We start from the raw sequence: 72,089 nt of genomic DNA on the forward strand, positions 1-72,089 counted from the left end.
GCTTAATGATAAAAAAAATAATGCTATTAGGGTGACTCTGTTTAAAGGAAAGATGGTGGGCTTTATCTATCAAGAAATGAAGTGGACACACAGACAGTTCATCTCCTGCAAATCCTATTAAGTTTTCTCTGGAACACTGGAGATGGCAGTGGGTCTTCTCACAGCTCTTCTAACCCCGTGCACACTTAGGAGGAGCTGGCAGTGTAGCTGTGGGACTGTGAGAATGGTGCTACCAGCCATAACCTCCTCAGCAGCTCAGATATTGCCTACAGGGCCAAAAGGGGCCTTCATGGAATCAGGGTAAAAAGAATGGTTTGCATCCAAAACCAGCAAGTCCCTACACTGGCAGAGCAGGTGGGGGAAGTCTGGACACACGCCATGGGGAGAGCAGTCGCGTGTCCCCATGCTCCCCACCACAAACTGGGTGACAGAGGTGGATGCGAATGGCAGAGCTGGGGGAGGGCACTTGTGCTCGCTGCTACGGGGTGTCGATGGGAGACCAACAAAGCAATGTGGCCTTACGTGATAGCTGCCGATTTGCTCCCGCCACAGACCGAGTCAGTCTCATTAGCGTACCACTTCATTAAGTTTTTCTTTTAATTGCTTCATTGGGTTAAGCTTCAGTAAGCATCTAAGAATATTTTTCCATTCAGCAATAGAGAAAGAAGATGTTCAATGTGTGAGGTTGTTTATGGGTTGTCAATGGCATAGAGATGGGAACATTTTTACTTTCGCACACAGATTCTGGTATTTTTCTTCCTATTTATAATTAAAAGAGCAAACATCGGTCGCAGGCGTGACAATGAATGAGAGTTACAGCAGATGAATGTGAAGTGCAAATATGATTTTTTGACTGTTTTTTTTAATTCTTAATTTTACCAAAGGCCATGAAGATTGATCAGATCCATAATGCCAGGGGATCAGACTGGATAGTTCCATTGAAACTGCAGTGGCTGTGGCTATATCTTAAAAAATAGTAGTTTTGCCTAATATTTTTTTTAAAAAAGTCATTTCTGACTGATTCGAAAACTCTTGTAATTGAGAGACTTAGGAGTTGCAAGCAGTAGTGTAATATCTGCTCTAATCTGCCTGTCATATACATTCTCATGTGCTTTGAGTTAATTTGTCACATATTTTGTAATTACCATTAACCATATGAAATCTCTAAATGAAATGCACTGCCGACATGGTCATTTGCAGTTATTCAGTTTCAATTAAGCAGATCTTTTTAATAAACCTGAAACACCCTTTTGATCTTATTAGTAGTTTCAGGAGCTGCCTTCTGGCTTCATCATACTGGATTTTGGGTTCTAGTTCATTAGTTTTGAGCAACCTTTCTGGCCAAATATCCTTAGAAAAATTGCAAAGTTCACATAGGTCAATTTAATTTATATTTTTTGTATGTGTTAGATGACATTCTCGAACTATTACTTTTTCCCTCTCCTTTCCTATGAGTAAAAGTATTTTCCAACTCAATTAATTCTTTACACCAAGTTACAAGGAACTATTCAGTTTCCATATGTGCACACACACATGAGGTATAGTATGCCATTCTTGCATGGAAAATGGTTGTGTTGGTCAAAGAGCTTTTTATGTGTAGTGTGGCTGTTTACATGTAGCTACCTTTGGGAAATGCAAGGCAGCAGGTTTTCCTGGCTTTATGGATTTCTTTTATCTGTACACAAGACTGTTGCAATGGCTTTTCACCATCCTAAGCAGGTAAAAATTACTGTCCTTGTAGCTGAGGTCTTGGACAGTATTGCCCCTGTCCTGCCCCTCTGTTCATATCACTGGATGTCTGGACTGCTAGTCCCAATGAGGGCTCTCAAAGCACCATTTCCTTCTTTCTGTCCTGGACCATGTCTCATTTCTGTTCATTGTCAAGTTAAACTTGTTGCATTGACTGTTTGTGCTGGTGTCTGGTCTGTGAAGTGAGATGGTGAGGCAAGTCTGGGTAGGGGATAACTCCCAGGGCAGCACTGGAGAGGAGATGGATATTTGAGTCACATCAGCCTCAGGAATGGCTCTGTGTGCTCCTTGCTCTTTCAAAATACTTTATTTCTGATAAACTTTCTCAGAGACAAATTATATTTTGTTTAATATTGATTTTTTTAAAAATGCAGCTGCAGTTTCCATGTAACTGTATGGTTTGTGCTTCTTTAAAGGTTTGACTGTATTTTACACTGTGTCAGTTATTAAAGGCTAAGTGCACACAGAGTTTAGTGCTGTGCCTTCCAATTATGAAGTACAATTGTTTATAGTTTGGAACACTGGGAAATCTTTCACTGGCAGATAAGGTAACATCAAAGTCTTAGAAGTTTATTTTACTAATAGTTTATGTATTTTTTTACTAATAGTTTATATATTTTGGAGTCTTTCTAATCTTCTTGCATGAATCTTCTCCACTGCAACTTGTTGAATGAAAGGATAATCTTCCTTTTGGGTTAGTTCAGGAATTCTAGGCGAGAAAGCCCACAGTGTTTTATGTATGAGAGTATTTTATTGTTACTCATGGTGCTTCTGCTGAAGTTCAATGTTACTAAGTACATAATAGATCAGGTTTTCATTATGCTTAGCTGGTAGTATTAACTGAGGGTCCTTTAAAAGAGTCAGTAAGTGAAATTAACATAAATATATATAATAGATTCTCTGCCTTTCTTATAGAAATCAATGTATGAGCAAAAAATGTCCAGAAATTACAACGAATCAGTTGCATAATGTTTTCTGGGATTACTGAGATTGTCTGGGCTGAGATATCCATTAAGAAATGTGCAGAACTGTGTGAAAACCTAACGTATTCTGACTACAGTAACTAAAAGATAGTTCAAACCAAGCTGTTACTCAGAGTCATGTTATTACTCTGAAATTAAAATGTCTAGATATGTAATTAAAAAAAACTGAAACCAAACCAAAAACCCAAACCAACCCCCCCAAACCTAGTAATGATATTAAACAAGGGGCTGGGACTTTAAAAACCTTAAAATTTTCACATTTGCAATCCTGTCTTCAGAGGTGGCAACAATACCTGAACATATCTAAAATGGATTTACAGATTCCACTAGGTATATATTTATTCTATCAGTGTTTTCAAGGAACTGCTAACAATACACTGTAGTCAAGTTCCTTAATTTAAGATGGATACATACAGAAAAAAAGCTCATGGGGAAAAGCCACTAAAGAATTCTATTCAACAAAATCACCAATTGCTTACACTTTTAAAGCTAGAAATCCCGCAACTGGACCTTTAAAACTCCTAATTGTAGGTATGTGTTTTGCTCATGAAAATAACCAATTGGCAAGCACATTCATAAAGACAATATGTGCAATTAGATTCGCAATTATACATTTTGTTTATTGGCAAACATTCCTTCTCCAGTTTGAAACAAAGAAGAAAATGTGATGAGTAGCTTTCAGATGACACTAAATATTACACATAAATGCTTTTTAGCAAATCTACCCCAAGCAAGTCTAATAGAAACCACTGATTTTCATAAAAGGAAATAACATTTGGTTAAAGTTTAATGTTAAGGAAATGAACTGTCACAAAGTATAAGGCTTGAACAGACTGAGAAGGGATGACAGCAACGCCTGTTTCAGACCCAAATGCTGCTAAAATGCCATGGTAACACTCATGCATTATTTATTTCCATGACTAAATATAAGCACTACTTTTGCTATCCCGAACTGAACCACAGCTGGGAATTAGTTTTCTTTCAATAAAGCTCATCACTCTTACTGATCTATCAGTCTTACCAGGCAGGCTTTTCAATTAACGAAGTGGCTGTTCGATCCACTCACACCAGCACAGCTCACAGGCCGTGCGATGTGGGATACAAACCGCCCCCAGGAGCTCGCACCAGCCATTACACACAGATCCACGCCTTACACGGCATAAATTGCCGTATTTTCATCAAGTGACAAAGGCACTATTGGCCCTATGTATAGTTGCAGGACATTCAGAAAAGAGGGGCCAAGCTGCCAGGAAAATATATTAGTTGGTGACACGTATCTAGATCTAAGGGATTTGCTCGATAAGAAAGCTGGCAGAATATATGTTGATGGCCACATGAATTGCCCTGTAATTATTGGTGCCCCCACCTTCTGTATTAAAATTTTAGGCCTTATGTGAACTCCTGTAGTAAAAGATTAATTGTGGACAATTATTTGACATCTTAAGTTTGCAGCAGGTGTTGGGATTGGAGACCGCGAGGAATGTTCCCAAGGCAAGAGATAAAGACTGACGGGTCTGCTAGTGCAAACTGGCATCATTCAGCTGAAGGGAATGAAATTCTGCCAGTTTAGATTTACTGAGACTCCAGCTAAAACCTCATAATAAAGTTACAATGAGCAGACACCAGTTTCTCCAGAAAAAAAACCCTCAAAACTAATGTTATTGATAGAGAGTGAAACAGAGGCCTCAGAATTACTCATCTGTCATTCACGGAATGAGGCCCTGGGACAGCCGTCACCAGAGTACATCACAAACATCATTACATGAGTAAGACCATTAATTTATAACGTCACTATGGAACTGCTTTAGATTAGGTTCACAGTTAAGGCTCTTGATGAGTCAGGGCTGTAGCATTTTAGCGCTTATGGTCAAAAATTACCGAGAAGAGATCTGCAGGAGAGAAATGAATCCTTCCCCACGTCTAACCCAAGTGATGAAGGCCAAACTCCCCAGAGGGAGGCAGGGAAAAGGTGAGGGGACTGCGGCACCTACTTTAAGGATAATTAAGCTTCCTGGTAGGCATGTGCCAGGAGCCCCAGAGATGTACACATCTCTGGAGCAGGTTTGCTTCTTGCCCGGTTGATTGCACCCTATGGCCCTGCCTAAAACCTCCCAAGTCCAAGTGGAATGGGAAAATTTTGAATGTTCCTCGTGTACGTTGCAAAAGCCTCCTTCAAAATGTAATAAAGAGGCTCTCAGAGGAACCTGACAAAGGTAGGCATCCAAGCCCCACTGAAAATTCATTAAGAGTTGGGCTTCCTTAAGCTCTTCTGAAAAGCCCAATGCACACAAGTGATTTCTGAAGCATGAAAGCTGTGTCCAGAAGTTCTGCAGTAGGGCCAAGAGAAGAGTATACTGCCAGTTTTTCACTCCTGCTTCAAGTACTGGCAATCAAAAAGGGACAGGTAATATTGTTACAGCGAGATTAGGTACAATTTAAAAATTACTTTTCCCCCATTCTTTTAGCCATAATTTGTTTTGAAAGAGAAGGCTCATTGAGCTTGAGTGTATAAATTCATGAGGACGCACCCCAAATGACCACAATTTGAATTTCAGTACTTCAAGACTTTAGTTTGTTCATAAATTGTACATGGAGTCCTTCTATCCAATTTCCTGTTGTTTGCTAAAATGCATGGAAAAAGATCAGTGCAAAGCTGAGTAGATAATTATCAGGATGGCTGGTCACTGGCTGAGGCACAAAATAGCAGGGAACTGCACGCACCCGAACGACCCGTGCTGTATAGCAGTTCACATTAGTTAATATTTCAAAGAAAAAATCTGTATAATCTATTTAAAGGAAAATTATGGTTTGGATACGTACCTATGTCAAAGAATGATCAAAACTAAAAAAGTAACATGAAGTGCACAGAGGACGTACTCATCTTCAGCCCTCAGACATTTACTGTGCAAAGTAACTGGGCTGGATGCTCTCTGGGCTGCTGTTCCTCGGCATCTCGCCACCAAAGGTTTCTGTTCTGGCACGTGAGAGCTGGAGGGGTTGTGACACTGTGTGGTAGTGTGCTTTGAAGGGTCATCTGAGTTAGCTTAAGTAACACGTAAGAGTCCCATATATAAAGATATTATAAAGCTTTAATACAACGATGGAAGTTTCAGCAAGTGATTTGGTTAGGGGCTATAGAGTACAGAGGTCGTGCATTGTGTTAGTAATTCTTCAGCACTATGTTTTATAACTTATACCTTTTTAGCTTAGTGCTTTTTACTACCCAAATTCACATACTATTAATATTCATTTAACATTTAAAATATGTTGTAAACTACGTATTGAAAGAATGTTAACATAAAGTAAGATAGATGTGTCTGGCCACAAATGACAAAGTTAAATTTGAATTAATGTAACATTTAAATATCAGTAAAGAAACAAAGTCACTGCTGACAAGACTTGTTAATGTGGGGCAGCGCGTGTTTCTCAAGTTGCCTGTTGGTTTTGTTTATGAATGAGTGCTCTTTGTATATTTATGCTTGTGCTTTTCTCCCCCACTCTGTTCCTGCTAATCAGTGTGTGTATCTACCATTTAGGACAACTGATGAGTCCCCAGAGCCAGCTGAGCCTTGGCAAGCAAAGTCACCTGTGTTAATGAATACTCATTTGAAATAATTTACATGAGAGATGCAATTTACAATATTTTCTGTGTAAATTGCATGAAAATCAAGGATAATTGGGCATTAAGTAATTCTTCTCAGTTCCTCAGGGAAGTAGCTGCATGAGAAAGGTCTGTAAATTCCACCCAATACAGCCAGATGTTCAGCTGTTAGAAAACTTGTCAAACTTTAGGTAATAGTAAACAAACATTTTTACTGATACATCCTACAGTCAAAAACCCTGACTGTTTTTTGCATTGCTTTTGAGGGACCTGACATGAAATTGAACTGGGCAAACTTCACGTTTTAGACAATCTAGGCCTGTGCAGGAATCTGTACCTCAAAATACTGAACAACAGCAATATTTACAGCCCTTGGGAGGTGTAAACATGTGGAATGAATTCCTATGCTATTTCTGACCATAACTCTGGGAAATCTGAGAAATCCTTTAGCCTTTGAGAGTCCTTTCCCATTTGTATACCAGACTTGGTGGTTAGCAAGAGACGAGGAAACACTGTGGCTGAACCCAGACAAATCCCCTTAAATCTTGAGTAAGACTTCAACTTCATTGTCAATGCAAATACAATTAATAAATGGTGTCTCACACAGAAAGGTCACAACTGACTCAGTTTAAGGTACCTGCAGTTTCTGGGCAGTTAGCAGAAGTTTACAAAATCTATATTCTACACAGAGCTTTTTGCTACATGTTGTTACGGCATCATGCAAATCCTTCTGGTCACTTCTTGAGCAGAGTGCTCGTCATTTGCATTTTACCACTCTTGAAAGTCTTCAAAATATTTTTAGTTCAATGCTGAAATACAAATTCCAGACTTGTTTGCATGCCATAAAGAGAATGACTTGCTGTCCTGGTGTCTCCCTTATTTGAGTTAGTCTTTGTTTTATAATGCCTGTTTTGAATTCCCACCTTCAAAGTTAGCAAAGAACATCTGTAAATTTGGGCTGCCTTTTCAAAAAAGTGACATGCAGGTTTTCACACAGGAACCAAATGTTTCCAATTGCACGTGCAGGGGGGTGATTGATGCAGTCTTTTGTTTCAGCTCTAGTTAAGGAGAGTCAGAAAGTACATCTTTTCTGAGAGTTCGGTGTGAACATACTGTGATTCAGTCACCATTCTTTCCTAGTAATTTGTCTTGTTTCTAAAGGGAAATAACTTCTTTTAGCTTTTTAGTGCATTACAAAGCACAACTCTTTGTGCACCACCTCCATGCAAAGGGATTGATATGTTGGGAGAGTGACACAGAGAGCAAAATCCACCCTTCATGCCTTCCCTGTTCAATAGCTCCAGGATGCAGGGCGTTGTGGGAGCTTCGGCTCTTCCTCTGCAAGTCATGCTGCTGTGGGGAATGGGGCTTGTTTTCATATTCATTCATTTTATTCAGGTGCCCAGTTCTGGTAAATGCTCATGCAAATTTAACCTTGCAACTGCACAATGCAATGTTAAAATCCAGCCCCCAAATCTACTGATTATATAAGGCAGCACATAATACCAAACTCTGCATTGTAAACTGACACTATTTGATATCTTTTCCAAATGTCATTTGCAAATACTATAATTAGAATACATACTTTTTTCTAACTCATTTAACAGCAACAAAAAGATCAAAAAACTTTCAGGCGTAAATTTTCAGTAGACATGCAGCAATAAATGCTTAAATATGCACTGAGTCAAGATAAGAATTTGCCTTGTAGACATATTGTTAACACAGACATCAAATTAGCTTGACAGTGCCTCAGTAATGAGTATTTAGGGCAAAACAGCAGAAAATAAATTTCACTGGAATCAATCAATATTGGAATATTGGAATATTTATAAATATATATATATATATAAGTCTAATCTAGAAGGAACTTCTTATGTTTTAAATTGTGATGTAATGTAGTTTCTGTTTGAATTTTCAAGTGAAACCCTTAATATTTGGGTTTCAACTGAAACTTAGCTGATGCTTTTCTTGCAGTGTAATAATAGTAAATGATTTATTTAAACACATTGTAATAGCAACCAGCATCCTGTTACAGGAGTGATGAGGCATAGCGCAGCCTGAATGCTAGCAGTAACCCCAAACCCTCTTCCTAGACAATGTTACTAGAGACAAAGTTTCTGTTCTTATAGAATATCCTTCTTGAAAAATTCAGACACAATTAAATATAGGCCCTGGCTTAAATATTTCCCTGGGTACCATTAATATTTTCCCAGACAAGTTCCTTTGTGAGCATACAATAGGCAAAGCATCCATTTATGGTAGGAGTCCTACAACTTTGCCTGCTAAATCTCACAGCTTGATGTTGACAATTCGAGTCTCGAGATACCCTTTAGCAGGCTTGTCTTCACTGCCTCGGAGAATGCTGCCTTGTCCCGGAAGATACTGATTTTATCATAGTGTTGGTAGGCCCTGGTTTGAAGGGTATCTTGGAGGAATTATTCAGTGTGCCGGAGGGTTTAGCTGGGCCAGACCCAGTGACAACCACGTATGTCGTGCAGTGAAATCCACCCATGCAAGCAGCACAGTTAAGTCCAAACACGCAGACAAATGTGAATGAGTCTTTCATATGCACATGGCGTAATCCAAATTCAACTGTTGCTGCGGTCTGAGTCTTTGGCACTGCTGCATTGCCTACTCACGGCTTGATAAAGACTACAGTCACATATTTTGGGACCTACTCTGGGATTAATGTGCTCTCTCAGACGGGAAATATCAAACAGGCTGTCAGGGAGGCTGCAATTGCACAGGCTATATCACTTCAGCTCTGCCATAGCCAAAGATCAGAGCGAGCTGCCGGTCCCAGAGCTGCACTTTGATACACTGCAGACTCTGATAAATTACCTATAGGAAAAGGCAGGATGGATGGTGACCTTGTGACCCACCACTCAGTCCTGCTTAATCCCTCCAGCCATGTTCTGTGGATGCAGGAAGGTCCCTTGATGTATGTCTTCAGGAGAGTGAGGATGAAAAAGTTGCTTAAATGCTTGTAACTGTCACAGAAATACAAAGCAAGCAAAATGAATGTTGAGTTTTTCAATAGCTAATGCTACCCTGGATTCACTTTGCTTGCAGATTCAGTCAGCATATATTTATTTCTATCTTAACATCCACTGTGTTGACAGTAATTTTGTTAGGGACAAAATATTACAATCAGAACCAGAGTTTCCAGTAAAAGGATGCATTTCATTTGCTCCTTCTCCCCCCTCCACTATCTTCTCTGCCTCTCACCACTTTGGTCTACATGAAGCTAAAATATTTGAATGAATCGTGCAGTGGCAAGGTAATTTCAGTGCCTGATATTGCAATATTACTCTGCAAAACGACATGTTAGCCTGGTTAATAGATTATTTATTTTCATTAAATATTGATTACCAGTGGCTTATGCTGGCAGGCACTTTTCCTGTTTACCGTGCAAGTAGCTATATGCCTACATTCTGTTGTGGTAGGTTGGGGTTTTTTTTAAGTTAACTGTTCAGTCTCATGAATTTTCATGTTTTGGCACTGACTGACATCTGCATAGTAATTCTGCCAATAAGTTATGTGTGCATTTCACTAATGCAGCTTTATACCTAATGTATTCAAAAATCCCTGGAGCAAATGAGGATGTTTTAATCAAGGGTCCTGCCCTCACTTCACCAGGTAAGCTACCTCAAAAGGCCAGCCAAAATTTTATGAAGGTTTTCTAAATTCTGTGACTAGAATAGTAGTCACAGCACGCTACTCCTCTCTACCTGAAGCTTGGCAGTGATTGCCATGGCATAGGCAGTCTTCCCGGCATATTAGAAACAAAGACAGAAGATGTAACAGCAGAGAAAAGTGTCTGAGAGATCTTAATTTCTGCAGAATTAATTCATTCAAAATCAGTTAGCACAATGATACAGAAATGGTGAAGGAAGAGAATTTGAGTGGTTTTGTAGTGTGGATCCAGTGTATGGTTTTGCATTAGCACCAGTGGTAGAACAACTCACAATTATAAGGCAAAACTAATCAAAACTCTGCATTGTGAAAGAAGTAAGTTCCGAATAAACTTCTTCTTTTTCCAAAATTAAATATGGCTGGCTGAATGATCCAAGGCAGCACTACAAGTTTGGCTTTGCAAAAAGGAGAATAGGGATTTCAAGGTTTGTAACAGCATAGGAAAAAACACCACTTTTTTTTTTTAAGAATTACACTATTTTATATTTGCTCCTTATCTGTTGCATTTCCTTGCAGCTAGAGCTAGTCCAAATTCAGAATTTCTATTGCAAAAATCAGAATGAAATGTCAAAAATTTATCTTATACCAAAAGAAAATTAGATGTAGGAATGCCAAAAGGCTTTTCATGGAGATACTGTGTTTGAAATATTGCATTCCAGTAACCTCAAAGTACTTGTAAGGTCAGAACACTTTGTTGTGACATTAACATTTCTAAGCTGCTCTGAAAAATCAAAACAGTAGTGGAAAAATGTTGGTATCTTGAACTTATGGAGACAAAATGTTATGGGAGCTTTTCATAAAAAAATATTGATGCATGTTATACATTTCCAGAAAATCATTTCAGGGTGATCAAATGAGAAACTTTTTTGTCAGGAAATGCTTGACTAGTACCAGCTCCATCTGTTCAAGGAAATAACTTCCACAGAAAATATTGCTTCCTTAAAATGGCCTCCACAGTGTTCTTATTCTTTAACTTGGTGAGTCTCAGAGATGTTTGTCAAATATCACCCATAGACTGTGATGAAATAGTATCATGGACACGGGGGATGACATGCTGCAATTACAAGGTGAATGTAACTTCTTTTTAAAATGTCAGTATGGCATTTTGAAAAAAACTGATACCTTCATTTTCAGTTAAAATGTGTAACAGTGATTTCTGTTTCCAGAGCCCTAAAAGCAAATGAGCTCATTGTAGGGCAATACAATGATAGTTATTATGAGATTAGAATATAACAATAATCCACTTAAATTATTAACAGCAGGCTAGTACTTCAAAGTGACCCTTGACTCTTATCTTCATGAGAAATAATAGCAAGAACATTGTCATTAAAAGGAAAATAATTTCAATTTCAATGAAAGCTTATTAAAAAGGTTTCATACAGTTTTGAATAAAGATAAACATGTGCAGCATTTCCTTATAGGGAGTGCAAATGGTCAATAGACCCCTAGGGAAAGGAAAGAAGGACTCCTGTCAAAACAATGAGAGCACACATTTGCATCGGTATTGAGCACCTGGTAAACCAGTGGTTTTTTCTAGTGATAGTATTGGGCTGAAAACCTGAACAATGAGATTTTCTGGCACATTCTTGGAACATATTGCACACATGGGAATTAAAATGCATTTTCTCTTTGAACCATAGCAAGTGTAAGGGATTTATGTTGTTCAAAGTCAAAATGTAAGTGGACGCTAATATCCTAATTCATCAAAGAATAAGCACAGGCTTAAATCCACCTTTACTTAGCAAAGCTCTTAGGAATGTGTTTACCTGCAAGAATATGCTGGTGGGTAATGAAATCAGCAGTATGTGTTTACAGATACTGGAAGGGATTAGAAGAAACGTCTAAACTTGTTGAAAAGACATCTAAAGTGGCTCTGTAATTTGTTTCCTGCTACAAATGTCTTTGAAACCAAAATAAGCGCGCTCTGTTTTTTTCTGGGTTTAGAATATACTTGATGCTTCCAGCATTAGTATTTTTATGGTGCTTGAGATTGTGAAATATGTTTCTGTGCTGAATGCACACTTCTATACAAGATGAAGTAGGCTGGGTGTCTTAACTTTTCTAGATTTCGACCAGCAATGAAATCTAACAAATGGTACTATGGAACTGGTATTAACAGTGTTGTCGGGTCTCTGCAATATATTTAACAAAAATACCTTACTTGGCAATTTTGCAGAGGAACCAATGCTTTGTAATATGCACCTTCTGTGTTGATTTAGGGTCATATTATCCCAGTGGATGGGCTTGTCTCAGAATATTTGTCTTATTTCTGTGGTATTTTGGTGCATGAGCGTGGAAGATTTTGTTGTTTCTAGCTGAAGCTGTTCTATTTTATGCATTCTGTAAAACAGCTCATTGAGAAGGAGAGGGAAGTGTAAAGTAATAAAGTAGAATCTGAGGCAAGGGCTGCAGACTTGTCTCCTTCATCCTAAGTGAATTAGCCCTTCAGCTAGAGAGTCTTACACTCTATCTCTGTAATCCACTCCATCAATTAATATTTCGTAAAGCCTTGCAAAGCATAATCACCTCTTCAAGCAAGAGCTGAAAGCATCATGCTGTTACCACAGCAGAGCAACCAGCATCATTTCTGGCTGCTCCTAAAATGAGGGACCTACATATTTAAACCAGAAAGGGGTCAGGTTGTTTTATAGGCGAGTTTCTGCAGCCAGTGAATAACTAAATAGAGACGGGCATCACTCGCACATGGCCCAGCTGCGAGGCGCTCTCCTTTCATGCTCCGTGGTGATTCTCTGCTCTGCCTCCCTCTTTGCTGCCCCGTTTGTAATTTCCATGGCATGATAATTCTCAAAGTCAAAGTCATCTATCTGGCTGACCTCCTCAGACTGCCTATATTTCTAACGCTATTAAAAGATGTTATGGAGAGATGAGCAGTCCCTCTTTCCAGGACACGGTATTTATAGCGTGTCACCAGCAGGTAACCCGCGCAGAGCCAGCGGAGCGCCTGGAGCCCTCTCCCCTGGGCTCGCTGGGGCGCTTGGCACCTTTGGGTGCTCTCGGAAAGGGAGAACTCAGGGGATGCAGGAGGCAACCCCAGGGCCCAGCGCCAGGCGAAGGCTTTCCTTGCTGCACCCGTACGTTGCCTAGAAAATGCAGCATATGCTCGTGTGACATTTCCACGACATGAAGTGCACCGGAGGACACAGCGCAGGTTACCAGCCTTCCGAGGGAGGTTCTGGAGCTGCGCCACTTGGCAGCCGTTCAGGCATCTGAAAGACTTTCTGGGAAACCCACTTTCCTGGGGAAAGCCGCAGGTCTGAGCCACGCCGCTCAGCTCGAGGGGCCGGTCTGATTATTTATTCCCCGCCGACCCACCTGCGGCTGGGGCGAGCTCGGCGCAGCGCGGGGTGCGGAGCCGGGCGGGGGGGCTGGGGGCACCCCGCAGCCTTTGGCGCCTCACACCTGACTTCGTGGAGCGAGGGCCGCAACCGCCGGGGGGGCCGGGGGGTGCGAGGGGGCGGGCGCTGCCGCAGCCCTTCCCCCGGCCCGGCCCGCCGCGGGGCCCGGGCGCTGCGCGGGGCGGCGCGGAGCGGGGCGCGGCTCCCGAGGCTGCTGCGCGCCATGCGGGCGGGCTGAGCGGCGCCGGCCGCCGCCAACTTTCCCGGGGAAGGATGGCCTCCAATTTCAACGACATCGTGAAGCAGGGCTACGTGCGCATCAGGAGCAGGCGGCTGGGGGTGAGTGCTGGGCCCCTCCCGGGTTCCCCGAGGGGCACCTGCCTTTGGGCTTTTTATGCTTTAATTTTTTTTTTTTTCCCCTTCCACTCCTTTGTCTTCCTCTTTTTGCAAACTGAGCTCTGTGGGTGTCTCCGCTGGGGAGACACGAAAGAAAAAAATTGGGGGGAGGGGGAGAAGAAGAATAAAGGCACCCAAATGCGCATATATATATATATATTCATTACGTTACACATATATCTACACAAACCTCTTTTCTCTCTCGGGCTGGGAGGTGGGGGTGCTGCCCTCCCCGGCTCTGCCCTTCCTGCTCAGCTCGCCGCCGCGCCCGCGGCCGGGCACCCGCCGCCAACTTCGGGCCGGAGCTGCGCGGCTGCCGCGGGAGGGAGCGCGGGGGGCTCTGGCCACCGGCGAGGAGGACGGGCTGGGGGTGCCAGTGCCCCGGGACGGAGCGTCCCGCGGTGCGGGGCAGCCCCGGGCAGCGGTGAGGTCTGAGAGCGGTCGGTAGCTGCTGAAGCCCCGGGGTTCCTGGGAGGGGGCTGCTTCACACCGGGGCTTTGGTGGGACAGGTGAAGACCTTGTGGGATCTTTAGAGCTTTTAAGTTCGTTGAGTTGCCCAAAATGACAATCCAAGAAGCCCCCTTTAGCTCCTTACTTAATTTTAAACTTATTTTAAGGCCGTTCTTTTATTCCCACGGCGTGTGCCTAGTTCCGGTGGTAGGTACTGGATGGGCAGTGGTGGCAGGCCAGCCCCCGCAGTACCTGGTCTGGCAAATTCTCTCTTAAATCATGGTCTGGCCCTGCCGTCCAGGGGCTGCTGGTGCTGCTGCCCTGAGCAGGCTGCAGAGCCCCTCCCGTGATGGGACTGGTGTGCTCCCCAGCCCCTGCCTCCCCTGGGGAGCCGGCGTGGCTTAAGGGGCACACAAACCGGAGGGAGGCTTCGGGTATATAAATGTTTTAATTGATACATCTGCCTCTCGGGACAGGGAAGGAACTCATTTCTGGTGTTTACTGAGAACTGATGGGTTGGCAATTCTGAATTGTTCCTAGCGTGAGTTTTGCATCAGGATTTATTATGGGGGGGTGTGTGCAGTCATCTGAAAGCTTTTGCTGTCTCATTACAATTACAGTTTCATTCTCTTGCCGTATCCACGTTCAATGGCTTCTCTACAATTTTAGTAACTTGCATCTCCCTGACTTGTTTGGAGCCTGGAAAGCATTTTAAAGTATTCCAGCAGGTTATTTTTCTTGTACCTAGACTTGCAGGCATAGTTCATTCTTGAAGAACTGCATGATTCTGTGACAGATGGAGATAACGTCATTATGAGAGAACTTGTAGTAAATTTGGCAGAATTAGTGTATCATAATTATCCTTTCATTACTGAATGTGTATTAGTATTCAGTTTGCTCCAGCATAAATGAAGAGTAAGATTAAACTTTGACACATCTTTTCATACTGTAACAGTGAAACCCAATGGGCACGTTAATAAGGCTCATCTAACTCTGAGATAGATGTAAATTCTGTTAATGCCTGTGCCTTGCCTTTATTAAAACACTTTGAGGGTGGTGGTGGTGAGGAAGTGTTCAGTGCCCTCTCAGTAGAACTGCCTTTGACAGCTTAATGCAAAAACGGAGAGATGGAGAACGACACCGAGTCTGTGGAAATGGACCAGATGTTATTTGATCTCTTTCTTTCCAATTCCAAAGATTTGTGTCCTTATCAACAGCTGAAAGTGTGAAAGGGGTGCTGGACAGTGCTTTTCTGAGTAAGTCCATAGCGAAGTCCCAGAGGGTTCCTGTGGCCATAGATTTGTTAAAATGAAGAGCCCCGAGTTTGTTGCCCTGAGGTGCCCTTGGCTCTGGGCGTGCTGTCCCGATGGCTTTCCCGTGCTGCGGAGGACATCAGGAGGGAACGTTGGGAGGGAAGGTGGTGGCTGCTGTGATCTGGCTGTCGCTGCTTTAGATCTGGTGGCAGAGGCCTGTGCTATGAGGGGAGGTGACCTATTCAAATCTTGATGTTCCATTTGTTTGGAAATGAGTAGTTTCATCAGCAGTAATGCTTTTCTTTCCTTCTTGTTTTCAGTTTAGAGTATTGGCCCAGACGTCTCAACAGACGGTTGAATCATGGCTGCAGATTTCTTCCCATAACTTGCATTTTCTATAAGGTGCTTAAAAGCCCAGTGCCCTGATTCACAACACCCAAGTAGAAATGGATAATTATGATTAACCCAGGTTCTTTAAATGCAGGACAAGCTTGCATTGCTTGTGATAGCAGGACAACTGTCAGCACCCACCTCTGGGCATGCAGCCCCGTGCTAAAACGTGTCCTTTCTCCTTTGTGCATTTTCCTCCTTGCTGCAGGTGTGTAAGTGCATGGCTGGTACTGAAGCTGGCAGATCACCTGGAGCTGCTGCCTGGCTTTAGCAAGAGCTTGAATCCAGTCTTACTAGTGGCTAATATGAGCTTGGCTTCTTCAGAGGGGAAGGAACGATGCAAACAGCTTGTTTTCTGGTAGCTGTGTTGGAGAGGGCTGTTGGACACCTAGGAGCTGAAGGTGGGAAGGGAAAAAAATACTTCAGACCTTAAAATAACTAACTTTGAAAGAACTTTCCCATACTGTGAAAACATTAGGAAGGATAAGCCTACTCCAGCCCCATGTAGGACTACTGTTTAATTGAGAAGGATTTCAGTACTCTGTGGTGTGGTGAGGTGTTAGTGGGAGTTATTAAAATACATTCCGATATTATGGTGGCACAGCTGTAATCAGTGCATTGTCTTTACAGACTGAATTCAGCTCCTGGGTTTTTCCTCTGTAATGCTATGGTAATTCCATCACCAAGGGAACTAGGAGCAGAGCTTGTATCTACAAATTATCTCAAGAAATTACTTTTCTGAATAACTGGGGTGCAGGTGCTACATTTGGAAAGAAAGGGGTGCAGAGAAGCATCTTGCTCAAAACCAACCTCTTAAAAAAAAAGACAATTCTGGTAGGTCCTACTTTGTAATTTCAAGATTGAATTTAAGCTAATTAGTTTTGTACCTGGATTGCTTTTGCGCTCTTTAAGTATGTAAATTTAATTTAATATTATTTAATAGAATAGTTTCCATAGCAACATTTGTATCACATGTGTCTTCCGCAGAGCCAAATATATTCAGAAGAAAGCATACTCTTTCCGATTCTTTCCATCCTTATAGGGAGAAAAATAATTCCCTCAGCCAATGGTCTCCCTCTGTTATGTCATTAGCAGTGACACAGAGGAGGTTGTGTGCTAGAAACTGCTGACACTGTAAAAGCACAACCTCTCAGAGTTCCTTAACAAAAAAATCAGCTTTGCTTTGTGAGCAATGCTTCCATCAGTGACCACTAGTGACCACTGGACCTGTGTTTTGGGAAAGAAGATACTCTGTGCTGAGTGCTTTCACTCACAGTCACCTTTCATCTGATTGTTTTATATCTACATATGAAACTGGGGAGTTGTTTTATGGCCTCTGTACCTAAAAAGGGGGTTTTGTGCTTATGATTTTCAAGTGATGTCTTGTTCTGTGATACAGTTGTGGCCTTTCTGAGTGGGAATTTATTAGGGAGATGTTTCCTCTCCTTAATGAAAAGGCTGGTTCTTGTGGTTTTATTTTAAGGATGGGTGGATGTGCACTGCTTGTGAACATGCTTGAGCTTTTATTTTAGGTTGGACTGGTTCAACTGAGTGTTCAAATAACAAAAATCAGAACAGGAACAAATCTTTGAAATAGAGGACCTCTGTTATGCCTCTGTTATGCTGGTGAGCCTGAAGAGCTTTAAAAGGGAAGGGACACCTGATAGTCTTCTTTGAGGTGCAGCCAGCCCACCTCTCCTTGTGGAGTGGGAGGCTCCCAGCATTATGTGTTGGTTGCAGAATTACACTTTTATTGAACTCCCTGCTGTGGTGGCTTAGTTTACCCTTCCTGTGTCCACACCTAACCTCAGGTTTTCTGGAAGCCACGTTTCAATCTGAGCAAGGATTATGGAGCACAGAAGCTGCTCTAAGGGTATCCTCTACTGCCATTGTCAAGGTGGAGGCAGAAGTAAGTGCTGGAGGCTCAAAGTGAAGGCAGGTGATGTTCCTGTACCCTCAGGGGTACAGGCAGCAGTGTTGGGAGTGTTCCTGTACCCCCAGGGTACAGGCAGAAGTGTTGGGAGTGCTGATGGTGTGGCACCAAGAGGGTGCTGGCTGTCCTCCAGCACACAGGGCTTTGGGGGTGATGCTGTTGCCCTCGGAATACCCTCAGAATACCCTGTAGAGTTTCCAGGCATCTGGTCTGTCCCTGCCTCTTGATGTATGGGAGACTGCTGGAGCAAGATGCCATGGGGTTAGCTGTCAGCCCCTAGCTTCTGGTATGCCAGTAACACGTTTGGAGTGTCTTGTTGCATTAAGTGATGAAGTATTGTTAGTGTCAGAGGGAAACAATCTCTTCGATGAACAGCAACTGCCTTGAGCTGTCTGCAGCTAAAAGCAAAATAGTGCTGATCAAACAGAAGTGCCTCAAAGGACCAGCTGAGATGTGCTGGTGGTGAGCAGAGATGTCTCTGTTAAGGAGTTGTACATATTCACAGCTATGCAAAGCCTTGTAGAGACTGGTTTGGCTCTGCACAATACTTGATTGACTAGAAAATGTTGGCTTCCAAAAATGTTCTCTCTGGCTTGGTTGGAAACCTCTTGCTGATAGAGGGTTTGGCTAGGGTGACTCACATGTTAACTGCTTTCCAGGAGGGGTCGAATACCTTGCTGAGAGTACTTTGAGATGATACAAATATGACCGTACTCTTTCTCCCAAGCTTTGTCTACTGTGAACACAGAATCACAGAATCATCTGGGTTGGAAAAGACCTTGAAGATCTAGTTCAACCATTAAAAACATCTGGCTTGTGTGCAGGTATTTCCGTCGTATCCCCATTTCTCAGGTAGGATTGCGTTTAAACTCAGTAATTAATATCACAGGTCTATCAAAATGTGAGCTTTATTGTGTGTACTGTGATGCTTGACCTGCTGTGGTACAAGGTGGCTCAAAGCTCTGCCTACGCAATGTGAGGAGACTGTGTTACTGAACAATCTTCCAGGAAAAATCCAACAGCAAGGATGGACAGCGTCTTTTAAATTTTTAAGGCTTAAAAATAGATGTGAAGCCATCTATAGTAGTTTGTGCTCTCATGTGCTCTTCCCTCTCATCACAAGCTTCCCCGTGCTGAAGCAGTCTTTATCTATCTTGTTAATAAAACTCTTAAAATGCCTTTATTCTGAAGACTTTTATTATGAGGTCTATGTCATAGTCCTATATAAATAAATATGGACTTAATTATGGCTAAAAAATTGAATGTGCAGTTGTTTCATTATAAAGCAAAAAGAGTGTTAAAGAAAAAAGTATTCAAGAAAACACTAAAGAGCATGTTCACAAGCAGAATCAGAAGTGCTGAAATAATTTGTATATAAAAATTAAGGTGACCTGTATTCTAGAAGAGGATGAAGTGTTTTCCTTTATAAAAGGCAGAGTTATTAAAATCAGAAAAGTGTGGGACAGCATATGTTGCTGAATTAATATGCACAGATCATTGCTTCTGCATGACAGAAGTACTTAAAACAAATAGTCCTGGCAGTTTGTTGTTTGTTAGAAAAGCCTTACAAAGTATTTATCTTTCTAGAACGTATACTATTTCTAACTAGATACACTGGATGTTTACAACCCAGAAAAACAATCTGAACACTAAAAATAATGTGCAGAACTCTCAAAATCAGACGTTATTAACAGGCAGCCTGATTTATTTTATTATTGCCATTATTTTATGAAGGTATTTCCTGCATGTGGAGGTCTGGGACTCTGCTCCACAAGTTTGTATTACTATCAAATTATTACAGGCTATTAAAAACACTCATTTGGGAGGATCCATTGACTTTAATGGAGCTGTGCTAACAGCTAAGTGTCTGTTCCTAAAAATGCAGGTCTCTTCAGAGAGTTCTATATCTGTTTGCCAGATAATAAACCTCACGGAGAGGAGGAGAGGGGTAAAGTGGAATTTTTTTACCTAGCAATCTGTTTCTTGTACCTCTGTCTGGCAAAGGAAATGCTGCTAACAGATTTTTGCAGAATCCTGTCTCATGAGGTATCTTCCACTTTGCACTTACGAGGCGAGGCACAGAACCGTTCTTGCAGTCATATCTGTTTAACAACACTTCTAATTAAATCCGCAGCCTGCACAGCCTGCTCTTGGGGTTGTCTGTAACCCCATCTGTTGGAGGCACCTCCTTGTTATGCAAGGAATGATCAGCCTCATCTGTCTATTAGAGTGGGTCCTCCACGGAAATTTGAGCTGCATCCAAGGAAAAGATTTGGGCACCTAACGTGAGGGTTAGTGGGGTTTTAGCAGCTGAAGCCAAAAAGTGCAATTCTTATACCCCTTGTGTCTGCCCGTGGGAGTTTCCTAAGGACACTCAGCCGTTGTCCTCCGGGGTCTCAGACATGGCAAGCACTGGGTTGTCCAGCATCTGGCATGTTCCTGCCGTCCTGCCTGGGGGGTGTTTCTGTCCTTACCTTCTGATGGGGCCAGAACTTCTGGGATCAAATATGTAGAATGGAGTTTTACATTATGGCTTTCACCACCTGTCTTAAAGCTGGAGAAACTTCTCCCCATACATCTAGTAACGAGTTTATTCAAAGAGCTACAGATGAACTAAGCTCAGCCCAGACCTCTTCCTTCCAACTCCACCTGCTCCTTTTGCAGGGTGTTTTCCTGACTGTGCTGGAGGCAGTGTGGGTTGGGATTCAACCTTTTCTCCTCCATGTCCTTGCCCTCACTGATGAGGCAGTATAATTTGATTTTTTTGCAGCTCCTCAAATCAACTTGGGTATGATTAAGTCATTTCTCATTACAAGGGTGGCCTTATGCAAGTGCTGAATATTACTGCAAATGTGGCTGCTAAGTAGGGCCTGATGTCTTGGAGTGGAGGGAAGGAGAAAAATCCAAAGTTGTACTTCTGAAAGCCACTGTGTTGATGCCATCAATCTCACCGGTGCAAGGATCGCATTAACATACAGCAGAAGAGGTTTGTGTGGGTGCTGTTGTTCTGAACACTGTTTAACGCTGATTTGAACCAGGTTAACCAAATTCGGTGAAGTCCTGGTCACAGTGAAGTTGGGGAAGTAAAAATTACTAGGTAACAGTAGCTGGGTCTCTTCTGAAAGATGTGACTGCTGAAACTACAACAGTAGACTGGTTGTTCCCTCTTTAGTATTAACCTTGTTGAGGACAGAAATTAGATCTGTGCGTGTCAGTTTGCTTTGCATGTTGGGTCTGACTAGCCCAGAAACTCTTAAACACGTCAGCGTGAAAGAATGTGGTGTAAGTGGTGTCCTCCAGTGCAGAACTAGGGCTCTCCTGGTCAGCCTTTTAATAGGAATTTGTTATAGTTTAGCCTTCAGTTTGTGGGAGAGGAGGGAGGGGACTTCTTCACAACTTTGTAACCAGTTGCATGTTTCTAGGAAATGCTTGCTTGAATGGAGTAATGTGACAGTACTCAAATATTTCTGGATTTAAAAACTCAATGAAAAAATCATTCTTAGGTTTCTGGAGTGCCTGCTTCTTACTTTGATTAATGCTTTACCAGTAATATTAAACATTCACCTAAAATTAGGAGGATGTTAATCTCTTATGTATTTGAATATTGCCTGAGAGTTTACATGTTGGACAGTGGCCATATGCTAGGTTTAAGTGGGAAAATACAACAGTTTTGTTCTATAGCCTGCTCCTCAGTATAGCATTAACACTGCATACACTTGTTTTAGGACTGGATGGGAAAACTTCTGATTCATGCTTAGAAATTTGGAAAAACTTTGTATAAAGTTTTGGACTTGTCTACTTCAGCTTTTTTTTTTTTTTTTTTCTTTTAAACCTTGGGAAATTTTTGATTGTCAAAAGCTGAAAAGAAACGAACCTTTCCGGGTTTTCTGTTCTTGATTTTAATTAAACTGACTCCTGTAGAAACTTCATTGAGAAGATCAGTGTTGAACATTTAAAATGACATGTACTTTTACAAGTTTTGCATAGCACTGTTTCTGTGAAACCCTGTGGGAGGAGAGGTAAAATGGGGGAGAGACAATCTGCAGGACTAGAACCATATGGTTAAAGAGATTGGTGCTTGAATAAGCGTGCCAGAAAGTTAATATGGGGATTTTAGAGTATGAGCTGTGAAAACTGGAAACAAGAATGATGTAATGGTGGAGGGGAGGGAGAGGAGAAGGAAAAGTTGTCTGCTTGTATCTAAATTTGAAGCAGCTTTATTAATAAAACTCTTGTGTTCACCTATACAGCTCCTTTCAGTCTGGAAGCATTGAGACAGAAAAATTGAACAGATTTCTTATGTACCAACTTCAACCTGCAAGATAATAAGTCCATTGGATCTTCATATTTTTAGAAAACTGTTAGATAACATGTTGGAACATATTCACAGATATTAAGATGTCTTACTGCTTGGAACTTGTCAATGGCAGCAGGGATAGGATCCAGGACATTGCTTAGAAAGTTTGAGCTTTTATCCTTGAGCTGATAAGAGGAGGAATACCAGTACGTGTTGTTCACGACCTAACACAGCTCCGTCTGGCTGCTGGCGTTGGGTCTGTCGGCCCAGGAGCAAGTCCCCTTTGGATTTCCTCTGGCACAAAGTTAACGGGATTTGAGGCCAAGTCAGTAGGTGTCTTGACGGGGTTACCTCTGGAATTGAAGCAAAGAAGTTGAGTTGGAGTGAAGTGAGCAGTGCTTGTCTCTCGGAGCTGCTCACTTCCCGTGGTCTATGTGTTAGAGCACCAGGGTGCTTAGCACTTTGTTCAGGATGAGTTAAAAGGAGGTTTTGCAACTTGCATGGTAGAATTACATTTTGTTTCTTCTCTTAAGTATCTTAAGTAAAAATTAAGTATCTTAATTTTTGCCTTGTGAAAACAGGATGGAGGAGCAAAGGTCTGATATCTTTCCTGTGTTCCCCCAGTTTTCATCACACTGGTTTTCCTCTCTGAGTTTCATTTTGTGGCAGCATCTCGGTTTGTTTTGGATATAACTTGTAGCCCAAACTATGATTCTAAACTGAGCTGGGAAATCTGGAGGTTTGTGTATCTTAAAAATACGCAAACCAGACCTTTAGGATTGTGTGCAGAGAAACAAAAGCGAGCCTAATTTGGTTCCAAAAAAACCCACCAAAATCCCCCCAAACAAGTCTAAGATCTCTTTTAGTTTTTATTCAAGAGATAGAAGATGGGAGATTATGCAGATTGTGATTTGGAGTATGAAATTCCTGTTTTGATGGTGGCCCTTTTTATGAGCAGGAACAGCTTTTCTTGTGCTTTCCAGCATATGTTTTCTGGTAAATTACCTTCCACGTTCTGTGGAAGATGGGCTTAGTTTGTGAAGCAAAACAATGAAATTCCAAATTTTCCTTTTTTCATAAACTGAGTTCACTAGTAAACAAGTGGTTCTTACCCATTTGATATCTTGTTCCAAAAGCTGAGTTTTCATTTTGACAGGTATAATGCAAACTGACCAGAACACCCTTTTTCTTCTGCTTTTATCTCAAACACTTCCCTCATCTTCTGCTAGTTGTGGTCCCACTTCTGCATTTTCACTGTCAGCTCTTCCATTGTTAGACAAAGGTCTGTGTGGTTTCTGGAGGCGAGTGCACTAGCTGCTCTGCATATGAAAGGGTATGCCAGAAATGATTGTAAAGGCAGTGAAGGAAAAAGAAAACCCAATTACGAACAGGTGAAATTTAGTCTTTTGTGATTTTGACGCCTTTTCATCGTCAGTTCATTACACAGTGTGAAGGTAATTCTCCTGCTGGTGTATATGGGCATTGCCCTGCAGTTAGATCAGTGATAAATTAACATTTTTCAGTGTTTGTGGAAACACTTGAAAGAAAATAACAGATGTAAAGTCTGCACCTGAGACTGACATCTTAATTTGATGTTTGTGTAGTGTTAGGTATACCATGGAAGTTGATGGACTGTTCCTATTATCTTCTTGTCTGACTTCATCAAGTGCTGTCGGAAATACCAGTGAAAGTTCAAGCTATTGGAATGAATAGTGGTTTGGTTTTTTCTCCTTTACAGAAAATAACATTATTTGTTTCAGAATATCAATACAGTAAAACCAGTGGTATTTCTTCCCAGTAACGTTAATGTAGGAGATTAAATTGTCCCTTTACTTACTAAGTAATGTTTATCTGGGGAACTATCAGTGCCCTATGGTCAGCAAAGGAAAAATTCCTCTTACTGCTCTCACTGACGTCTCCATACCGGTGAGGATGGATGTAAACTGATTGTACTGAATTAACTGCATACTATTGAGTGGCATTCTCTTGGCACAGTGCTTATGGTAAAAGTGGCTATTCTCTGTTAAATGAAGTGGTGCAAATTGAGACAGTATTCTGCTAAGCTTTCAAAGACATTTTTTAGGCAGCAGTCATACTTTCTTGAGGATGGAGTCTACCTAAATGTGAATGAACTCTTGAACTGTTTCTTTAATTAGTACTACACAGCTGGGACATGAGAAATTAACAGAAGTTGAGTTTGTCCATTTGAACTAACATGTAGATTAGCCTGAGCAAATGCAAGAGGACTGCAACAGCCAGTGGAAAGCTGAAGTTACTAGGAAAATACTGGCTTTGAAATTCTCGTTTTAATCTGTGTTTCATTAAATCAGTATTAGTCCATCCCCCCCAACCCAAAACAAAAGAAAAAACCACACCAGTAAACAAACAAAACCTTCCCCCCAGCCTCAGTGGCACCTTTACTAAAAAAATAACTGAATGAATTTTGTTTTTAAAATATCGGACAAACTGGTGACATGTTTCATCTGTTTGGTATCTTAAAAAATTCTGGCCGAGCAATGGAGCTCTTGCGTGCAGGAAGATCAGTTTATACCCGGGATGGAGCCCATCTACCGGTCACAGGCCCCATGGGCTCTCTGCTCTGACTTGGATGCTTTTGTGCACGTGCCTCCGGTAATTCGGGACACACGGCGGGTTATCACTCTGAAGCCAGTGCACCAAAGTGCTTGGGAAGAGAAATGCATTTTGACTGCTGTGGACTTCTCCCTGCAGCAGCTTTGAACAGAGTATCAGTCCATCTAGCAATCTAGGCAAATGACTTCAATTATTTGCTGCAATCCTGTAAGGCAACGCTGAAGTGCTTGTTACTATGATTTAATGGGCTGTAATTCTGTCACTCTTAACTAAGCACTGTATTTTGGTGAAGTCCAGCTTGCAGTGACTCACTTGGTAGCATTATTTGGTCTTCATGCAGATTCACTTTGATTTTGTGCTCCAGACAGACTAGGAGAATGACTTATGACTGCATAACTTTGATATCAAGACTGAAAGAAAAATGTGGAAGGAATAAGAAAAGTTTACCTTGTGTTGGGACAGTACAATGAACTAAGAGACTTACTTGAGGTGTCTGTAGGGATGGGAGATAATGTATTTGTTACAGGCAACCTGTGATGCTTTCTGAAGCTTGTGGTTAAATTAATTGGTGAATGTCAAAGAATGACAAGCAGGCCAGAAATGGGCAGTTATACCCATCTGTTAGTTATGGGCTTGCAGGGCACTTGTCATCCTTGGCTCTCCAAGCAGAACATAACAAGCATCATTAACTGAATTTAACAGGTGGGCAAGTGACTACAGGTACCGCTGAACTGTTCAAGTCATAGACTGAAGACTGAGAAACTAAAGCCCTTCTCCTGTGTCTGGCTTTGGATACTGGCAGCTTACTACTGAAGAATTTATTGAGATAAAGGCCTAATTCATGTGCACTTTCTGCCCTTTTTTTTGGTCTCATTACACATAGTCTTAAAATTACGAGTTAAACTCTGAAACACAGCTCTTAGAAATGGCTGTATGTTTGGTGGGGCTGAAACAAAGCCTGTTGCTGGAAGTTTGTGAGCAAGTACAGTTCATCTCCAAACATGGAGCAAGTCCCATCTCTGCCTTCTGACGGCTGAGTTCAGAAGAGCGTCACCATGCTTTAGCAGGTGAGCTTGTGTTCTTGTTAGAGCTGTGAGCGACTGTTTCCCAGGGTTAGTTCATGGGTGCTCTGCAGTCTCTTTGCATCTGATGTACTAATTAGTGAGCTCTGTGAACTGTTAATGAGCTGTATCAATGCCATTTTCCCCCCTATAGCCCAAGTAATTAAAGTAACCAAATCAGATACTTAGTGACAAAAAAGAATAATTCCAAATCATAATTCATCACAGTCATTTTAAATTATTCAGCAGTTATGTGAATCTAGCACAGTACTAAATTGTGTTAATTCAGTGGACCGCACTAATGGCCTGACCCAGCAGGACAGCACATCCAACCACACTCTGTAGAGCTCAGCCAGCATGAGCTGGCTGCACAGAGTCCGTTTTTAGTGTGCATTGAAGCCTTTACTATTTTTTCTTTCAGTAGTTAAAGTCCTAGCCTGATTTTCTCCTATCCAGTTTCATGCCTAGAATTAACTGTGCCCATATATAAAGCTTAGCAGATGTTCAAAGAACCAGATCAGATACTTAGCTCCAGTCTGATTTTTTTTTTTTTTTTTTTTTTTAAACTGTCACTAGCAAGGGAGGGTTTCAGCTCTAAATGCATCTTGGCACTTGGAGGCACTCTCCTCTAATGGCCTTACACAGCCCAGAATTATAAACTTTTCTGTATATGATTTTAAGAAATGCCAACAAACCAGCAACCCTATACTTTGAAGGATGTGAGTCCATAAAGAAGGGCCTGAAAGTGGAAGGCTGTTTCTGGTAATGCTCTCTTTCTAATGATACTGCATCCAACTCATCATTTTTGTAGGGAGAGTAGACTGGAGGTTAAAGTCTTTTAGGTCCTGAAATTCTAAACAGACATTAGAGAAACTAAAAAATGGAGTCAAGTTCTGGATTGGCCTCTATCCCATCAAACGGCATGACTGCTTATCCCTTACATCTCCTGTGTAGTTTATTACACAAAGTAATTTATTTACACATTAGTTCATCCAACAAGTCTCCTGTGAGTTGCATGTAAGGAGCATTTGCCAACGCAAATTTAAGGCATCATGCACTGACTAGAGAAGGGACGGAAATTACTCCTTTGCAGAACATTTATGGTACTCATGTGGGATAAGCAAGTCCTAAATCCCAGCCTGATCTTCTTAATGAGATTTGGCATTAGGAGCTGTCACTGTTCTCTTCCAGGTGCCAACCTCCTGGGTGTCCTGCTCTCCTGGAGCCCTTTCCCTTCTCCTTGAGGTCCAGAATGCAGTTTTAGGTGTCACCCCAAGTCTGGTGGCTTCTCTGCACTGTCTGGACTGAACCATAGTGTCCTTCCAGAGCCCTCCCAATATTGTTTGTCGGAGAGGTTTCACTGGTAATGTGCTTCATCATATGGCCAGGAACTGTAATTAAGATACTTCTGAACTGTAGACTTTCAGCTGCTGAGTGCATCAACAATTTGAAGGGGTACATTGCTTCTAAACTACTTTATTGATGGTTGCAGTGATTCACTGTAAAGGGCTCTGCTAAGCTCCTGGATGTCCCTTTAAAAATTAAAAAATTAAAAAAAAAAAAATCTTCTACCAGGTTGGACTGTATCAATAAATCTTTTTTTGTCTTTCAGTGAGCCCGTTCCATCCTGAAATCCGCCAGAGGTGACCTGTGCCAGCAGCATTTTTGTTGAACACTTTTATCTCTTTGCCTGAACCAGTGACTAATATATGCCAGTTACAAGCAAAACCTGTAAAATGCTGCGTTTCCCTGTCAATGTCCATTGTCACAGAGCATAGTATAGATATGAAATAAAACAAAGAATCCATTACTAAATTGTTAGGTAATCTTGGGTGAGCCGTTTTACTGTCTGTGCTTAGATGATTTTCCTCACCACCCTTCCATGATCAGACAATGTGCCCTAGGTCACAGCAAGCAGACTTCAGTTGCTGAGGATGTTTGGGCAGTAAGTAAATCTTGTCTGTGGAATGAATCCTGTGTAATCATGAAGGACCAAAAAAAAAAAAAATATTTAGAGCAAAGTTGCCTTTTACCTAGTGTGCCAAGTAGAAATGCATCTGTAGGCTCCAGCTGTTTGGTGTTTTAAACTAAGGATGGAGGAATGGCTTTGAGTTCCGAGCCTGAACCATTAACAAAAATCCCACTTCTGGTTGATGCAATTCCAGTTGGGAGGGAAGGGGTAGGAAGAAAAGAGTTTTTGAAGAGGAAAGACTAATTAAAATGCCTCGTATTTTACAGCAGTAGGCATCTGTTGTGACTTGCATTAGTAAGTGTAAAAGAAGGTGTATAGATTCATAAAGATCTGCTGAGCATCTTTTTGTGCACTGGTCATATAGCAAGTTCTGGCCGGTGCCAAAGCTGGATTTTGTAACTTGATGAAAAAACTTCGCAATACTGAGCAATATTGTGCATTCTGAACAGACACAGAGACAAGATTACAGATTCATTCCCTATTAGCAGCTGTGGATGACTTCTTAGTGTAAAATATTGTTTCTGAAGATGTATATGGAATGAGGGGAAGGAGCGAGGTTTATCTCTCCACAAATGTCTTTCTCAGGGGAAGGAGAAATCTAGATTATTTTCTTTAGTCCCCCAGAGAAGAAGATCGCTTGATGTAAACCAACTTTGATTTATGTAGTCATTATAACCTCATCACAATGAATAATGCAATATCGCTTACTCATAACACACTCACATTAAATGGGTATTCTGGGAAAGTGAAATTGTCTTGTTGCCAAGTGCAGCAATATCTGTACAGACACAACGTGTGGACAACTTTGCAGCTTATTTTACAAAGCCAGTGAACCAGTCTACATTTCTATGCACCATTTAAGTCATGCTCAACACATTTCAGTGCAAGTTAGATATATTTACAGCTATGCTGTTCTTTCTGGTAATCCATCTATTTGTAATTGTTTTATACTTACATTGTGTTTTTTCAGAATGAAATAGAGCTGAACGCAGCTGACACAGTATGAGGGTGAAGGGGTAAGGGGCAAAGCTGGGCTGGAAAAGTAGAGGCAAGTCATAACCTTATGAAAAAAAATATGTTCAAATGAAGTACCTCCATTTTGTGGAGTCACAGAACGATTGTGGGGTCTTCACTAGAGTCACACAGTTCCATTTAACATGATACTTAGGGCATCGTCATGCTGATACCCAGACCTCTTTATTAGAAAGCAGTTCTCCAGTTTTTCATGAAGAAACAGCTACAGAATGGAGATCTACTGCTTCAGACATGTCTGAGAAGTGAATATAATTAAATGAATGAGCTGCAGTCTGCCTTTGGCAATATTTCATTTTTCTAGATGCAAAGCAAAATTCTAGATCCAGTGTCCTTGCAAATTTCCTTAAGGCTAAGAATTCCATTTCAGGGCTCTTAACCACCTTTTGAATCAGAAGTGACTTAATAAGGCATTTTTTTTTTTAAATAGAAGAAATAAGATCCAAACACTTAGCACTAGATAGTTCATTTCCTGTGTGAACGCTCCCTGTTGGAAGGGACCCTGTACTGGGAACCAGTCCACTGGAGACTCCCCGTCAAAGTTCATCAAAAACGCTGAAATAATTTTCCACATGTAACTGAGGTACTTCAGCGGGTGGGCTATCTACCAGCCTTGGATAAAGTGGCAGCAGTTTATTCCTACCAAAAAAAAGTTCAGAACATACTGTGAAAAATTTCTTACAATACTGTGCTGCGCCTTTACTAGATTATCTGGTTCTAGAGGTTATCAGAGTCACAAAGGGCAAGTTCCCAGAAACAGCTCAGGCTGTCTGGTAATCATCCCAAGCTGCATGATAGTACTTTCAACTACTGCTTTTAAAAAAGCAAAGTTTGTGTTTATTTGACAGCGAGTTCAGCGTCCCTGTAAATACAGCTCTTTGTTTTAGGGCAGAGAGCAGAAAAACACAACACAGGAATAAAATAGGATGGCTTTCCCTGAAGGTGCTTGTTCACAAAGGAGAAATTTGCCAGATGAGACTTTGTGCTACTGTCACTGACCTCTATATCCCTCTTAAATAACAAATAAGGGGCGGGGTTGTTTGGTCCTGACGTTTAATAGGCTTGCTTTGCCATAGCGTAGTGGAAGCCACATATTTTAGTTTTGAAAAATAGCCTTCCCCCTCCAATTTCTAAATATATGTTTATTTCTGGATGGTTTTTTAGATCAGTTGCTGAACAAAAGTACTGAGGGGTGGACTGAAATGCGAATTCTAGTTTCTAAATTCAAATGTTTGTTTCTTGTGTGGAATAGTTTGTGCTTCATGTTTAAAGAATGACATCTTTGGCATTCAGAAATCAGGTCTTAGTTATCTTGCTTTTCTGATCAGTTGGGAGGTGGTGAAGACTGACAGGTCTCCCTCCCCACACCCCTTTCTGAGACAGTCCATGGGTTTGGATCATCACGTAGGACAGCAAGCCTCTGGTTTCAGTTTTCCTCTCTGTATGAGAGTATTCTAAACCACAACCGAACCATGAAACTCAGGAAAGTCAAAAGAAATTTTTCCACTTTACTCAGCCAGATGCTGTCCAGTTCCAGCTGAGGTTAATAGCTCCTTTGCTTCAGAGTGTATTTCCATCATCAGAAGGAGTATGGGGACGGCTGAGCAATCCTGCCAGGTTCCTAAGACACAGCACTGGGAGCAGGAATCCCAAATACTCAGGTTGCATCATTCCTTTGAAGTCACTCCTTCTTTGACTTCAGTTGTGGTAATGATTTATATCAGCTGATCTTTAGAGCCAAAAATAGAACTGTTTTGACGTGACCTTGGATGTGCATATTGAATCACCTATCTGGGTTTCGGATGATCCACATCATAAACAGTCACATTATTTCCCTTGAGTTTTATGTTGTTACCTGCTGGATGGGCTGTTAGAAGCTGAAATTTTCATGAGAGACCATAGGAAGTAGATGCTAATGTTTGATACTCAAATTTTGAGTTAGGCTTTCTCTGAAGATCTCACAGGGAGAGCTTTGTAAATTTTAGGTGTTATGCAAATAACAGCTATTACTGTTCTCTCAGCACATCAGATCCTGATTTGCTGTTTGGATTATCTAATCACTGTCAGCCCAAGTATTTGGAGTGGAAGTAATTACAGCAGTACTTTCAACTAATTCCTATTCATGGAGTAGTAGTAAAAATGTTGATCTGAGGGATAAGTGAGCTAAGTATTCATGATGGAATAGGCACCTCAGAGCATCTGGGGCTGGTTCTTGTTGCTGCTGCCAAAACAGCTGTAACAGTGTAAACAGTTCACGTGCCGTCTTCAACTTGAAGAAATACTGACAAGTCTCAGACACTTACTAGATCATACTTCCATGGTATCAAAGACCTAATTACTTGCCCTGAATTGGAGCTTGTAACAGGGTCTATGATTAATTAGCTCTCTGTCTTGGGCACATCATCCCTTCTGTTCACTGGCTACACTAAAGGTCTTTCAGTGCTCCTCAGGGTCTTTCAGATGCTGTCAGATTGGTTGTTCATAGAATGATTTGAGTTGGAAGGGATCTTTAAAGGCCATCTAGTCCAACCCCTTTTTCTATTGCTTTATTACTAGAGGTTTAGGGTATCGTGTATTTTATGCTCTGTTAATGTGGTGCTGGATGTTCACCTGGGAGATAGGTGTTATGGGAGCATAGAAATGGGACTGTACCTATTCTTGATGGCTCCAGTATCTCATTGTTGAAGGCGCTAAGCAGGTTTCAGGTGAGGGGATGTATCTTCTTTTTGAGTTTGTTCATTTAAACTCAGCAGAGAGGAGTTAACCATCAGATTACTAACATTAATGGGATTCTGATCTGTATATTGAGGCAAAAAATTGTTCATTGTGTCTAATCAAAACAAAATATTCTACTTTAAACTACTATTGCAGGAGAATCGCTCTGTCTAGAGATTCCGCAAGAGGAGAGAGCTGGCTAGCTCATACAGAAGGAGAAAGCTCAGGGGAGGGGTCTTAATGAACTAACTTCGCTTCAGTTTGCTCAAGTTAGCATCATGAATGCCATTTATTCTTTATAGGTGTAGTTACTTGGGTCATGATGATGTTGTCCTGAGGCACTGGCATAACGTATTCCAACCCTGGGACTATTTTGTTAAAGATTTCTTGTACTATGGGAGTGGAACCAAAACTCAGAGGTCAATATTTATATTGCAGGTTGGTTTGACTTTGGCATCCTTGGAGGTACTTAGATGTAACAGGGTCTTTTGTTTGTTTTGGGTTGGGTTTGTGTTTTTTTTTTTAATCCCCTCACTGTGCCCTGATTCAGATCTAAATCCAAGAATTAGTCTTGGATTAGTCATTGTTGAACTGCAGTAATAAATTCCAGTAGCACCAATTTATAGCCATCTACCATGCTTGACTGGAGTTGACTGTTAATAGTACTTATGCTCCTAGTAGCATTTGGAAGGGCAGTAACTGTCCTGGATCTGTGCCTTGCTGGAGGTAGAGCAAAACTTTATTTCCTTATTTGTATTGAAATGGTTATTCTCCTGTTCTGTCCCTAATTCTGCATGCTGCTGAGCTCACTATAGCAGCTACAGCTTTGAGAGGCTTGCTGACCCAGAGGGGTGCTTCTGAGTGCAGATGGTCTGAGCAGGACATCATCATGTTGTAGTTGTTGTCCTCGTGTGTGTTGTACAATGGCAAATGCATTATTAAAGGATTCTGGTCTCTTCTATGGGCTTCTAATTGCTAAGTTAAAACTATAGGCTTTTGAAAAACAAAAGGTCTAAATACTCAAACTTTTGTCAAGGTCTTTTAGGTGGGTTTTGAAGAGTTTTTCTTGTCAGGTGTAATGAGGTTATCTGGGCCCAGCACACAAGATTCTCAGACGAGAAATGTAGGAAGTCTCTTCCAGTATAAGTGGGTGCCTATCTGTATTGCTTTTTTTGGTGGTAAGCTCTCATTTTGGTCAGTGTCTAGTAATTCTTGAACAATTCAGTTCAAGCCCTTGCATTAAACAGAACAGGTTGATTGGCCAATAAGCTGGAAAATTGGAAGAAAATCTTGATGGGTTCAGCTGGTACCTGGCATCAGAGCAGCCTGTCCATATGCTAAATGCTTCTGCAGCCAAGTGGACCAGGAGTATGAGTGCCCACATGTGAGGCAGAATAATAATGCTGGGAGGGGGGGGGGGAGAAATAATATGATTCCCTGAACATCTTTATAGAAACAGCTGAAGCTTGTGAAAGAAGCACAGCTAGTCAGCTAACAATCATTTTTGGGCACAGAAATAAAGTTATAGTTGCTTTCCATGGACATGATTGTTTTGTGCTGAATACATCGTTTAGAAACCCGTCAGGGGTTCAAAGGATGGAGTTACCTTGTCTGCTGGTTGCCTGTTGGGTGCTGTCTTAGCTGGAGGCAGTGAGATGTTTTGATGGGGATCATCACTGATCACTACAGTGAATTTGTGCTGCTCGGGAGCTCTGCCAGAGCAATGAACTACTTGATAATGGCTGATCAGATATTTTTTCTTTGAAATCACACTAATTTTAGTGGAGGTTTTGTTTTATTTCTAATTTACCAGGTGTTACTTTAGAATTACTGATTAAATGCTGTTAACAGTTGGTAAGGCTTATAATTCTTTCATTCTATATGGCCAGTATGTTATCTAAGCTGAGATCTATGGTTTTGAATGTAAGAGTATGGTAGAAAGTGCACCACAGTTAAAAAATAGATGGGAAGATTGCCAGAAATGGGTACAGAAGTTTGAGAGATGAAGTAGCTTAATGCTGCAGATGAAAAGATGTTCTTTCAACCCCTCTGCACAGACAGAGTCTCCTCTGAGTGACTCGAGTTTAAAGTCAACTGGACCTTGAAAGCAAAACACCAGTTGTCAGAGTGGTCCTGGGTTCTACAGTTAAATGATGTCTTTTCCATTACCCAGTAATTCAGTTCCTTCTCCCTTATGTATCCTCATTTACCTTTATACATAGAATATACACTTACAGGTTTAGCTCTTACGTGTGTGATAGAATTTCCATTCCTACCTGTCTGCTCAAAGTTTCTTCATGTCTGTCTTAAGCATGCAAGACTGCAACCAGTAACAAATCCACATGGAAAAGCATGTCACTTTATTTTAAAAAACTTGTTTCCCAGAAAACCCTACATTTGCAAGCATAATTGCAGCTCTTGCTTCCTAGCACCTTTCATGCAAGCATGCACTGTCTTCATAAGAATTTCTGATGGTATTGTAATTCAAAAGAAATAGGATTTAACTGCCCGTTAACTTGATTTTTTTATCTTTTGTCTAAGCTTCTGAGAGCCATTACTTGTAGCTCCAGAGCAACAGCTGATTTATGAGTTTAACGTCTACGTAAATATTAGTGATATTCAGGTCATTGGAGATGCCAAGTTTATTCTCTTGTGTTTCCAGATTTACCAGAGATGCTGGTTAGTATTCAAAAAAGCTTCAAGCAAAGGTCCAAAGAGGCTGGAGAAATTCTCAGATGAACGAGCTGCCTACTTTAGATGCTATCACAAGGTAAGACTTGGTAATACGGTTGTTTCTCAAACTTGTTTCTACATAGGGTCAAGAATAAAATCTGAGGTTGTCATGTATTAATTGGCTTGAAAACTGGAACTTTTTTTACTATTGAGGTCCTAAACCCGCTTGTATGTTCCTTCATTCAGTAGAGGCAGAGTAAATGTTCTGTTTTCTACTTTGTAGCGGACATTTTGCTAAGCTAATAGAAAATTACTTTATTTTTAGAGATGTCCTTTTCTTAGCCCTTTAAAATCAGAGCTGAAATACTTTTCCGTGACTACTACTCTTTGGAATTACAGTCGCAAATATCTGAGGCAACATGAATTAAAAAAAATCTGGGTACTTAGATGTTCCCATTTCACTAGGATTTTGCATTTGTGGAAGACGTAGACAGCTACAGATATGAAGGGCGACGTGCAAATTTTTTGTGCAATGGTGGTGTGAAAACATCTGCTATATTAACCAGTGTTAAAAGAATGAAGTTCTTCCCTCTAATCCCTTCTCTGGAGTTATGTGCACATTTCATATTTGTCTGAGATTTTACATGTGTAATTCTCCTGGGCGTGGAGATGAAAATAAGAAACCCTTTAATTTGTAATCATTGTTGGCAAAATCTTAATATATTAGAAGATTAGGAATTATGTGCATAAATTCCTAGGAGTGGGTGAGCACAGCTCAGCTTGAGGCTGATCTGCACTAGCTCACTTTGACGTACGTTTAGGAGGAAATTTTGAGGGAATACTGTATCTGAATCTGTCTGTCTCCACGCTGTGTAATTTGTAATTCATTGGTCATAAAACCTGTGGCTATTTGTAGTAAGTCATGCCCAGAAATAGTTCTTTCAAATTGACATTAAGCAACTTTCAGCAGTAATGAGAAGTGTGTTTTTTGTTTAATTTGATGTGTGTGAGGGTTGCACAGTGTGTTTAAGATAATTTCCAGCTCTGTGTGAAATGTTGCATTTATATTAGTATGGCTCTAGCAGTTACTCATGCAAGTCTGTATTTCTTCCATTGTATTATAGCATTGTATCAGCAACACATGCTGACTTGAAGTTCAGATTAGGTAACAGATATTAAATCCATTATGAGGCTGGATTTGTTCTCTTTTTTTTCAAGAAAATCTGTAGGTTAACACTGACTTGTCCTGTATGGAACCTAACAGCAGTTTCCTACCTCTGGATCTGAGACTAAAGCACCATAGAAAGTCCCACTAGCTTTGAGGGATTTTTAGGTTTAAGTCAAGCTTAGTCTGTAGTTAACAGTTATTTTATGTTAAACTATTGCTTCTTCTCTAACTTTAGTATCTGGATTTCTCAGGTAGCTTATTTGACAGGAATAAACAATGGTCAAACTCCACATTCAGTCACTTTTGGAGGAGTAAAACAGGCTGGAATGCGGGACACTCTGAATGTAGTGTGCACTCCTGAAAGCACTGGTTCCGCCTGAAGTGAACTGACAGGTTACATCCTAAATTTCTTTTCCAGGAACTGGAGGGTGGTGTCTTGGAGTCTGAGTCTTACACTGAATATACTTGAGATGCAATCTGAGCTTCTGTGGTTTGGGGTTTGTTTTTTTTTTTTTTGTGTCTTGGACCTGCTCAGCTAGACTGCCAGCTCCAGTGCTCTGAGCCCTTCCCCTAAACGCAGTCTGTATGCCGCAGGTCCCAAATATGTAGACCCAAATCATGGGATGTAGTGCTGAGGTTTCTGCTAGAAAGCCTCTAGTCCTGTATAAAATGGAGAGATCTCTCTTCCCAGCGCTGTGCCAGCCTGGACACTATGGACAAGCTCTCTACAGTGGGGTGCAGACAGGCTGGACGACTGGGCAGTGATCTCCCTGCCATTTGTGGGAGCCACTCTGGGAAAATTGCCATCAGCATTTGTTCTCCATGTTTATCACTCCTCTTTGCCTCTGTAAATGAAGCTGTGCTGACCAAGTAGAGCAGTTTAAATGTGATTGCCCAGGACAGTGGCTTGGCACTGATGCAGTGTTGCTATTTGGCAGTAGGGCTCTGCAGTGTCCCATTTTTTCTCTGTGATGGTAAATGAGGCTGTCTTCTAGTTCTAGAACATGTACGTCAGCTATACTAGTTGACGGGCCCTGTTTATTTTTAACAAACCTTTCTGAAAGGAAGCTAATGAATATTAAATAGCATTTTCTGGCTAAAATGTGTTAACTTACAAAGAGCACAGGTGGATAAAAACGAGTTTCTTTTTTAAATAAGCTTTGAAATGTGTGAAATTCTAAGGTGGTGAATGATGCAGCTTCTAACAGTATTAAATATGAGGTGTTGAAAAAGGAGAACATGTCACTGCTGCTTTATACCACTCTATAGTTGAACTGTTTCTTATAAAAAGCATAGCTAATTATTGATAAAAAAACCCAAACCCAAACAATATGGCAGAGTCTTCAGCTAACACTACTTATCGCCTGGTTTTGGCATATGATATTAATGGGACTTTGGTACTGAAGACATCATCCAGAGGTCTAGGATAGTCATTGCTGTTGTCTTGATACAGATTCGGTCAGTGAGAGCAGCTGTTGTAATAACAGTTTGATGGTGTGTAGAGGTTTTTCTGTGACTATTCTAATTCTGTCCTGGACAGAAGGCTGCTTCTTGCTGTCTCTGACAATAAAGCTGATCCTACAAATGAGAAGCTGAGCCAGTCCTGCTAACGTGTCATGTGTCACTGTGTCATAAGCTTGTGGTAATGAATCTAAGGACAAATGCATTTCAGGCTGATAGATGATACTGTAAGAGGAAAACCTCACTTACAGATTACCAGCATTTCAGAAATATGGTCACTAACTTCCTACCTGGGTTCTGAAGTGATTCTCAAATCCTGCTGAAAGCAGCATCAGATCTAGAAAACTGAGGAGCCCCTGCTCATGCCATCAATCTCAGGAAAGGTTTATTCCGTCATAAAACTGTAAAGAGTAGAAAAAGAAAAATGATGAATGGAGCTAATTTTTCAATAGCACCTGCCTCTTTTGCTGAAGTGTTAAATTGTTGCATTTTGCTACTTTTTTTTTTTTTTTTTAATGTAATGAATTAAAGTGCAAATGTTACTTCCATTTATTAGTGGAAAGAGGCTGTCCAGAGCATTTGTTCTGTTGGTACTGTGGTGGTACCAGTCACTGGAGCTGAGTTGCTCTGGTCTGAGACCATAAATACCTCCTTGTGCCTGTATCTAGTCAAGGTTTCTCCTTTATCCATCTGAAGTCTGGGTCACAGCAGTGTTTCTGAGGTGTCTCAGTGGTATTTCTGTTTTATGTCCATTTATTCATGTTTGAATGCATCGTGTATGTGTCCTCTTCTGCAGCCCTGCACCAGGGGCTGAATTTTGACATTTTTGCCACTGGAAGTTTAAAACAACAACAAAACCCCTACTTTTTTTGTATAGTATTGACCTTTAAATACTTTCTAATCTTGCTCTGGTTTTTTATGAGTGGAAAGGTTAAAGTGTCCTAAAGTACAGGTCATCTGTAGTTTATGACGTGAACTGGAAATTTGCATACACAAAGCAAATTGCCCACTTAATTCTCTCCCACAAGGGAGAGAAAATAATTAGGATCCAGGCTACACAATCTACACAGAGTTGCCTTTCAGGTAGCTGTCTAGTTTTTATTTGTTAAATGTAAATAATCGACCACAAATTACCATATGCTTTAACAAAATTGTATTGGAGGAAGGAAGAAATTCTTATTTCTCCAAGTGACTTTTGACTTTGCAGTGTGCCAGAAGAATTCTTAATATTCCAGTGCAAAACCAACTAATTGCATATTGCTGACAGGAATATACTGTTTCCTTGAGGGGATCTAAGTTTTAATCCGATTGTATTAATCTTGCCTTGAAACAGCAGAAGTAATTTAAACAGTCTTTCTGTCTAGTTTTGGAATAATCCATTTGGAAAATTGAATTGTGTAGTTTGTAATTGTTTTCCAGGGTTGCTAATGCAAAACTGTATTGGTAGCAAATTAAATGTTTAAAGTATGACCACTCTGCTAATAACCGGCTGTTAAACATTTATTTTAATGAATGCTATCACTTACTATGAATGAAATATCTGGTTTGCGTCTTTAAAAGAATTAAAGCAACTGTCCAGGATATTTTGGTATCTTCACTATAATGCCAAACAGCGAAGCTCGTTGCAAGTCTGTGAGGCAGGTACGTGTCCTTCCATGTGAAAGGACATAACTTGTGCGTGGGTCCCCCGATCCTGTGAGTGAAGGAGCAGCCTCTGAGAGCGATGGTAAAAACTGAATCTCTAAATCTCATAGTTTTTCCTGGCTTTAATTTGTTCAAATAAATCAGTGTTGGACTACAGTGGGGTTATAGCCAGTGCACGGCTGTAGAATTTATTTGTGTATATATATATTTGTATTTTAAAAACTATATAAAATTTAATGTTATATATACTTATTAGGTTAGATATGTCCAGGCAAATCTTATAAGCAGGACTAGGCTGGAATTGAAGTAGTGACAGCAGCATTTTCCATTAAATGTTCACCTGTCATATCCTGGGAAGGATTCTGTTCTACCTGTATTCATCATGGGGGGAGTTTTCAGGAAGCCAAGACAGAACCATGAAGTCCTTAATTAAGATTAAAAGATGGTTGAAACCATCTTTTCAACAAGATAGTTGAAAACTATTGAATGTAGCAGTTGTATAGGCAATAAATATACTCCCTTGTGTTAGGCTCTGAAAGGCTACCCATACTTGAGAATTATGTACAAATTCAAACAATAGTTTGAATGCTAAAGACCATTTTTAATAAACTGTGTGTTTGGCATGTTTTTGAAGGGAATGGGAGAAATGGAAAAATTTTTGCCTGAGTGATCTGGACAGAGTGAAGCTCTGTCTGCTTGTACTGTTGGTTGAGAAATGAATGATTAATCCCTGTTCTTGGTTCAGAACTCTCTTACCACACAGCTCTGCAAGTATTTTAGCTTTTAAAGAAAGGTATTTCGGTTATATGGATTGGCATCTTAGCATAAAGGAGGCTTGAAACTAAAGGGGAGGGGAAAAGTGTGCAAAGGGAGGTCTTTAGCCCCTAACAGCATAATCTTCTTGTGATTTCTCTGTTAGTACTGTATTAGGTCTGAGATCTGTGGTTTATCCACCTTTTTAGAATTAAGTTTATACGTGTACTTTACTTACTAATCTTGGATAAATAAAACACATGAATTAAACTAACCATGAAAACACTGTTTTTCAAGAGCCTGGCAGAAGGAGAGTTATTTAAAAAATGCAAAAAAGGAAAACTTCAGCGTCGAATATGTGCAGGTGTTTGGTGTCTGCTCCTGACTCCTTTCCAAAAGCATGGTAGAGGGGATGTTAGCAGCCTGCCACTTCTTCAGTGCGAATTCGGTGCATATGTGCCAGACAATTTGAACCATCTGTTGCACAAGGGTGAGCAACAGGAAGGCTATTTAGACACCTGGGATAATGATGGCATTTTGAAGCACCTTGCTGGGTGACACAGCAGGTCAAATACCAAATGATCTTCACACAATTTCTCCCTCAGGAGTGCAGGTGCACAGTTGAGCCTTGCCAGCAGGAATAGCTTCTGGGCTGAAGCTGGATCTTGCCCAGAGGGGTTATTACCATATTGAAATACCTCTGAAAGGTGAAAGTTCAGCCCCAAAAGGAAGAGAGAGGGCGGCTGCTTGTTGAGTATATTTTTGCCAGACATAAAAATCAAGTGCTGCAAGGTCTTGTCCAGGGCAGAAGGCATGCATGAGCTGAAAGACTGAATTCAGGTGAGTCTTCTGCATGCTATCGCTTGTGCCACCGACTTCAGCAAGAGTCCCAGGGTGCCAGATTTTGTCTGTCTGTTAATCTCCCTGTGTCTGCTAGGTCTGGTACTGAAGAAAAACTTAGTCTGAAACTGTCTGGGAAGAGACTTTTGGACCTGGTCAGAGGTCCCAGTTGGGGGCTACCTGTATGTCACACTTCAAAGTGAGATGCTTTGGCATCAGCTTGTGCAGCTCAAAAGAAGCAAATGCCATCAGGAAATCTTCAGATGCATGCGAGGACTTTCAGATCGTGCTCTGTGAAATACCGTTATACGAGAGCTCTCAAGCAGTCAATACAGCACAAAATAATCCAGGAGCTGCCAAATGTTATAGCTAGCATTTCTCCGAATACAAATAACCTTTTTTTTTTCCCCCCCAGTTTAGAGCAAAAACATGAGTTACAAAGGATTTGATCATCAGTGAAATTAATGGCACAATACTATTGATTTCACTATTTCTTCAAGCTGTCACCCAAGGAACGAAATCACCTGCAGTTCTGTTTGACCATGCTGTAAGCCAGGTCTCTTGGAGTGTGTTTTGGGTACGTGACTGCTGCGCTTTGCAGTGCAGTGAGTCTGCAATCAGTCAGAGAGTAAGGCAATTCCTAGAAGCACCTGATATAATCCACACTGCTGCAAGGTGTGAACTTACACTGGGTCCCTGTCCTGTCCCTTCTCCCAGGATATAGCACTCAGAGTTAGGGTGAGTTGATGAAGAAGGGACTTAGGCTAGGCCTTTATAAACACATTTTAAAAAAAAAAAATCCTCCTTTAGTTAAGTTGTCCATGTTCACCTCGTCTCTGTACCCCTTCTTCCTCCCTCCCTTCTGTACACCCACCCTGCAGACCCAGGGAAAAGCCCATCAGGCTGAGTTGTCACTGCATTAACACTCAGGTCAGTGGCATACTCGTGTGCTCTCTATCTTCATCTCCTGCTCTTATGTTGACTTAGGGAGAGTTTTCACTTAGAAAGATGAATTAAGGGCTGGTTGATACCCCAGCAAAGCAGAATAGACCACTGTGAGTACTGTGAAGGCAATAGATAAGAGAATAAATAATGGCTTGTTTAACCTGCGTTGTCTTCTTCATAACACTGTATGCTTAGAGGGAGTACAGTAATAAAAAGCAAATGTAGATGAAGGCATATTCAAATGAAAACAAATTTTTCTGTTCAGAAGGATGAACTTTGGGATTTCAAGCATGAGTTGTTTCTTGCTTAATGTCTATTGGAATATATAACCCTGCATTTGAGAATACAAAGAAGTACTTTACTGCAGTAACTAACTGGCATTTGAGAGAAATTTATGATAAGAAGGAAGAAATTATTGCTATTCTCAGCTCCAAAAAAAACCAATGATGCCATTATTTTCATGCTTTTTTTTTTTTTTTTTTTTCTTATTTAGTTGTTCTAAAGGGAAATGCAGGAGTTGCGAGTTACGTGTAATGAGGTCGAGTCACCCAGCCACCATAGTTCTGGACACCTTGAGTTTTGCACAACTCCCTAATGGTCCACTGAAGTGGCTGTAGCAAAAGTGGCTGCCCTCACTCGGGAGGAGAAGTGAGATTGCTACACTGGGCCACAGGACAGAGGAAGAACTGCTGTGTAACTTTTGGTGAAACTTTTCTTGATGGGAGATCTAAAGAAGGAAAACTCTTGGTTGCAAGGCATGTCTGTGGCTTCCATCATACTCTTGTGTGCTGGGTAGGTCTTGTTGGAATGACCAGTTGCTTCTGGTGTGAAGCCATAGACTGGAGGGAGACCACAGGTATCCGAGATATTGGCAGGAGTAAATCTCAGTGCCCATGGCTGGGTTCAGAGGTGATGGCAGTCCCAGAGCTTCGATGTGGATATGACACGTAAGCAACAGTGCAAGACATTTGGGTGGGTAGAGGTGAGCTGGAAATTGGATTGTGGAGACTGGAAAGTACAGGGTGGCTCTAGTAGTACAGAAATTAGAGGAAATGGGTGGTGGATACTCTGTGCCAGGGATGCAGACACCGCCGGGGCTCGTGTAGGGAGATTGGCCAGTAGTTGCAGTTTGCAGCCCTAATGCGGATAAAACAGGGCAACCTGGGGGGTTAAGTGTGGTCCTAGGGGTGCTGGGAGTGGTGAGGGTTAAGTTGTACAAGGTCTGAGTTGTAGTAAAAGAAACAGCTATCAGCAACGTCTCTCCTTTACTGCAGGCAGACAAAGCAGATGTTTTAATCTTGTCCTTCTCACATTCCCAGCAGTGTTATTATGAACATCTGCTCCCATCTGGCCTGGAGGTGCATGACTTGGTCTCAACGCAGGGTCATTAGTGAAACTGTTTGGGTTGGTTGGGTGGTTTTTCTTTCCCAGCCCCGTGCAGTAGTTCCCGCATGGTCAAGTGCCCTTGGCCTCCCTCGCTGGGATGTGGGGTGTCTCCCTGCCCCGGGCTGAGGCAGCGTGTGCTACCTGTCACCAGGGGCTGGGGGGGCATGGCCAGCAGCCAGCCAGTGGGTACTTCTGAGCCTCCTAACTGCTGAAAGGGCTTGTGGCTCCCGAGTCAGCAAGGAGAGGCAGTGTGCTGTTCCCTGACCAGTACAAACCTTTCATGATCTCACTAAGCCCTGTCACAGCATCCTCAGGATTCACCACGCTAGAGACAAGAACTGGAATATCCAGCAGTAGGAGCGTGACATGCCTGATTTTAAGAAATTAGCTTTCCATTAGGACAAATCCTAGATAGCTAAATGATTAATTACCAAAATGTATGGCTATGTTCTGCTTCTGCTAACTTTTGTACTCGTAGGTACAAAACTTCATTAGTACATTCACTTGCAGAAAATGTAAATGTGCTCAGTATAAATGTCAAGGTAGTTGCTGTCCTGAATGAAAAAGCCTAGCTTTTTTTTTTCCTCTTGCATTCAAGTTCTTTCTTGGCATATGAGAAAAATATATGAGAGTTTAACTTGGCATCTGGCAATTTGTGCTTGACCTGTCATGTTCTGGGCACGATGGGAATAGGTTATGACAGATTTGTCATATATAACAATGAGTTTGTCGGTGTCTTGTTAGCACTGGGGGATGTGCTTCCATCACAGGATTTCCTGGAAGAGTGAAAAAATGCTCATGCAAAATTAAGCACAATTAGGAAGTCTCAGTTTTGACACTTCTCAAAATCTTGAACCTGGAGGCTATAAAAACCTGGTTCTAAATTTGACAGCTATGCAGAAGGTTTGGAGTGTTCCCCGTGGGATGTTCCTTCCATTATTTCCTTCTGCTTCTGCCCATAAAATGAGTTTCCAGACATTGTATCTATTATTTAATTTTATTTTGGGGAGACGTTGCCCACGCACTGTTCTTTGTTCCTTGAATTCACAGTAAGATTACTTTTTCAGGGGTCTTGCTTGAAAAATGTGGGGTTTTGGCTGTGTGTTCTCCCATGTTGGAAGAGAATGGCAATAAATTGGCTCCAAGAAGAAAGTGATTTAGGATGAAAGGCCAGAGATGCAGCAGGTGTGCTGCTGAACCCAAGACACTAGAGGAGCAGTTTCTGTTGCTGGACCCTACAACACTGATATTTTTATACACTTTATACTTCCTGAGTCTTGTCTATAAGACAATTGCTGCGTTTGTTTGTTTAGAGTTGACACAGTTTGATATGAGACTATTCCACAGAACTAATGACACCAAAGTAGTGAAGTTGTTAGGTTGTACAGCTTTGGGAACATTTCTGTTAAATTCCCTGTCTTTCTCTTCCCTTCAAGCCCTACCAGGTTAAAAAAAAAAAAAAAAAAAGTGAAATGTTTTCTGATAATGAATATTTAAACATAACTTCTTGATTTCCTGCCTGGGTGTTAGCTTTTATATTAAAAGGAATTTAAATAACGAAAAGTTCCTCCTCAGTCAAATTTAGGAGTGTTACTTATCATTGTGAAGGTGAAAAGTGGATGTTAGAAATATGAAGCAACTGTAGTCTGTATTTACTAAATTGGTATACAAGGTAACAGATACATATTTATTTTTTTGGTGTGAAAGCTGTTTTTCCAATCAGTTTCTGGCAACCGAGCAACAGAAATCTGTGTTTACAAGTCTGTGAAGCTTTAAAGCTAAAAAGCTTTCTAATAACTAAAACTGTGGGGTTTTTTTTAAGTGGACCATTCTAACAAATGCTCAACTTTCCAACAAAAAATAATTTAGAGAGCAGCTTTTCACCAGTCTTAGAGTTTTGTACTCCATGATGAAAGCTCTACTGGAACTGGACTTGCCCCTCCAAATGGGTGAATTCTTTAGCTTTTTATCTTCACCTCTCTGCTTCTGCTACATCAGGTTGATCTTTCTTATGTCCTTCAAGTAAATATTTGTCAAAATGGAGTGAGTTTTGATTCTACTTGCCTCTTGGCTAAAATCCTATTCAGATGGTGTTGCACTGAAGCTCACCGGCAGACGAGAGAGAACTGGAGGACGTGGCTGCTTCATCATCCAGGGTCTTCAAGTTGATTGTCTAAGGTGATTCATGTCAAGGCTCCATTTCTTTAAGAGCAGTTATAGGCATGTTCATGCTCTCTCCACTTTTCTCTGTCTTTTGCAAGATGATATAGTTCCTTTATCTCCGTCTCAGCCAATAATGGATATATCGTTTTTCAAGCTCATAATTAAAACTGCAAATTGTGCTTTTTCAGGTCACAGAGCTCAATAATGTGAAGAATATATTACGAATGCCAAAAAGCACAAAGAAGCATGCAGTTGGGATTTATTTTAATGATGACACATCAAAAACCTTTGCTTGTGAGTCAGGTGGGTAAAATGGCAATGCACAGTAGAAAACATAAGAGTATTAATTGTGAAATTATAAATGTATTATACCTACACACAGACTTTCTGGGCATTTATACAGAACTTGAGGCCGATGAGTGGTGCAAGGTGCTGCAGATGGAGTGTCTTGGAACACGAATTAATGACATTAGCCTTGGAGAGCCTGACTTGTTGGCATCTGGAGTAGAGAGGGAGCAGAGTGGTAGGTACATAAATATTGACCTTTTAAATCTCAAATTGCAGTATTCTGAAGTCTTTTCGACTGTGCATTTGAACATCAGAAATAAGTTGGAGCAAAATTGTTTTTCCAGGCCCTGGTTTGTGGGGATTGCTTTTGTTTGTTTGGGATTTTTTTGGCTTTTGGGTTTTTTAATTGCTACCAAAGATAGTAGGTCAGGTAACTAGAATTATTTTGGAGTAGCACTTTTCTTTCTCAGACAGGTTAGTTGGTCCTGGAGATGGGGACTGTCTTTTGTTGTGTGTTTTCTTGTATGATGTCAGTACGAGAGTTTCAGTCTGTGACTGAGGCTGTTTGGCAGCATTGTAAAGCAAATAATAAATAATAGTAATTGCATGCAGAACCTGAGCCCATGGCTACTTCACTTTCCTATGCAAATTAACTAATTACATGCACAAGTGCAATTGCAATGTATTTATTCATGAACACAACTTTATTAATTGTTTGCAAATATCAGGATTATGATGGTGCAGTTCTCTTCAGTGTGTGAATGCACACACAAATATTCGATGCCCTTTGAGTGCAGCATTCTGACTGCCCCAAATGTAGAGTTTATTGAGTTACTGGAAGGAATTGAGTCTCTGTTTTTGAATTAATTGTCCTAAGTGGAAATAAGATCTTAAATTAGAGATGGGAAATAGGAAATTCCTTTTATGACTTGCACATTTAACGGGCAGGGATTTTAGACTAACCTTTTGTTTTTCTCCCAGAGAGATTCAATGTGTATTTGATGCCATCCCCTAATTTAGATGTGCATGGGGAATGTACCTTGCAGATAACATTTGAGAATATCTGTCTTTGGGACATCCAGAATCCCAGAGTAAAACTCATCTCTTGGCCATTAAGTGCCCTCCGACGCTACGGGCGGGACCCATCTTGGTTCACATTTGAAGCAGGGAGGTAGGTGTGTGTTTGCTGTGTTGTGTTGCTTTCCTCGGTGGGGCTGGGTGGTGCTCTGGGCCACTTCAAAGGTTGTTGAAGGACACGAGAGCATATCTACAGAGGGTCTGTACCCTCTGATAAAAGAAAATATTTTTTAAAACATTGAAACAAAAATAAAACCAAATAAAACCCCCTCCTAATCCCAGGTTGCAGCTTGGATGGAAGCAGTTACCAAATAAAAGTGCCTGAGGATGGGTGTGGGAGTCCTGAAGTATCCCAGGGTATTGCAGGGTGGAGGCTGACAGCATTGTATATTACTGTATAGGGTTGTTCTTAAATAAAGGTATATATGAGCCAGAGAATTGCATGGGCAGATCTGGGGAGAAAGGGTGAACATCATTCCAGAATCTGTACAGTGTGGGCCTTTGGGGTTCTGTACTAGGAGAAGTGAATGTTGAAGTTGAGAGCAGCGAGTGCCAAGTTGTTTCCCCAAAAGCAAACTAAAGTAATGGAGAAGAGATTCCTGTTTTCCATTGATTATACTCCTGTTTTCCATCTTTTTGACAAATGGATTTATAAGAAATTTGAATGCAATTCCTTACTTTAGAGATGTTGTTCTGTATTGCTTCCTGCAGCTGAGTCTTAATGAGCTGAGTCTTTGGCTGAAGTTGGAACACTTATTTACTGAACTAAACTATCAAATCCTTTCTAAGGGGTATGGATGCATTATTTTAAATAAGCACATTAAAGAATTACAATAGTAAAAGAGAAACAGATCACACAATTACCTTATCTGGAAAGGAAAGAGGCATTTAAATGTCTGTTATCCATATTACTGCAGAATTTGGTCCTTTGGGGGGGTGGGGAAGGATACATTTTTATTTAGCTGATCATGCGTAAGCCATGATAGAACAATGCAGTTGGGATGCTGAGGATATGTATTTATTGTTTCAAGTGAAAGACAGAACTCTGCAAAACAGGCAGTGTTAAAAGCCTGAAAAGGGAAGACAAATTAATCCTACCTGGCACAGATTCTAGATAGGGTCTAAAAATTTAAAATCTGGTGCTTGTGCATGAACTCTCTAGAGCTTAAGCATTTGTGATAGATCAGTGGTACTTAGCTGAGTCCCTGTTCGGCGAGAGCAATGCAAACATGGGCTAAAATAGTAAGATTGGACCAGGCTTGCTAAGACCCATATGCAAAGACTTTTACATAACTTCATTCCAACCTTTTTTTTTTTTTTTTTTTTTCCTTGCTGCTTGTGCAATAGCACTTCTAGAACTGCATGGTAAAGTTTTGCTTGTTCATGGTGACCTGTAAACTTAAATCTCACATGTGGATTTAATCTGTTCTTGCTTTGGCAGGATGTGTGACACAGGAGAAGGACTATTCATCTTTCAGACCAGAGATGGGGAAGCAATCTATCAGAAGGTTCACTCGGCTGCTTTGGCCATAGCAGAACAACATGAGCGTTTGTTGCAGAGTGTGAAAAATTCAATGGTATGGCTGCTTGTTATGCTTGTTATTTCGCCCTGGGCACCAGTGAACAATGTTTCTTCAATGTGATTTTAAGTTCTGATTCACAGATAGTAAGCAGTCTGATTATTGATCTTATTAAGTTCTGCTTGATTATAATATTTAGGGTAATACATATGACTGGGGATGCTTTTCAAGAATCAAAACAACAGGGAAACTTACAGCCCTTGATTTTTGCATTTGCAAAGCTATCAATAAATGTGAATTAATACAAAGATGACAACGTCCTGTTAGTGCACATTCGTATTAGGTTCCTTTGATTAATCAGCATCATGAGTTTGTCTAGAAGCATTTCTCTTCAATCTATTTGCAAAGTGTTGTGGCTCGTGCTCAGTTTTTCATTTGCTAATTGATGTCTACACTCCAAGGGTGATTCGGAAAAAGTCATATGGTTCAGATTAGACTATGGGGGAGGACTAGTTGTGTGTCTGATCTCTCAGTGGATGTCTGCTTTCCACAAGTGCTTTTTGTATATCAAACTTGTTTTATGACACACATGACTGGTAGGTAACTAACATACAGATTGAGAAAAGGTAGCGTGGGATCTTCAAAAGCATTATGTCTGAGGAAGACAGTTTTATGTCACTTGCATCTAATGTGTTTCAGGATCTTATTAACTTCTAATTTTCTTTTTTGGTTGTGAAGCCTGTAGAGTGAAAAGGAATGTTCTGTTTATCCCATATCACAGTTGGTCTCTATGCTCCAGGACTCACAGGGTGACCCTGGCTGCAAAATTAGTACCTTTCTGGAATATATAAAATATCTGGAGTGGACAACTGTGGAAGAACTTGGCTATAAACAACATCTCTATTCCAGGCAGTAGTAATTGGTTTATGTAATCTGCAACAAGATTTACGTCTTTCTCTTATTGTAAACATAAGTGCTGCTGTTATCCACATCCATGTCTGATCCTTTCAGTAATACTGCTAATATCTTGCTTTCAGGGATAAGTTGTAGTGATGAATTATTCCAGTACTAACTGGATGACCCAGCTGGAATGAAACAGAAAATGCCATTACTACTTTTGGAAGGTTAAGAAAAGATGAGATTGGATGTTGAGGGAATGGAGAAAGGAACAGATTGCCTTAAGTACTTGTATTTCTTTTTGTTCTTCCACTTTCTTGGACTTGAGACAAAATGCAACCCAAATGCGTGATAGGAAAGTTATTTCTCTTAGTAACATGCCAATGAGGAGAGGAAGAGCAATAAGAAACTTCCTAGTGTTGTGGACTGGATAACTGATTGCTTCACTGAGCACACAGGCAAATGGGTAATTGTGTCATCTGTAGAGCAAGTGACATAACTGAAATGGGAAGGTGAGGAAAACTCAGGTCTGTTTTTATGTGGGTCGTGCAATGTCTTTACTTTGAACAGGAAAGGGACTAGTTAGTGTTTTATATATATATATATATATGTATATATTTCACACTGTATTTATCGTGTGATATCTCAGTGTTCACTTGATGCTACTCTGTTAACTTCTGGCTGGTGCATTACAATGTGGTCACTTCTGTAAAGCCCGTGGGAGAGTGCTGTGTCTGTGAGGCTGAAGTACTGACTCAGAGCCTCTCTAGTGACAGCCTTTTCCCCAGGTCCATTTAGAACATGCTTTTCTCAGCACTTCCAGGTTCACTAGGATTAGCTTGACACTTTACTTGCTTTCAAAAACTTTAGAACTAGCAGGTGAACTCTGCAGCCAGCAGCACTGTTGTTTTTCCCTTTCCCAGCTAAGGGAGTCATCTAACACCATCTTTACTGGTTTTGACTTTTGTTTAAAACCAAGAGCCTTTTAGTTAATGAAGGGAGTTCTTGTTCAAAGATATCCAAAATTATCTTGAGACAGATGGGTAGATGATACAAGTACTCAACAGTAACTAAATTAAGCAGATTAAAATTAACCTAGGCTAACTCAGCATAACTAGCTAACATTTGTAGCCCACCAGGATCAAAAGTGATTGAGTAACCCGTGTTCTGTAACCACAGTGAATAGGCTTACAGGCAATTTCGTATTTGTTGGTTTTACATTTATGGAAGAACATCTTTAATAGATGATGTCTGATGCTGTACTGTAAAATTTCCGTCTTACAAGTGCCATTAGACTCAACAGATGCACAGTTGCTATAGATTTCAATAGAGAGCAGCTGCACAACCTCTAAAAGCTTTTTCATGAACACTGTGTCCAACCACAACCCCTAAATCTAATTTTATAGACCCTAGAGTGCTAAGTGGGGGATAAGAACATATTCCTGTGAACTGAAAGTCCTGTAATTTAGTAGCAGAATATAATTATTTCAGATTATTCCATATGCCTCTGAATATGAGTTTCCCAAGTCTGTCATAGAAACATTGTCTGGTTCTGAAATACACGGTGAGACTCCGGGGTTCAAGGATAGTCCAATTTAGAAGTTTAGGCAGAGGATTGTTATATCAGTGTAGAACTTGGGTGGCTTATTTTGCTGATTACAAAATATTTGTAAAGAACATATTTGTTCAGATTGATTGATTTACCCTGTATTTTTCTTCTGCTTTTGAATTCCTCAACAAGGAGTTCACTTTAGATGATTGCACTTCATGCTTGGTTGTCTGTATTGTTTCTATCTCTTAAGAATTATTTATCCTGTGTGAGTTTCGTATTAATGAAGCTTGAGCTATTATTTACAGAAAGGGTATTGAAAAGAAGGAAGAAGGAGATACGGTTGGTGAGAAATGAAGTCCTGACCACTGCTACATCAGTGATGTGATTATTCAAGAATGATGTGAAGATGGTATTAAGCTACCTGAGGGCTCCCGGAGTCTGTGCCAGAAAAAAAAAAAAAAAAAAAAAGGGAGTTGAATGTCCCATGCTGATAGAGCAAAATAAAGCTGCCAAGTACTGTTGAGAATGTGGGCTATAATGTGTCTGCCACCTCCCTAGCAGTCGCTCTCTTTATATTACAGTATGTTGGTTCAGTTCGTGACTATAACTGGCTCTGGCTCCTGAAATGCATGTGGAAAATTGATGTGATAGTGGTTCCTCAGCTGGGAACTTCACCCTGACACTTTCTGTTAATGTGCAGTTGCTTTCTACTGAGGTCTGAGCATGTGTTGACCAGAGTCTGTGACACTTTCACAAGTGGGTTTCATTTATTTTCCTTTTCAGTGAATTCAAAGATCTCTTCCTTTTCTCTTTTAAAGGGAAGAAAGAGCTGGCTTTGCTTAGTGATGCATGAAGCCTTTCTGGTCATTTGGTAACTCTTCTCATCCAGCTGTCTCTTTCCTTTCGCTTTTGCATTGTCAGGCAATAGAAATAAAATATCTATTCAAGTTATATTTTCATGAGTATTTGGTTGCCATGAAAACTGACAGGAGCAGTGCTGTGACTTGACTACTGTCATTTATGCCTGGTCTCAGTTCACACTGTTTTAAAAAAGACATTACAACTTGACATCTCACTAAGAAGTAATAACAGTGAACTTCCCACTTTTGGCAGCTAAAGCTCAGTATTTCATACAAAGACATTATCAGCCAGTTTACCAGCAGCCTTCCCTGACTCTTCAGGTGTGCGCTGGCCGCTTGATCCATCTGATGTGCCTCCATCCAGGCTGGAGCTTGCTATGAAGTCTGTGCATTTCCATGGAGATTCATAATTAAGAGTGGAAAAGGTTCTCACTAACTTTTGAAATAAGAGTATCTTGAGTATTAGTGTGAGATGGATAGTAGTCAAAATGGCAGGAATAAGTTAGTGCACTTTAATTTCTGAAGTTGTTTCTATTAGTTTACCATTTTGTAGTTTTGCTGTAATTAATTTAGCAAATGTTTCTTAAACAATTACCCTTTTGATTGATTTTGATTGATTACATGAATTTGCTTCACTGGGAAGAAAATCCCCTCAAAAGCACAGTGAGTGCAATCTTTTCCAGCTGGGGAATCTCAAGAAGTTTTACCTTGTGCAAGTTGTTCTGCAAAATCTTTGAAAATTGGATTGTCTAGCCTGAGGAAACCAACCAAACGTAACAAATCTTAAATCATCTTCCTTTTTGAGCCATGTTCAGAGCTAATTTGAGAGGAGTGTGTGTGTGGCTTCTATGTTTTTCTGGGGGTGTGTGTGGAATGGGTTTTTTACTGCTTGCTTCTTTGTTAGGTTTGGTTTTGTAGGTTGGTTTTGGGTTTTTTTTTAGCACTACTTTTAAATTTCTTTAATTTATAATGCAGTTTGACCAACTTGTTGAGGTGGGGTTCAAGAAAGAAAATACTTAATCTTTCTTCCCTGAGCCCTCAGGACTTCTGGGAACCAGCTGCACCCAGTGTTTGACTCAGAGCTGTGCGTTAGCTCAGCAAACTGCCTTCATCTGGCTCTGCGCATCTCTCATCGGGGTGACAAGGAGTGACAAGAGGTGGCGCAGTGGCTCCCCAGCTGCTCTCTGCACTGGCTGTCCATGGCTGCGAGCGCTGCTTCTCTGTCCCCTTCCTCTGCGGATGTCTCATAGCCAGCGAGGCTGCAGGGTGGCTTTGTGTTGTCCCTCACCACTTCTTACATCTTTGTTGCTTCTTTGGTTGAAGCCTGACTTAACAGAATTTGATTCCTGCCAGGTGTGCAGGGAGCTGTGTTTGAAGTGCTCTGGGGATCCTGATCTCCTTTCAGGTTTGAGCATTCTTTTTCTCTCCTGGGCAGAAGAGGGTGAGAGGCTATGGATTAGGTGCCCTCCAGTTAACAAATTATTTGTTGTATTAATGATATGCGGAGTCGCACGTCCCGCCTGGCGCTCTGCTCGCAGCCTTTGCTCATGCGTGTTCCAGCATATCAATTCTGACTGTTTTCAACTTGCTTATGGTGCCGGCTGCTCCTGCGGCATAAAGCCAGGTCATTATCGAATTATTCCTACTCTTTCTGTTGCCACAGAGATATACAGTAGGTTAATTGTGAGAATGAAATCAATCATCGTTAAAGCTGCCTTTGCTCGCAGTCCAAGATATTTTGATGAAACACTGTGTATTCAGGACATAACATGCTAATTCTTATCTCCAGCTGTGGGTTTTTTAATTTTTTCCCCTGCTGATTGAGTTCAGGAGGGGCCCCTTTTGGCCCTTTTCTGTGTCTTTAGCTAATCTTTCTCTAGCTGTGTCTATTTTTTTTTCTCCCAAGATAGCCTGTTGGTTTTTTGCACTCCTCCTGACAAATGAACTGTTGCTCAAACTGCTTTAGCTTGCTGCCCAACTCACCAATAAATGGGACCAGCAAAAAAGGTATCTACAGCTCAGAAATGCCATCCTCACAGTGCTCTGTTGATTTTTATTCCCAGTAAAGGATTAATTGTTGTTTGTTTCCATGGTGCTGAGGCTGTGTGTGGTGACACTACAAAAGGTGTTGGGGCTTTAGTGAAGGAGCTGTAATAAATATGCAGTACGATGTAGGTGAAGCCTTGTATGGTGCAGTGATTCACATCCAGCTGACGTGGAGGTGGGTGTTTTAAGAGCAGGAGTTGATCTGGGTTTGGTTTTGGTTTGTTTTACCTTCCTATCACAGCCACAGTGTCCACTGTACTGAGAAGAGCTTGAAGGTAGATGGCACCTCTAAATAACTTGGAAATGGGTCTCTTCAGATACATCCAGCCTTCACCTCTTTTCTGTGCTTGCTTCATTTGTTTGTTTTTGCTCAAAAATACACTGATCTTCTTGTAAAAGGTTCTTTCACCTCAGGTTTTGTGAAACGAAAACTTACTCATTTGTAAAAAGCTAACTTTATAAATTAGAAAAGCCAAGTGCAGTCTTGGTATGTTTGAACTGGTGTTTTCCTGGACTTTGGGAGGATAGTTTTAGCTGTACTGTGAAGCTTTTGATAAATCTAAATATTTTAATCAGTTTGCACATACAACTTACTGAATTCATGGGAAAAAAAATGCCTTAAAGTAGTCAGTTCTCACGATTTTTTGTGTTATAGTATAAATAAGAAGGGGCTGTGATTATGTGAGAAAATGTAGCTGAAGGCCCTGTATGGAGGGGGAAGCATGAGATGGTGTTTCCAGTAATGCACTGCAGCCCACGTGTGCTCCTCTCAGCATACCTGGACTGCTGTTCATTGAAGGAATCCAGCTGAAGGATGCAGTTCTCTCCTGTTGAACTCCTGTGCTATCCAGCTGGCGTGTGCCTCAGCTGTAGGAGAGGGGAGATGAATAGAAAATGCTACAAAACTAACAAAAACAGCTTGTCCTCACCCCTGTGAAATGTCTCCAGTCGGGTTCTTGATATGTTGAGGTTGTATTGAGCTTTGGGGTGTTACTTGCATAGCTGGGAAGACCCTCTGATGGCTTTGCTGCTAAAGAGGGGCGCATACCAGCCCTCTCCTATCTTCTGCTGATCCCCCATTTCTGTTTCAGCTGCTTGAGTTAAAACTCCCCTCAGGGGAAGCAGTGCTAGCCCAGGACCCGGGGAGCACCAAGGTGAGCTTTGGTGTGCAACAGCAGCGTGGCCTCCTAACCTGAGTGGTGTGTGCCCGCGGAGACTAACCTCTGAGTTAGTCATTGCTGCTTGGGCAGGGCGGGCTTGTGGAGGGAGGGAGAGGCTGTGCTGGCTCTTTCATTAGAAGGTCTTGCAGCCAGTGGTCATGCTGTTCTCAAACTGTCTCCTTCACATCAGTTTTCTGCTTTGCAGCTTCAGATGAAAATGAGCGAGCGAGCCGTGTCCCTCAGCACCATGGTGCCCTTGCCCCGCAGTGCCTACTGGCAGCACATCACACGACAGCACAGCACTGGCCAGCTCTACGGTCTGCAAGGTGAGGGGCTGGGGTGGAAAGAGTCAATGCACAAATCCGATCACGACATCGCTGAATCATTTCACTATCTGTCCATCTCGCTGAAAGCTGATGTTCTGATGTTCAGTCTAAGCCAATTGCCACTGCTGCCTGGCTGATGCAGAGAAGGGCACATCCTGCCTTAAGATGGACAACTTGGCAGAGGGGTTGTCGTCAGGAGGTGCTTTTCTTACTTCCCTTCTTACTTAGAGAGGGATCTTTCATTTGACAAGTTATCTGTATGTTTTTACAGGATGGCCGGTTACCAAGGTTGCCCAATTATTTTTCTGCTGACAGAATGGCACCTGATTTTTTGCCAGACTTACAACCATTTGGCTCCCCTCTCATTTCGATGGCTGCCTCATAGTAAGAATGATGCAGCCTTCATTATTTATTTTGTGTACTTGCAAACATTCAACCAAAACAACTGCATCCTCGACAACAGCTGAATTGAGGAAAGTAAAAGAAAATGGCCTTGATAAGTAGTTCTAGAAAACTGTTGCTTGAACAGTGGGAGTGCTGCTGCCACCGTGCATTGCAGCGTAGCCTGAAGATGGGCAGATGTCTTCTCCAAATCCCTCCCTTGCTGTCAGCCCAAGGGGCAGCACAGGTCAATCCCCTCATGCCTGAAAACCTCCCCAGGCTGCGGGGAGGGAGGAATCGGGGAGGGAGGAATCGCTCCCGGGGAGGTCTCTGCCCCTGGTTGTCCCTCCGTGGTCACCAAGGGACATCTAGTGGTTAGTGAGCGCTGGAGGGGGTGCAGGGGGCTGTGGAAGGGTGGCTAACGGGGCCTTCACAGCAGCGCTGGCGTGAGCCGTCTCTGCCTGCGTATTTCAGAGTGTGTTTCAAAACGGACCTTCAGTCTCCCGAGATAGTGAGAACTGCAGTTTCTAGCAGGCACTGTTGTTGCTTTGTGCTGGTTTCCCCAGAGGCACCTTTGGAGTAGGGACTGCACATGCTTTACTACCTCTGAGGAGCTGGTCCAAAGTCAGCATCTTGTAGACATGTGTATTTTTGGAATTAAAAAAAAAAAAAATCCAAACAACCAACACACCATTTGCATTTCAGAACACACTCTTCCACTCTAAGCTACATGGATTGTCGGAGTTAGTGTTTGTACAGAAGCTGGTGTTGATAAGTTGGCAAGTCGGGATCAGGGCAGAAAAGCCAGCAAAAATAGGCTAAACACTTAATAAGAATTGCAGAAGCCTGGAGTGTTAAATGGAAAAACCCAAAACTTTATTTTCCCAATGTACGAAATAAGGTTTGAGCCTGATTAAACATTTGGATGATGAAGATGGACTGAAGCAGTTTCCCTTTGCCATAGGGGTATTAGAAAGTGAAGCTCAGCTTGACCATCAGTAGTATACTGGCTGTGTCTGTCACCCCTGAAGCTCAGGGTTGCTGTGTGCTGCACCAAGGAGCAGCTCTGCTCTTGGTGCCTCCTCCTGCAAAAAAAACCCCACAGGTGAACCTGTGTTTAGCAGAAAATCTCAGGAGCTATCAGGGCTTTCTAGTACTAACAAGGATGTTCCATTTACCAACTTCAAGCATTCAAAAATAACTAGACAGATCTTTTAAAACATCCTGGATTGGAAAACTTTCAGAATATCTTTGTTTTGTTTTGTTTGTTTTTTTCCTCCTCTCTGATAATAGGATTTTCTCAAGGAATAATGAATGATAGATATTTATTTCTTTAAATAAATCCAGAGATTGTAAAAGTTAGCACCTCCAGAAAATATAATATCACAAGGTGTAATTAAAAATTACGTGTGCTGGCAGCCCTGACATAATTCTGTTCTGGTCCTCTGATTTTCAGAGAATCATAAAAGCTATTTTTCCCTTTTCCTTTTTTCAACACTAGAGGGGGCAGGCAGCACATAAAAAGCCCCAGCTAAACCCAGCAAATGTTCCAGAGGAGGGATGAGTAATAAAAGCAGTGCTTACATGCCTGTTCAAATTTGTTAAATAAATTAGGGCATGGGAAGATGACCTGCTGGTGGCAGTCTGTGGCACACAAGAACAAGACTGCTTGCAGCACTCTGACACAATCAGTGGATTGGTCTTACTGTGCCTTACTATGGTGTCCTTTATTAAAACAATAATTCACCATTGAGCTGACACAAGATAAATAGACTGTAGGGATACAAACCACTTCTTTTATATTTAGAAAAATAGCTTGCCTGTTAAACTGGAAAAAAAAGGATCCTAGGAGATTGTCGTCATGAGAATGGGGTAAAAGTCTTTGTAAAACAAGTAAGCCGTGCAGCCAGCATTGTAATTGGGAAAGACACTGAAGTCCTTGTCTTGTTCAGCAGTCAGGCTACTACTTCTGTGGTACCCCGAGCACCTCTAATTAGATTAGGTTGCCAAAATCTTGAAATGCTTGAATTATTACTGGAAAAAGAAATATTAAATAACTGTTATACCGAGTTGTGTAATTTCATAAGTATGAAGCAGCACTTCTCTCACTCACTGGTAGAAGCACCTGAAACTTTGTTATGCAAAAAACTTTCTTCCACTGAAGTTGGAATTTATGATTTCTGAATTGGCTCTTGTTCTCTTTTCTAGTGTACAGAAAAGAACTGGTGCTAACATTGTGAGCTAAAGTGCATTTTTCATTTAAAATGCAAAATCAGAACTTTTTAAAAATTAATTTGCTTCATACAACTTTCTGTTCTTAAGGAACTGGAAAAGAAAATCTGAGTGGAGATGTTTCTGGGATGGAGCAGCAGATTAAGCAGTGATAGGTTCAATTTAAAAAGCTGTGATCTGTAGTTCATATAGTCCTTTATAAAATGCTGAATAAGGTGCCTGTGTCTAACTGAGTGTTTTGGTTTTTTGCATCTGTCTTGGCAAAGGTGCTTCTAGCCCAGTGAAGCTTCATCGCACGGACACTTTTCCAACCTACAGGTCAGACCATCGATAAAAGACTGTAAAGAACTTTACAAACTCTTTGTCTTCTGACAAGCTGCCCCAGTGGATGACAGTGATGATGATAAGCAAGGATGGAAACATGGAAAATTTCAGGTTGGATGAAAAATTCTTGCAATACAAAGGTTTTTTTAAACTTTGCCAAAAGCTAAAACTACTCTGTAGATATTGGGGAAGGGAAGAAAACAACAAACCCTCCAGTGTATCTTTTATATCTTACAGCTGAACAGAGAAGAAATCACTCCTTAAATATTTCCAAATGTTTTTGTATGATAGGTATGTTGTAAATATATGAGACCTTCCTGTTGTAGTGTGGTTCCATTTTGTCTGTTACAGCTGTGTGTTCCCTGATGTCACCTGTGTCATCCTTGTTTGTTGTAATGCTTATCTTTAGTTATTTACATAATTGTTCAGCCTAATCCTTGACCTTTGAAATGGTGGCCAGTTTTAAGCAGCTATTGGATACAATTTTTCCTGTTTGAAGCCTGATTAAGACTTTATTGATTTCTTTTAAAAGCACCCTCTCTATCTTCTATTGCCTGTATTTATTTCCATCTCTGTAAATGTTTAAAATAAAAAAAAAAAGTCCCACTTAATTTGTGGTACAGTGCTTTTTGTCATCACTGCCAGCATCATGAGCAGAGCTATTGCAGAGCCATTAGGGCACTAGAAGGGAGGATGGGGAGGGGGTTAGTGGTTTGCTGCATGTCCCCCCTCCACATCTCAAGCCACACAACCACTTGTCGGGTGTCCTAGCGAAACAGAGTAGTAGATTCAATGGGAATCTCTCAATGCTACAAACCATTTTGTGTCAGAAAGCTGATTTTTCTGGTTTGTGACAGTATCTGTGTTAGGCACTACTTTCATAGATTGGCACTGGCATCTTATTTTAACAGCAAACAGACTTTTCAAAACCAGAATGGTTGACTACTGTCTGCTATGCCAAATGGTCAGAAACGTACAACAGCTGTAGATAGAAAGCTGTGATTACCCTGAATGCAAGCGAAGCACTGCGCTTAGCTGGGTGTAGTTAAATCATACTGTTAACAAACGCTGAGTAAGAATGCCTTGTCAGGTTACAAGTCAGGCCGATCATCTCTAACCATCTCATTCCTGCTTGCCTTACAAGCTTAAGGACTAGGTCTTATTTTGATTGCACCAGTGGGGAATATGGTCTCTCCATATTTTTAATTGAAAAAGATATAGGATGCAAATCTAATGATAATTACATTTATCTAAGCATGTATAATGTTAGCAGCTACTTTTTCCACAGATATCCTTGAAGAAAAGTAAAAGAATGCAACGATCAGAGTAGGTGTGTAGAGAATGAGCCTCACTTGTTCATGTTTGTGGAGAATGAGTTAGCACAGGCTGATTTTCTCATATAACAGAGGTAATGGTCTTATGGTCTGAGTAAAAATAGCAGATATCTTGGCTTTTAATTCTGAATATGAAGTTTCAAAGCAGACTGGGAGGACATGATGTTGATCATGACCCACATGATGACTAGAAGTAGATTTCAAAGCTGTACTCGTGGTTACAGTGAGCAGAACTCAGAGCTGCTGCCAGTGTTCAGCGCTGGAGCAGGATCCAGAGGGGGTGTGGTTCTGGGTCTGCTTCCAGTCCTGGTTCATCACTTGGACGGAGCAGTAGGGACTGTGCTTATTAAAAATGCAGATCTATAAGATGGGAAGGAAGGACACAGGAATACAAGATTAGAATGCAAAATTATCTGGACAAATTGAAGAAATTCAATAGGGACAAGTGTGTCTAAGCAAGGCTAATTGACTACACAAATACATAATGGGGAGAGAAGCAAGGCAGCAGCCCTTCAGAAAGGGATGGAAGGTTTATAGGAGATTACAAGTGAAACATGAAGCAACAAGACCATGTTGCTGCAGAGCAACTAATTGTCATAAGGGAATGTAAAAGCATTAACTTTCAAGATAGCTGAAGTAATTCTTCTGCTCTGCTTAAGGCTGGCAGGGTCTCAGCTGGAGCCCCATGCATTGGCCCATCCCAGGCCAACATGCTCAGCTACTACACCTACCTGTGTCCTGTCACAGTGCTGACACGCTGGGATGCTTCAGCTCTTGCATTGCACTGTGCACTCTCTAATGTCTTTATCTTCCTTTATTAAACAGACTTTCTCTCCAGGAATAAGGAAGGAGCAGATATTTCAAAGTCATTTCAGCCTTTCTGTTTGTTACAGTGTCCTGAAGTGACCAGTCACTCCAGCAAGATCTTTTTTAACTGGTTTGGCCTTAGGGTCTGTATATCAGTTCAATAAACATATTCTCAACTGTGCAGTAAAACACTGGGAAAATGTAAGATGTTGGGTTTCTACATCCAGAAAGGTTATAGTAACAGAACTGGAGGGGAGAGAGGCATTCAGGGAAGCAAACCAATGAGTGGGGAAGGTAAATGTGTTACTGAAGAAAAAAAATCAATATGCCATCATTGTTTAAGATACACCATAGTGCAAAGATAAACTTAATTTATTGTAAATAAGGATTATGTTCACTATTTCAAAGCTGAACTGCTAACATAAATAAGCAATTGAAAGGCATGTTATGACTAATAGGTCTTTATCTTTCAGGTTTACTTCTGCTAATGTATTCCCTTTAGAGCTGACAGCATCTGTTGTTTTATCATGGATATGACAGTTCAGTAAATGCTTTTATTCACCTTTCAGTCATGCAATGACTGATACAGTAAGACTATCTGTGGTTGAACAGTCCAATTACGATGAAGACCAAAAAAGCACTCTAACCTTGGCCTTTAAATGAAGGGTCATTAAATCAACTGGCTCTGATATGATTCTTTGTAGTGAAACTGTCTGCAAAGGATGGAAAAAGGGCCTAAAAGCAACTTTGCTTTGAATTACTGTGTGTGTATGACACAGTATCAAGAAGTTGCTTTGTTTTAATTTGTGATACCAACAGATTTAAGTCACTTAATCTTTGCATCATCGCTGACTTGCTTAGTTAGCAAGGTCATTAACTGAAGGAAGTGAGAGGGTTTGCTTCTCCTATAGTTACAGGTTTTATGGTGAAGGAAAGGTCTTCACTGTGTTTGGAGCTGGGGTGTTTAGACTGTACAGCAGACTGCATGTGTGCAGCACTGATACGATGATGCTATCATGTGTGCCAGCTGGGTGTCCATGGTACCTGATACGTCAGTGAAGGCAGATGTGGAATTGGAGTGGAAATCCTTCAGGTACCTGAGCTACAGTCTCTCTGAAAAGATGTACTTCAGAAAATGTGCTGCAAATCCATGTGTAGAGCTGTGGGGCTCGGGGTTACCATGGCATTCAAGGATCAGTGTGTGACAAATCCTTGAGAACTATTTTTCTTCAGTCTCTGCCCTTCACACAGGCCCTCCACATTAACAGGACTTCACACGGCTGGTTTTGAGCTTGTCCGGTATGTAAAAAGGAGGATAACAATTTTATGGACTAGTTTCAATTGCTCCGGCAAATTCCAGCATGGTCTTTTATATCCTTCAACCTCCTTCTTTCTCGAATGTCCACAGATCTTCCTATGTAACTTTTTCAGAGGCACAAAAGTGTTCTGCAAAGTCATCCAGATAAGCAGATCTTTGGCTCTGTGTAACCTCTTCCATTCACAGGGCTCTAAGGAACGCCGTGAGATTTCTCAGGCAGCTGCTCCTCAAAGACCGGACAGAAACGCCCGAACCCCCTGGTCCCTTTCATCCCACAAAGAACAGTGGCCGACCTGCAAGTCATAATTGTGGAGATGGAAGAATATGTTTTAGGGGCAAAAGAAGAAGGGATCGGAAAAGAAAGCATAGAGCTGCTTACCTCACTTTTCAAATCCATGCTAAGAAAAGTTACTCTATCTTTTGAGCAGGAATGAACCAGCATACTGGTAATAGCACAGTGGGGATGGAGACGGTCCAAACTGCAGCAGAACTCAGCAGGTAATGATCTTAAAAGGCTAATCTTGGAATCAAGTACATTAGGGAAAAAAATAATATCAAGACTTCAAATTACATTTCTTTTTCTTAGATGTTCTTATTACAGGTAACAGAATGCAAATGCCATTATCTAAAATAACATAGAGGGCAACGTAACTACCATAAATCATTGTGCTGCTGAGAGAAATGGGATGGCTGACATCCTCTCCATTTCCATTTTATAGATGGAGTTGGAGTCAAACAAGGACTTGCCAAAAGTTACTCAAGACCTCAAAGTATTTCCATCATGTTTCAAAACTTTTTTTTTTTTTAAATAAAAGAGGTCTTACACTTTTTACTTGACCAAGATTTAACAAACGAATTTTTGCTTCCGTGAGGTAGGGAGGGTAGTGGTTTAAGTGGTTTTTTTTCAGCATTTGTCTGAGTGAAACAGCTTTATTTTTCATGCTTGTACCGTTGTTAATATTTATTTTTAAAATTGTTAGCAGTTAGTTTTGTTTTCCCTTCTTACCCCTTACAGCAGAAAAGCATCATTAATATTTAAGCAGATGAACATCTCTTGAAGTTTGTGACTTGCAGCCAGAATGTCATTAATTTAAATAATCACACAGATAAAATTAATGCAATAAGAGTTGTATCTGAGTCCTGTTGCTGAGCAATTCTGGCGAGCGCATAATAATACTGCTGCCTCAGGCATTGAGATCAGGGGTCATGATGTGATATTTCTGTGTATTCATTAACTTTCACAAGGGCAGATTGATCTTCTGTTTCCATGAACACTAATGAACCATTTTCTTATTTTCAGGGAATATTCTATCACTACCACTAGCCACGTAGTGTTTAAAGAAAAGCTGTTTTCAAACAGAAGGCTCTAATTAGAACTTGGGCCTCAGCTCTATTGATTGCACTACACTTCCTCAGTGGATTTACAAATGCCAGCAAATAAACTTGCCAGGAAAAAAGTTTATTGTAGCGATTTTCTCTTTAGTATTTAGCCTATGCGTTGTTCTGTTTCTTGACAAGCTGAAAAAAGGGGATCAGGTGCCGAGGCATTCAGGATGGTTGGTTTGTATGGGGGTGTTTTCCCAGATGTCTTTTAAATACGCTGGAAATCTCAGAACTAGAAGGTATGAGGTGTTCACCTGACTCTAAACCATCTAAAAAAAGTTACAGTCTCTCGGGTGAAATTAATTCCCGGTCTTCCCGCCGTAGGGATGCGAACATAGGGGCAGGTGTCAGGGGGCCGCGATGCCGGGCGCTGCCGGCGGGGGCCAGCCTTGCCACGGCAACGGCGGCTCCGAGCGCGGCCTGCCCGCCTCACCGCCTGCTAACCCGGGCTTGGAGCTGATAACGGCAACATTTCTCCTTCTCCTTCCTTTCTCTGCCTTGTGCCGCCTTCCGCCAGCTCCCCGGTGTCGAGCCCGCACGCTCCATCTCTCGCCCTGCTGCACAGTGCAGCGTCCCGGGTCTTCCAAAAGGGATCTCTGTGGCTAAACCTTCTCGAAACACAACAGACGTGTCTATGTTCTGGGGTTCCCTCTGTACAAGCAATAAATGCGCAGGAAATAACGCTTTCCAGTGCACTCACGGGGCCGTTTTTGCACCATATGAGCGGGTTTGGGGGTGCAGGGGGAGGCAGCCTGAGCCCACCGTTTGCAGTTTGCTGCTGACCGAGTGGGTTTTGCAGAGGGAAAGGAGGGATGGTAGAGCGGGTGAACAACTGGATTTACACAGATTTCTCCTGCCTCTTATGTCAATTTGAGAAACCAAAACCTGTAAATGAGCCCTGACCCTCCGCGTTCAGTGCGGCACAGCTGCTCCGGCCGGGTGATGGAGACAGGCACTGAGGCTTGCCTGAAGGAAAGTGGTTCATTTGTTTGCTTGGAGGTTTGTTGGTTTGGTTTTGGTTTTTTTTTCCCCAAAGTTATTCCAGATTCTTCATGTTAGGTCACAGTCACCCAACTGCAGTGGGTCATCTTTCAAGCTTCCAGAAAGGCACCTCCTAGCAAAAGGAGCAGTGTACTTCGGAGCCAAGTCATTGCAGCTGAGCAGAGAAAATGGGGGGGGGGAGCGGGTGTGTGTGTAGATTTATCTGGCCCTTGCACTGCTGCTGCAGGTCACAACCTAAGTGAAGAGTTTTATGTCCTCAAGTAAGGAAATGAGCAATGCCTAGATGGGCTTATTTTTTGGCTCAGGCTCTATTTTCAGTCCAACCTGGGATTCCCACTTGATTTTACACATCTTAAAAGTGGGAATGGCACATCCACAGGCAGGAGTCCCCAGGATAAACGTGTAGTACAGTCCTGCCATTTTCAGAAACAGTACAGTAAGGACCACATAAAACAGAGGGAAGAAGACCTCTGGTCCTATCGGACAAATTATATTTTAAAGGATGCATAAAAAAGCGACTCTTAATTACCTGTGCTCGTTAAGATGCTTTTGGTATTTTTCTTTAAGAGAATTGCACCCTAGCCACATTTAAACTCTGGCAACTGCCTGAATTTTGTCTCAAGTTTCAAGGTTGACTTTGCCTAACCTCCTGTCCTATACTTTTATATTCTGCTGTGAACTTAAAAAATCTAGCATACTCCACCGCAGAGGTGGACATGATATTTATGTGTAGTATAAGCAGTCATACTTGTATGAAATTATAGCTTCTAATCAAATATCATCTGTATTTTGAGTTCACTGGATGAAAGACATTACAAAATGACTAAGAGAAATGAATAAGAGAAATTCACTTGTTAGTATAATTTATTATATCTTTTTGACTGAACAAAGAGTGCTTAATTTTACATAATGAAATAAACTGTATAAGGACCAAATGATATAGAAAACCCTTTGTGTTGAAGGCAATGCATCCTTTTGGAATATATTGTCCATAAAACTGAAGTAAATAGTTGCATAAATACTTATTTCTCCATAAATGTGTAATGACTCAGCTGAAAGCCAGACAGTATTAATGATGTATGATCTCTATTTTTGGGACATTTAGTAAAATGAAAGTGTACCTACATTTAGCATAAATGAAACACATAAATGTTGTTCTGCAGTGTGGGAAGGGAAAAGGCAGCAAAATTAGATTTGTAGCTCCTCTGCCAGCTGTGAAAGATAAGGAGTCAGAGGGGCCTATTACAGCTAAAGCTGCTTGGGAGCTCTGCTCTGGTGTCCCCTTGATGCCCTCGAGTAACCTGTCATTTTCTTCATGTATTTGTCTCACAATGAGCACCAGGCCAGACTTTCATGTGCCTTTTAAATGTATTGGGGGTTGGCTTAGAGGAACTCCGTGCATTCAGATACTGGAATGCCCCTGGATATAGGCAGCAAGAAGGAACAACAGTGGCTGTGATGGAGTGATGTCCACATGAAGCCCCAGCAGAATGACATCCTTTCTCTAAGCCAAATAAAGAGATGGATTCGAAAAAACAAGTCGGTGGTGTCCCCAGATGCCACTGCCCCTCACAACCATGGCAGCCCACAAAAAGGACGATGTGACCCAGCCCTGCCCGGTGGCGATGACCTGCAGTAACTAGGCTAGGTCCGCTGTGCTGCGGCCCATCACTGCCCAGAGCCTCCCTCCAGCTGTCAGCTCTCTCGGACAGACCCTGCAGCTCCCAACGCGTGTCAGAAGGGTCCCAGCAGAGGCTGGTCCTTCCCAAGAGAGAACCAGCGGACATTGACGTGGGCCTGGGAGGGCACTGAGGCACCTGATTCCTCTTTGTAAACAGAGTCTCAGGGGAAATTCTTGAGAAAAAACCCTCTCCCTCTCTTTTATATCCAAAGACATCCATCAGTGGGGAATGGGCTGGACTCGCACTCACGGGTTGTCCCTCAAAGACACAAGCGGCCTTTCTGTGGTTGGGAAAGAAGATGGCTTTGGCACAACAGCCCAGTAGAGATGCTTTGCTAGAAATATTGTCAAGTAACATGCTTTGACCTGACCTAACTGCACATTCTTACTATTTTCTTCCCTTTCTTCTTGAGACATTTGGAGCTTTTACCGAAGGTATTGAGACACTTGGAGTTTTTACCAAAGGTATTTTCAGTATCAAACCAAAGGAAAAGCAGAACTACTTTTAAGAGGGGTTGAGTCATTGTCCTTCCTGAAAGCCATGATAGCACAGTCTCTCTCTACTTCAGAGAGGAGGCAAATATTTGCAAGAAAAAATGCTTCTTTGACAGACCTTTGCTGACCTTTTGCAGTGAGCTAATAAGGATCGATCCAAGGCCAGGGTCCACCTAGAGCAGCAATATATAAAATAAAAATTCCATTTAGCTTTGTTTGGGGGGGGGTCTGTTATTTCTATCATTTGTTTATCCTATGTATTATTCAATTTACTTGCTTACAGAGTGAAACAAAATCAATTGAAACTTGCTTTTCCTTTGCCTCACGTGACTGTCAAATCCTTGTGGAAAATTGCTTAAATTGTGTGATCTATGGTTCAAAGTGAGAACAGAATGCTTAATTAGAGTTTAATTATCTTGGAATATTTGACGCTCTCTGATTGCTTTTGGTTTATTTCTTTACTTGCTCAGTGGTCTCTGTTGAAGTGTGTCTTCATTTGTAGCAGAACCAGGTGCACAGGTTGAAACTGCACAGTCCACTGGCATGTAGGACATGTAAAACTCCTCAGTCTCATGCTTACATCTGCCCAACTGAACTGCTAGCAAGAAAAGTACAATACACCTGTTAACGTGGGCCTGATCCTTAGAACCAATGATTAAATACCTAAAAAAACCACAGATGCATTTACACAGCCCCAGATGTTTTGTTCTATTTCAGTCAATGTTTTTAAGGCAGAAATAGGGTTTACTGAGAACTATGATTTTTGAGATTGAAATCCACTAGTTACCCACCAGTGCCTGATCTGGCACCAACTGAACTAGATGAAAGTTTTTCCTATAGGGCAGCCTGGGTAGCTAAAGCTCAGCTTTCCATTGTCACCAGGCTCCTATGAGGCCAGTATGCTGCTGGATATCAAGAATGCATCAATCCGAACCATGTTCATTTGGGTGGTGGAAAAAGGAAAAAAAATGGGCTGTGCCTTGATTTAGATGTCTTTAGATCTTTGTTCTGGCACAGAGAGAGTTTGTTCTTTGCCAGCAGAAAACTCATCTGCTTAAAGTGCCACTTGGATTTGGGGAATGTTTTGTTTGGGTCTAGCTTTTTGTTAGCTTTATTTAACTTGAATTAGTTCCCAGGTTTTCTTCACTCTGAAGCTGATGGCACAGAGAGGGCCAAAACAGAGGTAGGAGTGAATAAAGGGGAGAATTTTGGCATCAGTGCCAAGCTATGCTGGCTTATGAAGATCATTGAGTTTTGGTGTGAAGCCCTGCCTGAATCAGAATTGAAACAAAAGGAAGGCAGGCATGAATATTCATGGGCAGATTTTGACACTGAAAATCTTTACATCTGGTTCAGTATCAAGAACACTTTTGGATTTAAGTTTTACTCAAGTTTCAGATTTTTTTTTTTAAGTTTCACTTCATTTTTGCCAAATGAGGATAGGATTGTTCATCAACTTCTAACCAGTTAGGCTTGTGCTCTTTGATTGTTGACAAAGACGTCATGTCAGATAGGGAGAGTCTGGCTGGAAAAACTTGTTACCTGTAAGAAAACTGGAATTAAGAACGCATTAAGTAGATGCATTTGCAGAAGATTGTTTCTCTCTTCTGTGTGTCTTCTTTCCCCTGGGAAACCTCCTGTGATAACACGTTGTTTTTCTGAGGAGCCATTGTTTAAATAAGAGCATATAGCAGATTATATAAGAAAAGGTTGCCTTCAGTGTCGTGGTTTCTCCAGGCTCCCTCCTTGAGCTACACAGCCCAAAATAAAAGCTGACATTTGAGCAAGCCTGGGTGATGTTTGTGTTATTTGCAATAGTCACCTCTTAATTCAACCTTAAACTGGGAAAGTGAACAATTGAGCCACGGACGGCGGCAGGAATCCTTTCCATTGATATTGCTGGGCTTGGATCAGGCAACCATTTATTAGCACTCTTGGGATTGCAGGAAGTCAGCGTCGAATGACAATGGCATTATTATTGCCTGTCACTGCTAATGTCAATGTGAACATTAGGTCTGTATCACATAAAATGAGACAAAAAATGCAAACCCACTAGAAATAAAGAAGGAAAATCTAGGAGAGGAAGCCTCACAATGCTATTTTTAATCTGCTTGGATCTACTAATAGACTGGTTACAAATCTTTGTAATTTATTTGATTATGTTTCTGTGCTAGTTAATTTGTTTGATTATGATTAGGGGATTCTGAAGAATAATGCTAGCTTTTTTTGCTTTATTAGAAGAGTCAAGATTGACGCATCATTATCTGTGAAAGGCTGTGAATGCTCCTTCTGCTTTTGACATGTGTTCATTTATCTGTCCCATAAGCCAAGAATACAAACCCTGATACTCCAGAAGGTACTTGCAGATGTGGTTTCACCTGCTTTACAAAATGTGGGGAGGTTTTACAGATTTAAAACTCAAAATACAATCCTTGCTTTTCAGGGAATCTAGAGTTACAGCATCTTCTAATAGTATTGATTCCCAGTGTTGAGCTGGGATGCTACTTCTGTTCCCATGAGCAATATCTCATGCAGGCCTGTTGCAAGTGAGAAAGAAGACAAAAATAGACTGGTCAGAAAGCAAGAGAGAAATCATTCAAAATGCATCTAAGAAAGCTGAATATAATCAACTGAAATTTACACTTAAAGCAGTACGATAAGCTGGAGACAAGTTGTTTTATGGTAGTAAAATACGAACAAGGCAGTTTTGGGGGTTTTTTTGGGTAGCTGCTACTGCAGTGGCTCTCCAGCAAAGATGCCATATGGATTCTTTGGATGCATCTGTCAGTACCTACCACCTATGTGTGACCTCTGCTCTTTGACTGCTTGGAGTTATTAGAAGCAGCTGCAGGTTAAATCAGCTTTTGGCTTGCTCTAAGTTGGATCAAGCACTGTTTTGCTGAACAAATGTGTGCAGGATAGGAAATCTGGCTGCTGCTTCTGTGGGCAGGGAAATACCATGCAAAGCAGCAGACAGTTGCTGGGAGAGAAAGCCAGGAGCTGAAGTGCACAGGCAGTATGTGGGGAAGTTTAGACCCTGTCCCTGTTGTCCATGTAATTTCCTGCAGATTGCACTGTTCCTTCTCCATCTTTCTAAACTGTGACATCTCCTTGATTTCCCCCTCACTGTAGAGAATAACGTGATCCAAAGCACTTTCTAATGAATGTCATTAGGAAGGAATCATTTAGTAGGATGGTGTGTGTTTGTTTTAACTGCAAGAAGACCCGAACCATCATCATTTTATAATTTATTTTCTTGCATTTTAGTTTTCATCACTTTTGCAGCTTGCGAACAAGCTTCTCATCAGAAATCCCAAATAATGTTGTCTCTGACACAGTACACCAAGGTGTATTTTCACAGTGGTTCAGTAAAAACATCTTGATGGGAAATAAAGAGCCCCTCTTCTTCCAGACATAGCAGTTTGTTACCAGATTTACATGCTTTTATTTTTCCTTTGTGAAAAGCCTGAGTCGGAGAAGTTGGAGAGTTACTCAAACAGATAATTGTGCTGGCTTTCCTGTACAGGCAAGTGTGAGCTCTCTTGCTGCTGAATGAAGCAGAACATACTTTTTGACATTGCAACACATTTGAACTCTGCTTGTTTTGGTTCTTTGTGCAAGGGAACATTTCTTTTATAACTCTCCTGATGCCCTCAAAAAGGGAATCATCAGCTGGAGCTGGAAGTACTTTATTGTCTAAGTGCCAAACTCTGATTAGGGTAAAGAGAAATAGGATAAAAATAGGTGAACCACATAGCATTAACATTTAAATTACTATCTCGATAGTTAGGTGTGCCAGCATTGGCAGTGTCTGAGCTTCAGGACTTTTTTGGTGAACTCTCAGTGTCTGCCATAGGGAGGAAGAGCTGTCATCCTGGTTTGCGGAGCAAAGTCTCATTCCTAGGAGATCAGATCCTGAAAAATGCATTCCTTTGCCTTGCAATTCCCAACTCTTGGCTAGCTCGCTTCCATAGGAAAGTCATTGCCCTGAGCAGGTGAAGATGGAAATGGGAGCTGGTACCCAACAACAGGCATCTCACCAACCCGCTGTGGTTTCAGCAGCGGTGGGAGAGCACTCCTTTCCATCCTGCATGCCCTCCCTTCATATGGAACTTAACAAGTTACTTTTTCCTGTGAAAAAATAGAAGAAAGGGGCCTCTCCACATGTTCTGAAGAGTACTGAGCTGAAGAGCAGTAAGATTTGTCTTATTTTCTAATAACCTGTCAGGACTGAGTTTCTGCCCCTCGCTAGCAAAGTGGGAACTTCCCAGAGAACAACTCAGTCTTGGAGGTGGGCAGCCGGCCAATATGCAGTGCCACACATGTGTTAAAAATATGAACTAGACTGACAACTCAAACCGATTTTCTTAAAGAAGAGAATTAGTCAGCTACCTCTGAGTGAATGAAAACAAGAAGGTTGTTTTTCTGATGATACTTAGTGGTTTTCCAGCTGCATTATTGCAGTATCACTTGTTCTCCCACCATGTGCTGTCAATTTTCACAAACTGTATTATATTCAAGAATCAGAAGTTGTAGCTAGATTTTATTTTCTTTGTCTCTTATTGGTACCTGACAGTGTCCTGCTGAAATGCTGTTTTAAGCTGTCCATGGTGATCAATCAGCTGACTACATAACGAACACTGGTGGAGGTTTTTGAAGTGTATAATGAGATAAAAAATACACAAAGGTATCAGGATGGCTATTTCAACTTAAAATATTGTAATTTTTATCATTCATTCCATTTTTTTTCCCACGCCACAAGCATTTTCTACAGAACACAGCAATATTGTATTAAAAGAGATTTTAGATCACAAGCCAATGTGTTGGTGCCTACCATCTGAATGAATGAAAAAAATATTTATGAGGTACTGATACCAATCCAGAGATTCAAACTTCCCTGGAATCAGATGCGTTTGTCACTGTAGTAAGCTGTGGCCTTAATAGCGCTTTGGAGAGTGCTGGCTTCATAATTACTTTGTTTTGCAAAATTACACTGAATTTCGAAGAACCTAATCCATTGAAGTTGCGTGCATTATAAATACAGCAGATTAGGGTGCAATTTAAGCAGTGCAGAACTAGCTCAGGGGGGCATCCCAGATCTTCGTTTCATTTAGCTGTTACTGATGTGTTGAGAAGAAGGAAGAGTTGATTGCTGATTTATATGCCTCGTCTTTCATTATGTTATATTTCTGCTGTGCAGGGGGTCACAACAGAGTCTATTAACAACAACTAAGGCAGAACCAGCTGATGTTCTTACAATCATGTCAGATTCTCTTCAAAATTGCTGTTAGTTGCTTCTTCTCCGTTGTTGTCTCTGAAGTTTGCAGTCTGCTCTCCCAGCCATGACTAGAATTTTAATGGCTTTGCAGTCTGTTGTCTATTAGGGTTTTTATTAGTATTAATATGGTCTATTTTTCTAGCTGTCTATTTCACTATATTTAATTTCAAAATGTTTCTGAAGTACAGGCTAAAGGGGTGCTCCCAAGGCTCCGTTTGCTGAAAGTTCATTTTAAAGCATTAATATATGCCTCCAGCAAACCCTCATACTAGGTTACACAGCAAAGGCTCTAGGAGCCAGCTTCTAAAGACACATCTGATTGACTCCCAACTTAGAAAAGATATTTTAAAAAGATCTCATCACTCTTTTATACCAAAATAAAAGATTTTTCAGAACAGAGCACCTCGCTGTTCAAACACACTGACTGTAATCTGCATTTGAGTTTTCACTGCAGTCATGGTTTCAGAGATCATTAACTTCTTAGAAACTTCAAGAAGAGCAGAGGTTTTCTGTAGAGGGAAAGACTGAGATACGAATTCACCTTTTACTGGACAGCCAAGAGATCCATGCAGGCAAAGGTAGGTTCTGTCCCTGCTGTTTATGTGCTGTATACACTATTTGTGCAACCTTGTGTCCCCCCTCCCCAGAAGGTGATTTCAGGCATGAAGAGAGAAACAATGCTGGAGCCCATCCCTCTGCCGGCTACTGCAAGAAAGGAGTTTTCCTGTTGCTTTAATTAAATAACCATTTTCTTTTGAGCCCAGAGTGCTTTCATTGTCTTTGTCAATGGCTGCCAGGCAGGCAGAATTACAGCTGCTTCTCTTCTCTAAGCAATATAAATCTGTGGAAAGCGGGAAACAGCAAAGACATGACAGAAATGTGTAATTCCTGCAATGCATCTTTTAATCTGATATATAAGGAGTAAAAACGAGAGCTCTGTCATAACACATCAGTTTCACCAGATACATCTTTTATACAGAAATGTGCAAAAGTTCACGATATCAAAGAAAGTCCATTTCCCAAGACACCGATGCAGGTGCCGTGCTTGGGCAGTGCTCCTGCTGGTTCCTGGCATCTTGAGAATTCCGAATGAAACTTTAGCCTTGCCCTCCCTCTTCCCAGTACTGCTTGTAGTAACCGAGGTAAACAGGAGTCTTTCTTAATTTTATCTCAGGGCCCAAATTCTCCCTTTCTTAAACAACAGTTTCTTTGTAATGTTTGAAACCAGAGCCTGAGGTTTGAACCTTTGGCCCTAGGCTCGGATGAACTCGCTTGGATTAAAGCAAAGCCCTGGTCTGCAGACTGGATGGCATCAAACCAAACCACAACTGCGTTTGGAAATAAGTGACATTCTCTGGTGGAAAGACTTAGTTGCTGTCTCTGTTCTTGTGATATTTGTCTTCTGCTGTACTTCTCTTAGTTAGCAAAGCATTTTTTTTTTTGGCAGAAGCAAGGCAACACAAGAAGTCATCTTTTACAATTTACACACAGGGTGGAAAGCTTTATTTTCTTCCTGGCTTCTTTCACCAGCCCACAGCAAACATTTATCTTCTGATTCCTCTAATAGGATGTGACTTGTTGTGACATCATATTTTGAAAGACTATGATTTAATGGGTGT

At 41.2% G+C, this 72,089-nt stretch overlaps 1 protein-coding gene across 3 annotated transcripts; it reads left to right on the forward strand.

Moving 5' to 3' along the window:
- Positions 1 to 13,555: 13,555 nt before the first annotated feature.
- DOK5 (docking protein 5) lies at positions 13,556 to 57,773 on the forward strand. 3 transcript variants are annotated; one of them, XM_074920101.1, is made up of 8 exons: positions 13,556 to 13,724; positions 34,139 to 34,246; positions 44,698 to 44,812; positions 44,892 to 45,032; positions 45,779 to 45,968; positions 47,316 to 47,451; positions 54,115 to 54,235; positions 57,115 to 57,773. In XM_074920101.1, exons 1-8 carry the CDS (start codon positions 13,659 to 13,661, stop codon positions 57,180 to 57,182), a joined length of 945 nt encoding a protein of 314 aa, XP_074776202.1. In that variant the 5' UTR covers positions 13,556 to 13,658; the 3' UTR covers positions 57,183 to 57,773. The 3 variants fall into 3 exon arrangements, with proteins under 3 accessions (XP_074776202.1, XP_074776204.1, XP_074776203.1); XM_074920103.1 differs by having other exon boundaries at positions 45,818 to 45,968; XM_074920102.1 differs by having other exon boundaries at positions 44,913 to 45,032.
- The last annotated feature ends 14,316 nt before the right edge of the window (positions 57,774 to 72,089 follow it).

The sequence above is a fragment of the Athene noctua genome, chromosome 16, assembly GCF_965140245.1.
Source record: "Athene noctua chromosome 16, bAthNoc1.hap1.1, whole genome shotgun sequence".
NCBI lineage: Eukaryota > Metazoa > Chordata > Aves > Strigiformes > Strigidae > Athene > Athene noctua.

Bases quoted from the DNA above. Each gene is read 5' to 3' on its own strand.
- DOK5 (XM_074920101.1), top strand. From the start codon at position 13,659: ATGGCCTCCAATTTCAACGACATCGTGAAGCAGGGCTACGTGCGCATC. The intron at 13,725-34,138 runs GTGAGTGCTGGG...TTGTGTTTCCAG, and splicing joins TCAGGAGCAGGCGGCTGGGG to ATTTACCAGAGATGCTGGTT. The intron at 45,969-47,315 runs GTAGGTGTGTGT...TTGCTTTGGCAG, and splicing joins TTCACATTTGAAGCAGGGAG to GATGTGTGACACAGGAGAAG.